General features: G+C 41.2%; 2 protein-coding genes across 4 annotated transcripts; one reads left to right on the top strand and one right to left on the bottom strand.

The window, feature by feature from the left end:
- The first annotated feature begins 10,524 nt into the window (after nucleotides 1–10,524).
- On the top strand, nucleotides 10,525–13,360 carry LOC103974457 (putative pentatricopeptide repeat-containing protein At5g52630). The gene has a single exon (XM_009389295.3). It carries the CDS (start codon nucleotides 10,916–10,918, stop codon nucleotides 13,034–13,036), a length of 2,121 nt encoding a protein of 706 aa, XP_009387570.2. The 5' UTR covers nucleotides 10,525–10,915; the 3' UTR covers nucleotides 13,037–13,360.
- Nucleotides 13,269–40,587, bottom strand: LOC135650762 (chromatin structure-remodeling complex protein BSH-like). Of its 3 annotated transcripts, none has more exons than XM_065170333.1 (11): nucleotides 40,430–40,587; nucleotides 40,075–40,163; nucleotides 33,192–33,286; nucleotides 16,735–16,806; nucleotides 16,607–16,654; nucleotides 16,430–16,513; nucleotides 15,989–16,027; nucleotides 14,738–14,820; nucleotides 14,478–14,537; nucleotides 14,218–14,313; nucleotides 13,269–13,562 (listed from the first exon to the last, which is right to left on the bottom strand). In XM_065170333.1, the coding sequence occupies exons 1-11, from the start codon at nucleotides 40,477–40,479 to the stop codon at nucleotides 13,463–13,465; spliced, it is 816 nt and encodes a 271-aa protein (XP_065026405.1). In that variant the 5' UTR covers nucleotides 40,480–40,587; the 3' UTR covers nucleotides 13,269–13,462. The 3 variants fall into 3 exon arrangements, with proteins under 3 accessions (XP_065026405.1, XP_065026404.1, XP_065026406.1); XM_065170332.1 differs by having other exon boundaries at nucleotides 14,478–14,552; XM_065170334.1 differs by having other exon boundaries at nucleotides 13,269–13,569; nucleotides 14,478–14,552.
- Between the last annotated feature and the right edge of the window lie 31,502 nt (nucleotides 40,588–72,089).

Here is a 72,089-nt window from a genome sequence, read left to right on the forward strand (position 1 = left end):
CCATGACAGATTATTGGATAGAGATCCACTAATCTAAGAGGTTTAGGTAGTTGGATGTAGATCCAATACCCAATAGGGGAGGATCCATTAGGGTTTGATAGGGGACCTCTATAAATAGGAGGGATTCAGTGGTTCATAGGCTAGAGCCTTTGCTTGCCTCTCCTATTTTCCTTCCCCTCTCCACCTCAAAGTAAGCCTAGAGTTTTGAGGAGCATCGTCGTAGCCCTGCTGTGTGGATCACTGCTAGAGAGGAGGGCGCTTGATCTCCTTCACCCTCTCCTAGAGATCTACAGGGAAATAGAGATATACGATCTCCCTAGGTAACACGATCTATTCTATATGCAGTTTTAAGTTTCGTGGATTTTTTTGCACCAATCTTCGCACGATGACGAACATCTCTTTAGGAATAGGGGATTTTGTTTTCTGTTCTTCCATTGCACATGTGATGTCGCCCCCCAAAGATTTCCCAACAGCTTAATGTAGGACTTTGTGCTAGGTTTCAATCTAATCCTAAGATATCTCATCTTAAAGCAGTTAAAAGAATTCTTAGATGTCTTAAAGGAACCACTAATTTAGGATTATAATATTCAAAATCCAAAAATTTTAAATTAATTACTTATGTTGATGTGAATTTTGCTGGATGTAGATTAGATAGAAAAAACACATCCAGAATGTGTCAATTTTTAGGACACGCACTAGTCTCTTGGTCTTCTAAGAAATAGAACTCAATTGCATTATCCATAATAGAAGCCGAATACATTGTAGCTAGTGCATGTTGTGCACAAGTCGTATGGATGAAAAATATATTAGATGATTATAAAATTTATTTTAAGAATATTCCTATAAAATGTAACAATATAAGTATAATATATTTAACAAAAAATCCTATTCAACACTCTAGAACTAAACACATTGATATTAGGCATCACTTTATACGAGACCTTGTTAATAATCATGATGTAATCTTAGAGTTTATTGATATGAAACATCAATTGGCCGATATCTTTATAAAACCCTTAAATGAAGAATAATTTGATTTCATTAGAAGGGAATTAGGGATGTTAAATTGTTCGAATACATAAGTTTGTTATATTTCTTTTTCGGACTTGGTGCCTTCTCTTAATGTATTTCATGAATGGGCTTTCATGAATCTATTTTGTTTTTATCTTCCTTGGTATCAAGTTCACTTCATACCATTGCTCCATCACTTAATGATTTTTGATACACTTAATTACTTCATGGATTTCATTGACAAATACATCTCTCACGGGTTTATCTCTAGTGAATTTTTAATAAGAAATGGATTTGACTTATGAATTTCTCTTTTATATGATGCTTCTTTCAAAGAAATTCTTACTTACTCTTCTTATGAAGGAAGATTTTTTTATGAATTTTTAAGTATGAGATGATCACTTGCAAGTATGAAGATTTGATTTCACATGAATATTTTGATCCTCTTTGATGAATCCCTTCTTTTTATCAAAATAGAAGCATGATTTAATGAAATTTATTTACTGTTTTTGACTTAGTTCAAATCATTTTACAAATTTGGTTCTTAATGGATTCCCTCCTTACCTTCCTTCCTCTTCTTCATGCAAAGTTTTTTTTTTATGACGAAGGGGGAGAAGTTGATAAAATCTATCACTTTAATGTTGATAAATTTTGATTTTGAGAATTTGTGAATGTTACCATGCAACGATGCAATATCGATTGGATAAATTAGTATGAAACTTGCATGAATTTTTACCACACTTGCATTGTTGAATTGTTCTCCTTTTTGTTAATGATAAAGGGGGAGAAATAATACCAAAAAGTGATAAATTGATAACAAATTGGCAATGTAAATGTATGCAATATATCTTATCGTAAATGCTTATAATAAACACTTGTATACTTTGTGAATGCTTGATAAATGTCTTTCATTATGATAAGATATCTTAAGCTTAACTTGCTATTTTACAATTAATATCTTGTCGTGAAATGATGAATTGCTATCTTTGTCATCTTGCTATATTTCATATTTGAAATTCATATCATACTTACAAATGATGAATGTCTATGATTGAACTTGAAAATGGATGTCATACCTTGACATCATTTTCATTGATAAATACGTGGCATCATATTGTGAGAATGTTAAATCATGATAGGAATCATGATGTTCATGTTGATAAGTTTAAATGAACTTAACTTATCGGTTTGATGCTTGAATTCAAAGGCCTTGAATTCAAGAATGTCTTTTCTCATGTATGGCATATAGATAGGGGGAGTTAAGGTTAACTCTGTTATCAATTGATTGTCATTATCAAAAAGGGGGAGATTGTTGAATTTTAGATTTTGATGATGAAATCAAGTGTAGATTGTTTAATCTAATCTATATATTGATAAAATCATATACGATTAACTATGATAGCAGTAAGACATAAAGCAGGTGTTGTGCCAAAGTCAAGATCGAGAACTCGTTGGGAGTTCAAGAGTTCGTCCGAAGTCCGGACGTTCGTCGGAAGTTCTATCGGAACCAACCGAGAGGTCCAAGAACTTGCCAAAGAAGCTTATTTAAACTCACTAAGAAGATCATCATAAAGTCTAAGAGCTTGCAGGGAGTCCGTCGGAACTTTGCCGGGAGTTCGTCGGAAGTTTGTCGGAAGCTCGCCGGAAGAGCAATTGACATATCGGAACAAGAACGCTTTGTCAATTATCTTAATTATTATAGTTAGTCCATAAATTGAGTTAGGATTAGGAGGAAGTCTCACTAACTTAACTAGGGGCCAATTGGGCCCTTAATAGGGCTAAATTGGGCCAGATTGAATAGCCCATTCAACCCCTAAAACATGGCCGACGATGGCACCGCCTGGGAGACCCAGTCTCCCAGGTGGTTTGGGTGGTGGTACCGCCTAGATTAGGTGGTGGTATCGCTAGCAATCAATGCTGCCAGCGGTGGTACCACCCCTATTAGGCGGTGGTACCACCAAAGCTCGATCTCCGAGCTCTGTTAGGGGGTGGTACCGTTAGCATCCTGAAATCCAAGGATTTGAATTTTTTGGCTCCAACTTTAAAGTCATTAGGGCCTATAAATACCCCACCCTTTTCTGCATGAAAGGGTAACAAAGTGCTATTATATATGTGAAAAATTCTAAGTGTTTAGGGTGTGAAAAGCTTTGCAAAAGTGAGAAGAGTTCTCCTCCCTCTCTTAGCCTTGTAACCATCCAAGAAAGAAGAGTGAGACCTATAAGGGTTGTCTCCGAAACCCAACAAAAGGAGAAAGAACTGTATAAAATAGTTGGTCTTCGCCTATTGAAGGAAGGCCTTTAGTGGACGCCGGTGACCTCGATGGAGGAGGAATCTGAAGTGGACGTAGGTCTCATTGACTGAACCACTCTAAATTCCGGTTTGCTTTTCCTTTTGTACAATTTACTTAACTGCAAACCTCCTTAAGTGAAACGATTTGAATCGAGACAAACGTTATACGAAATCAAAGAATTTTTCGCTGCACTAATTCATCCCCCCCCCCCCCCCCCCCTCTCTTACTACCGCTCTTGATCCTAATAATTGTTGAATCTCATATTTTGATGATGAACTCAATTGATAAGTTTGTGATCTAATATGTGTTTTGAGTAACGCAGGACTAGCTTCAATCATGAAGAGACAATTTGATTAAAATAGGAAGAATCAATATTGGGTCGAAGTGGAACATGTCAGAAGATTGTATGTCGAACCGAAGGATCAGTCGATATATCGGTAGAAGGCTTTGTGCCATGAGTTCGGGCATCAAGCCAAGAAGATCGGATATTGCACTAAGGAGATCAGATATTGAGGGAAGACAATATGTCGATTGGGTAATATGCCAAAGGAGATGACGATGCACCGAAAGGGTTGGACGAAGCGCCGAATGAACCAGTGACATATCAAAAAATATATGATTAATGCTTTATAATAATTGTCTAGATCAAAGTAGTTTTAGTTCTAATTTAGTTGGTTTAGAATATATATAATTAGGCCAACACAATTAGGGGCCAACTGAGCCTGAATTGGAGTTATTTTGGGCCAAGTGGAAGGCTCATTCAATTACCCAAAAGTTGGGTCAAGCGATGGCATAATCAGTCCAAGTGGTGGAACCTCTAGTAGCTCAATCTCTAAGACACAATCTCTAATACTATGTCAGGCAGTGGTACCGCTAGACTAGGCAGTGGTACCACCTAGTGTCAAAGAGTACTGGCAGTGGCACCACCAGTACCTTGAAATCCCAGGGATTTAAATTTTTTGCTCTAAATTTAAATCCATTTGGGGTCTATAAAAACCTCACTCATCTCTGCTCAGTTTATACAAGAACTAAGCATAAAAAACAAAGAAAGAAAACACTATTGTAATATTATAAGAACTTCTCTCAAACTCTAAGTGTTGGGTGAAGTTTAAGAAAGGAGTGAGTGGTTGTAAAGGTCATCTCCTAAACCTGTGAAAAGGAGAAAAAGGGTGTAAAAGGGTAGTTGATTTTTGCCCATTAAAAGAAGATCGGTAGTGGAAGCCGATGGCCTCGAGTGAAGAGGAATCGAGAGTGGATGTAGGTCACGACGACCGAACCACTATAAAACTCGGCTTGTGTTTTTATTTTTTATCTTTATTACAAACTTCTTTACTTACTACTTTCACTACGCTTACGAATGTGCATTCTAGGTCAAGCTCATTTCCTATATCGGCTTTTATTAAACGAAAATTTCAAATCGACGTAAAGTTTTACGATAGCACTAATTCACCCCAACCCCACTCCTCCCCCCCCATCCCCTCCTCTCAGTGTTGACTTGGTCCTAACAACAGCAAGAAAAAGAGTAGAAAGGAGAAAAGAATTCTTAAGAAAAAAATTGTAATCTCTTTTAAAGTTTAAAGTCTCTTCCTCCTAGAGATAGATGTCTTTTTAACGGAGGAGTGAGGTCTAGTCTAAAAGAGAAGTTATAAAGGTTGTCTCCTAAGCCTATCAAATAGAGAAAGAGTTGTAAGGGTAGTTGATCTACGCCCATTAGAAAGAATATCAATAGTGGAAGCCAGTGCCTAGAGTGAAGAGAAATCAAGAGTGGACATAGGTCATGATGACCAAACCACTATAAATCCAATATGCTCTTTTCCTCTGTTATTTATCTTTTTTGTAAATTACTTTACTTGCTCGTTACATTCTTACGAACGTTTTCAAGTTAAATATTTTTTTGACATGGGCTTTATCGAACTAAAATTTTGAATCGATATAATTTTTTGAAAGTACTAATTCACCCCCCATACACCCCCCCCCCCCCTCTCTTAGTGCTGATTTTGGTCCTAACAGTTGGTATCAGATCCAAGTTTTTCTCATTTGGTTTAACACTCAAGAGAATGGTTTTTACTGGCAATATAGAGTGTCATTCTTTCATTCATCCTCCTATGTTCAATGGGACGAACTATACATATTAAAAAACTCAAATGAGAGTTTTTTTGCTTTTTATGGATTTTGATTTATGGAATATTATTGAAAGTAGTTTTCAAAAGTCTTCCAAACCAATGAATGAATGGAATGATTTGGAGAAGAAAACTTTTTCTTTAAATGCTAGAGCTATGAACACTCTATTTTGTACTTTAGACAAAAATAAATTTAATCATATTTTGATTTGTGAAACTGCATACGACATTTGGTATACTCTTGAAATTACATATGAAGGCACAAGTAGAGTTAAATAATCTAAGATAAATCTTTTGATGCATAATTTTGAATTATTCCAAATAAAACCAAGTAAAACTATTATTGAAATGTATACTCATTTTACGGATGTCATCAATAGTTTAAAAGCACTTGACAAATATTTTTCTAAATTGAACTTATAAACAAGATTTTAGGATCTCTTCCAAAGAGCTGAGATCGAAAAGTAACGGCAATACAAGAAGCAAAGGACCTGAACAACTTTCCATTTGAAGAATTTATCGAGTCTTTAATGACCTATGAAATGACATATTTAGATATAACGAACATAAGAATAACCTTTTAAAGAACAAGAAGGATTTGGCACTTATAACAAAAGAAGACTACTCAAACGAAAGCTCAAGTGATAATGACCTTGAACTTCTCACAAAAAAATTCAAAAAATTCATAAAATAAGAAACTAAGAATAAAAACGAACTTAAAAAGAAATGGTTGCCAAAGAAAATGAAAGTATTCAAGATGACATGGGATGAATCAACTGCACCCGAAGACGAGGAGCAAACCGATGAAGACGAAGTGACGAACTATGTCTTGATGGCTCTCAACGATGAGGTAAATGACTCAACCAAAGCTCCTTTACCTTATAATGAATTGCTTGATGATTTCCATGATTTATTTGATGAATTTAAATTATTTAATAAAAATTATAAATTGTTAAAAAAGAATCATACTTTTCTTTCTAGTGAATTTATAAAAAATAAAAAATGAGCATAATAATTATATGTTAACATTTTATACTTAATGTGAAAAATTAGATTCATGTAAAAAGGAAATTTTATTACTAAATAAACATTAGAAAATTTTAAAATTGGTAACAAATCTTTAAACATAATTCTTGCTAATAAGAGTCATATTTGAGGAAAAGAAGAAATCAGTTTTGTGAGTAGTAACACTCAATAAAAGCCAACCACATTTATTAAAAGACCCACATTACATGTTTCTGTTGAAAATAAATATAATTTTTATGATAGGTGTGGATATTTTGCATATAAATATCCATTCAAAAACTATGGCTTGCATAAATTAGTTTATATTTCTAAAGAAACCATACATGACTTTATGCCAAAAGACAAGATAAGTAGATTTAAACATAAGAAACTCAAAGTCAAATTGGTACCTATAGTAAACCCGTCTTTCTTGTAGAAATATCTACAATCGAATGCTAAGAACAAAAGTGATATTTTGATAGTGGATGCTCAAGGCATATGACCAAAGATCCAACATACTTCAGAAAGCTTATTAGCCAAAACAAAATGATTTTGATTGAATATGATTTATGTTTAATAAAACCATGCTTGATGATTTAATGATATAATAATGTAATGATGATTTGAAGTAATGATGATTTGAAATCATACTTATTGAGTTTATATTTTGAAATTATGCATGATAATTTTTGTGATTTATGGCTTATTGATCTTGATGAATTTTTTTATGATGATTTTTTGTTTTTTTTGTTTTAATCAACGATGCATGGATTTTACATAAAAAACAAAGATATGCTTGTATGAAATCAATCACTTAAATTAAAATTAAAAAAATGAGAATGTATTATTCTTAAAAATATTTCTATCACTAAAAGTTTATCGAATCTTTCAAAAAGAGATTAATGAATCTATTTATATTATTTTTTATAAATCTATGAAAGTGATTTTGATGATTTAAATTTAAATGAGTGTTATCCAAACCTCTCATTCGATACTTGAGATTTTTTTTAATCAAGATCTCTTATTTGATCTCCTATGTTTCTTTACTAAAGAAAAGTTTTATCTATATCTTGATCTTGAATTCTCATAATTATAACTTAATTTTTTTTTTAATCATGATCTTGATAACTTCAAATTTTTTATACATGAATTGAGATATTTTATTATTTGTTCTCCTATGATTCTTTTTACTTTTTACAAAAGATGAGTCTTATCCAAATCATAATCTTGATTCCTTGATAATTATAACTTAATATTTTTATGAATCTAGATTGTTTCTTATGATTCTTCTTTTCGATATTTGATTTATCCAAATGAATCATAATTTTTTTTCCTCTTGATTTTTTAATATTTGATTCACAACTTGAAAGTTGTCTTATTACTCTCTTATATTCATAAAGTAAATATCTTATCACCAAATTAATTTTTCTTGTTATATTTTATGTGATGATTTAAAAATTAATGTAAAGGAAAATGAATTGTACCATTGTATTATTCCCCTCTTTTTGACAATAACAAAGGGAGAGAAAGAATTGTTAACTAAAAAAAAGTAAAAATTGCTAGTTTGCTCATCTCAAAAGAGACGCAAAGATTGCTAGTTTGCATATTGCAAAAGAAAGAAAAAAATTGCTAGCTTCCAATCTCAAGCAAAAGTACTATCTTGCCCATCTCAAGAAGAAAAACTTGTAAACTTGCACATCGCAAAGAAAAACAAAAATGCTAGCTTACACTTTTCAATGAGAGAAAACTTGCCAACTTGCATATCTTGAAAGAGAGGCAAAGTTTGCTAGCTTGCACATCTTAAGAGAAGCAAAATTGCTAAACTTGCATATCTCTAAAAATTGCTAGCTATGTTCTATATAGTGATGTAAAACTTACATGTTTTGAAAAACTTGTTAGTTACACTTTTATCCTTTTTGTTGATGACAAAGGGGGATAAGTTATAATGATTTAAAATTTGAATCATGCATGGATTATGATACTAATCATGCATAGTGTACTTTGATGTTTTGAAATTATGATTATGCATAAAATACTCATGATTTTAAGATGCATGAAATGATGTGATTAATTAGTTCTTTCAATATTCATGATGCATATAATGATGAAATAGTCATGATTTTTTGGATTCAAAGTTTTTATCAATATGACATATTGATAGGGAGAGTTAAGTTTAAACTCTGTCATCAATTGGTTATCATCATAAAAAATGGAGAGATTGTTGAATCTCAAATTTTGATGATAAAATCAATTGATGAGTTAAAGATCTAATCTGTGTTTTGAGTAACGTAGGACTAGCTTCAATCAGGGAAAGACAAATCAATTAAAGTAATGGAATCATATATTGGGTCATAGTAGAATATGTCAAGAGATTGGATGCCGAGTCGAAGGATCGGTCGACATACAAGCAAGACTTTGTGCCATAAGTTTGGGCATTGGGCCAAAAAGATTAGACATTGCACTAAAGAGATTGGATATTGTGGACGTCAACATGTTGATTATGCAATATGCTGCAAGAGAGGACGAAATGTCGAAAGGATCGGATGAAGTGTCGAATGAACCAATGACATGCCGAACAATATAGTATTCTATTTATAATCGATTGTGTCTAGATTGAAGTAGTCATGATTGTAATTGAGTTAGTTTTGGGAAGAACCTTGTTAACTCAATTAGGGGCCTATTGGGCTTGATTTTGGCTATTTTGGATCAAGTGAAATGCTAATTCGGTCACCTATAAAAGAGCCAAGTAGTAACACCATCAGACTAGGTAAGGTAGCCTAGACATAGTCTCTTAAACTGTATCAAGCGGTAGTACCTCCTAGTGTCAATGTGTCAAGCGATGGTACCTTCAGATTAGGCGATGATACCGTCTAGTGTCAAACTGGCAAGCAGTGCTACCGCCCAGTACTAGCAATGGTACAACTAGTACCCTTGAAACTAGGGATGTGACATTTTTTGGTTTTATTTTTTAAGCTATTTAGGATATATAAATACCTTACTTTTTTTTACTTGAGATACCAAGAAAAAGAGTAGAAAAGGAAAAAAAATTCTTGAGAAAAAATTTGTAATCTCTTTTAAAGTTTAGAGTCTCTTCCTCCTAAAGTTAAAGGTCTTTCTAAAAGGTCTTTGTAAGGGAGGAGTGAGGTCTAGTCTAAAAGAGAAGTTGTAAATGTTCTCTCGTAAACCTGTCAAAATGAGAAAGAGTTATAAGGGTATTTTACCTATTAGAAAGAAAATCTATAGTAGAAGCGAGTAGCCTCGAGTGAAGAGAAATCGAGAGTGGATGTAGGTCACGATAACCAAACCACTATAAATCTGGTGTGCTCTTTTCTTTTATAGTTTACCTTTATTACAAATTACTTTACTCGCTAATTACATCCTTACAAGTTAAACATTTTTTTCGATACGAGCAATTTTTTAAAAGTACTAATTTTTTAATCGCTATAATTTCGATCCTAACAGCATGCTACTACTATAGTATTTTTTTTTATTATTAGGTTAGCACCCTTTTTAGTTCTTAATCGATGGTGGAATATGCTTAGATTGTTGAAGTAATATTATTAAAATATCATTAGATTAAATAAAAAATAGGTTCAAGATGCGTTGAGAATGAAATAGGGAGTAAAAAAAAGGAACTCATCCAAGATACAACCGAGATACCATAAAAAAATAAGATTTTTGATATTAGCAACGAAAGAGAAATAGGAAAAAAACTAAAAGGAATCAATTAAAAGTTTGAAAAACTTTTTTTTTCTCTCACTTTTTATTTTTTTTTTCAGAATTTCTGCTACTTTTTCTGGGTTTTCCCGAAGTAAATATTGGACAGGAAAGAGATCTATTTATAGACAAACTCGAAAAATGAAATAGTACCATGTGGCATTGTATGTTAAAAAAGAAGAAGATAATTTTAATTAAAATATATTATAAAAACTAAAAAGGCAAATATTGTGCACAGTGAAGGGGAAGAATTTTTCCGAATTTTTCCCTTCACTTGCAGCCAAACTCGAGGAAGACCCCAAGAGAGGGGGGGGAAAAAAAGGATTATGGTCACTACTATGTCTGCCCCCCCCCCACCCCCCCCCCCCCCCCCCATTTCAGTTTCGATCTCAACTTCTGTATCTATATGTAAAAGCTAGACTGAAAGAAGATGTTCTCTTCTTCTATTTCAGAGTCGAGATGAAAGCTTAGCCATCAGTCAGTCAGTCAGTCAGTCGAGACGGAACGAGCGCTGCTGATAGAGAAGAAAGAACGACACGTGCGGTACATGATGATGCTGATGGGCAACAACAATATACCCTTTGATATCATTGTTGGCATTTTCTTTCTTTTTTTGGGGGCCGGGATCATCCTCTCCCGCACTTCAAGTGTTCGACTCCGGGGCTATACTTCGTGCTAGCATTTCATCATCAACGGATACAATTTCACTACTGTGTACGCACAACCCTTTGCCCTCATCCCCTGCATCATCAATATACTCGTCCAAGGCTCGATGAGAACCCCGAAAACCCCTTCACTGTATTCCATCTACTCATTCCATCGTCTTCATTGCACAACCTACTTCCCTCTCTCTTTCACCCATCTCACCACCCTCCTCACCGATTCCACCGTAACACAAACATCCAACCCGAGGCATGCCACGCAGATCCACTCCCACCTCATCACCACCAACTCCCTCCCCATCCCCTTCCTCCATACCCAGCTCATCAACCTCTATGCCAAGTGTGGCCAACTCGAACAAGCCGTGCTCACCTTCCGAACCACCCAGCACTGCAGCAACGTCGTCACCTGGACCTCCCTCATCACCCACCTCTCCCACTCCCACCACCCCCTCGAGGCCCTATCCTTGTTCGCGCAGATGAAGAGGTCAGGCCCCGGCCCCAACCCCCACACCTTCTCCGCCGTCCTGCCGGCCTGTGCCGCGGCTGGCTCCCATGCCACTGGCCGACAGGTGCACGCTCTCGCTCACAAGCACGGCGTCGTGTCCGACGTCTACGTGGCAAGCGCACTGGCCGATATGTACGCCAAATGCGGCGACATGGGGGATTCTCAAAGAATGTTCGACGAAATGACCCTGAGAAATCTCGTTTCTTGGAACGCGCTGATCGTGGGGTTCGTGCGCAACAAGATGTACCACAGGGCGACGGAGGCTTTCCGGGAGCTGCTTGCGGATCAGTCCTTGAGCCCGGACCAAGTCAGCTTTTCTAGCGTTCTGAGTGCGTGCGCCAACGGTGACGGCATAGACTTCGGTAGAGGGGTGCATGGCCACACTGTCAAGCTTGGGATGGCGCCCACGTTGGAGTACGTCAGGAACTCGCTCATCGACATGTACAGCAAATGCGGGTGCTTGGAAGACGCCATGAAGTTGTTCGACAGCTGCAGCGAAAGAGATGTCGTGACCTGGAACGTTATGATGATGGGTTGGATCCAAAGTGATCGGATGGAGAATGCTTGCAACTGTTTCCGAGCTATGATAAGGGAGGGGATTTCCCCGGACGAGGCCTCGTTTTCCACCGTCCTCCATGCCTTGGCCAGACTAGCTTCATGGGGCCAGGGCGCAGCAATTCATACCTTGATAGTGAAAACCGGGTTCGCTAGCAACAGATGCGTCGGGAGCTCGCTGATCTCCATGTACGCCAAATGCGGTGGCTTGGAAGACGCATACCGATCCTTCGAGGAGGCAGAGGACCGCACGAACGTGGTCGCTTGGACAGCCATGATCACAGCATTCCAGCAACACGGGCATGGAGACGACGTCATCCAACTATTCGAGCAAATGCTTGGTGAGGGTGTCGAACCGGATTACATCACATTTGTTAGCGTCCTTTCGGCGTGCAGTCACAACGGGCTTGTCGATCAGGGATTCAAGTACTTCGATTCCATGTCTCACAAAGTGACACCGGGGAGCGAGCACTACGCTTGCATGGTCGACATGCTGGGCCGAGCCGGCCGCTTGGATGAGGCGAAACGGTTCATCGAGACAATGCCCATCAGGCCTGATTCATCGGTGTGGGGCGCTCTGCTTGGAGCCTGTAGGAACTGCAGGAACCTGGAACTCGGCGACGAAGTTGCTCGAAGGCTGTTCGAGATCGAACCGGACAACGCCGGTAACTACGTGTTGCTTTCGAACATGTATGCGTACCATGGACGGTTGGAAGAAGCCAAGGAGGTGAGGAGAAGGATGGAGTCGGCTGGGCTGAGGAAGGAGACGGGATGCAGCTGGATCGATGTGTGGAACCAGACGTACGTGTTCACGGTGCATGACCGATCGCACGACGAGACGGAGCAGATTTATGAGATGTTGGGGAGGCTGAAGGAGCTGGCGAAGGCGAAGGGTTACGTGCCTGATACACAATTCGCCATTAATGACGCAGAAGAGAACAAGGAGGAGAGCATGTGGTATCACAGTGAGAGGCTTGCGCTCTCGTTCGGGCTGATAAGCTTGCCTGTGAATGCACCCATTCGGATCAAGAAGAACCTGAGGACCTGTGGGGACTGTCACACGGTTATGAAGCTTGTTTCGGAGATCTTCCAACGAAAGATCATCCTAAGGGATGCAAATCGATTTCATCAGTTTGCTGATGGTTTGTGCTCTTGCAAGGATTATTGGTGAAGCTTCTAAAATCAGAACCATGACAGAGTCACTTAAGCAGCGACAAAGAACTACACGTCGAGCAAAAAGTTACGCTGGGGTCAATAGGGATCATCAAAATGTAGCTGGTGGTTGGTTCCCTTCTTGCAGTCCAGACATTCGATGATAATTAACGCCGCTACTGAAGACCATCTTCCTACGCATTTCAAGCAGAATGCATTGCATCAATTATCAGCCGAGAGTATTATTAATATGAACGGGCATCAACATGATACTTTAAAGGTAAGTGTCATGTAATATTTACATCCAAGTATGCAATTGACACAGCAAGCACACTCTTGATTACATCAAAGAAAATGATCGAGACAGCAGAAACTTGTTTATGATTCAATGGCTAATGAACAATGTTTCTAGCAGATACAAGGATGCTACACAAGCCTCCCTCGGTCAAGCAGTTAGCAGTCCCCTTCGGTCGACCATGGGTAGACACAATTCAGCCATGAGAATAGCGTGTCTGGAAGCTCTCTTCTTTTTCATCCAGCTTTCTCTTTAAACTTGCATGCAAAAGGTCAAAAAAACTAGTAATCAATATTTGGTTATTAATTATCAACCTTTGTGGTCGGTATTCCCACATTTCTAATTAAAACAGGCAAGAGAAGCTCTGGAAGGAAAAAACACAGGAGAAACAAGTTTCGAAAGACGGATGTCAATCATTAATGAATAGAACAGGAACCTAGAATTCATGAAAATCATAGAGGACTAGGGTCCTTCTCAGATAGACAAATGAATTTGCAAGTGGTAGTGCCACACGCTGATGTGCCTTTGCATTGTGCAAGATATAGACATGTAAAGAATAAAATAATAACTGTGAGCGAAACAAAAAACTAATAACATGAGATCATATTTTCTGTCCATGATGTGCCCTGCTTGATAAAGCTTGGAGCTTCTTCAAGTGGCATCCTAAACAACGATGTTGCCTTCGATGCAAATGAAAAACCTTAGATCAAGGCCCATGTCTTCGAGAAAACAACAATTAAAACTACGTGGAACTCCTTGGGTTTCTCAACAAAGCTTCTCTTATGATGGGTAGCTTTTGAAGAAATAAAATGTAATTATTGTGTGTATACACAAATGATGCTCCTATACTGTAAGCCCATACTATGCTTCTTTGGATCACTGCTACATAGGAACAAGATACATACCGAGCATTTAGTTCTTCCCTTGCATCAAGAGCCCCAACTTCCTCATTTGACAAAATATCAACAATGGGCTCATACAGATACCATTCTTTCCTTTTCCTTCACAAGATAGATATCATTATAGAATCAAAAGACAATCTTGGTAATTTCTTACAAGGAAAGAGAAATGCAATACTGACAAAATCCGGACATGTAGAAAGTCCAAACGACTTTCTCTTTGTCTAAAAATAGAGCAATTTGATAGCATTGAAGAATCATCTTACCGGATGACACTTCCTTTACTGCCAAATAACTTTCCTAAGTCCACTGTATTGCCTGCTTTACTGCAAAAAACAAAACTATAAAAGAATCATTTCATAGTGCTAACAACAACAAAAAGAAAAACAAAGAATCGATACTTCCCACGTCTTTTTTTATCCCAACAATACATCTCAAGTAATACATGACAGGTAACAGGTAGACCTACTTCGCACAAACCATAGAATCCTAGAGGAAACTATGACAAAAGAACATCGGAGAAAACCTGTTTGCAACAATATCTGCTCCTCGTCGACCCTTCTTCCCAACCCTGGTTTCTCTGGCTGAAGAAATAGATTGAGTTGCAATCTGAACGACAATATATTTAGGAGTATAATCAGTTTGTCAAACAATAATTCACTAAAAATGTTATAATAATATATGCAAAATATTTTTCTAGTAACAGATTATCGCAGGAAAAGAAATCTTGATTGATTATATGCAAATTGATGCCTAAGTGAACGTGCTTACACTAATACAAACTTGGAGTGGTAGACTAAAATGCATGTTTGTAACAAATATATCATTACAGAAAGCAATTACATTTTGGCATAAGAATCATATATGCATCTCATGCTAAGAACCTGTGTTTGTACAGCACTTGGAGCAACATAGAGAAAACTCCATGTGCTAGTTATATTTAAATGTACAAACTTCTCATGATAAAAGACATCTTCAAGGTAATTTAATGCAGGCATGGCACAGGATCTGCTAAACTCAACGTCCACCTTCAAGACAGAAGGCGAGTCTTAGTGAGAATGCAGTATAAATGAAGTAGAATTTCCAATAAGACAAGGCTCCAACCTAACGTGATCACGTGAACCCTTCAGCTATGTATAAGGAGATAAACCACTTGCATATTTTTTTAGCCATGCAAACCAGTGTCAACTAGACTTTCCAAGACCAAGAGCAATGCATAAAACAGACTCTACAAAGAACATCATTCCAAGCTTCCCTTGACTCCAGAATATATATATATATATAATTTCAAGGAGTAATAAAATGTTGTTCATGCTGCTGCATACGAGGTGGCAAAGTGACCACATCATGTCATAAGAAACCCCACCATGATTTTTAAAAAGCCTAGGCTAGACCTTTCAATGGTTGTAGATGCCAAAGAAATAGCCCAAGAAATGACTACAAGAAAAGTCACTTTGGCTAGTTCCACATAGATCTAGGCTAGATCAGCATGAATCTCCTAAATCCGCTGATCTAGGCTAGCTTTTATGAGTAATATTTCAAAGAGAAATTTGCATCTACAAAAATTTAATGTCTAGAAATAAGGGAAATGTCGACATATACAAATTAAGTAAAAATGCACAGCAAAGCTACACTAGCAACAGGTAACATAGAACTAATAGGTAGATTATCTTGGCAAATAAGAAATCCAGATAGCATAAAACAACACAACTCATAAAAATAACAGTCATTATACATTAATTGGTATAAAAAAAGACAGCAAAGACATATATCTAACCTCATAAAGCTGCTCTCTTATGGAAACTGCAATTGCTGGCTGTAAACATTGATCCACAAACTAGTCAACATTTACTAGGTTGTACCAGTCAAAAATCCTTAAATTACACAGCAGAAATGTGAACTGCATTTTAAGAAACAGAAATATATAAACATATAGAAGCATACAGTCTGTTCCTTGATGAACTGCACTTATATATATACATGTGTTCCAACATTTACAAATTCAAGAATCTAATTTAAATTATGCAAACATTTCTAATTTACCTAGTCCATGGCATCAATTCACAGCTTTAAAATGGAAACTCTTTAGCAATAGGACACAAAAAGCTCCAAATTTACTGGTCTTTTAGAAGCTTGTATGACATTGTGTCTTGAATAATTAGGATAGATCCCAAATACATATTACATTAATTAGATGTCAAAGAGATAGTATACTTACTCCAACTTCAGGATCTCCAATATCCAAGTCCTTGCAAAAAGTTCGTGCAAATTCTTCAGGATCACTTTCTAAATTGCTTATGTCCTAAAACCAGAAGAAATGCATCAAGAACAATATTGAAAAAATACCAACATATCAACCTTCTAAAAGCACAAAAATTTCATAAGTCAAACTTACCCACAAGAATTGATCTCTTATTACAGTGTTATTAACACGAAGGTCAATCTGTGAAATCATTGCGGTTGAGATACCCAAATAGCCTATCTTCAGAGTTAAAATCTATGAACATTTATCAGTAAGCATACCTTCAGCGGCACAATTTTCTCCTTGATATGCATTTCTTGCCCTTCATATGAATGAAACTCTGCTAATTGTGTCTGTTACCAACAAGTTCAAAAAAAATATTAGCACATCTGATAAATGGTGAGGATTATGAGATGCTGCATCATTAACATTATCCTTGGCAATAAAATCAGGACATGATCTAGGAAATTAGCTAGTTGTAAGATCTAATATTCTCAAAATTTGCTACCATAAGAATACGATCATTATGCAGAAAAAAAAACAAGCTCTTCCCAAAATCAAGTAGATTATGCAACCTAGGAAGATATTAGGCATGGAAAAAGAAGGATTAACTTAAATCCCTTTGGATCGGTAATGAAATCAGTTTCAGGTTCAATTAAAATGTTTTAATTTCAAACTAGCTTTTTTTTATTTTTAGTATTTAGAGGGGTCTTTTGTAAAACTTATAAGTTGCCACATGGCAACATCTCTTATGTTTCCCCAATTGTTTTCTAGATTGATCAAGGAAAAGAAAAAGAAAATAAATAAAGAAAAAGATGAAATGAATCAAAATCTGTTTTAATAAAATATTTCATCTCTACAAGAAAGTTTCACCTAGCCGCAAAGATGGAAGACTATCAATCAAGGGTTTAAATAGGTGCTCAGGTGCTCATGTAGTTGCTCCAGTGAGGCGAGGTAAGGCCCAAGCACCTTAGGCCTCGACCAAGCGACGCATTTCAGTGAAGCGCCGCCTGGGCGCTCTCCTGAACCTAGGCGCCAAGCCCCTCAAGCGAGCGCCCGGTTCAAACGAAGCAACCGAACTAGACTATTAAGTCTGGTTCAGTTGAACAAATACCTAGTTTGGTTCAATTAAACCAACTAAGCTACATACTATTACTATACCTACAATAGTGATTTAAAAAGCGCTAGGCACTAAAAGGCACCAAGGTCCAAAAACGCCCGAGGCGCTAGACGCTCGCCCGAGCGAAACGAGACGCTAAAATATAAAAATATATAATATAATTAATAAATATAATTATTTAAAATTTTAAATTAAAATATGCTATTAAATTAAGAAAATCTATTAACAGTATTGAAAATTAATAATTTCAAATAAACCTAACAATATTAACAATATACAGTATACTGTTAACAATATACTGTATACTGTTAACAGAAGGAGAAGAAGGAAGTCTAAAGGGGTGCTGAGCCTGCTGATTGAGAAAAGAGGAAGCGGCAGTGGCAGCGGAGTGTAAGGAGGCAACGGTGACAGCGACAGCGGCGAGCAACGGGAGCGGGAGCAGGAGCGGCAAGCAGCGGGAGGCGCGAGCGGCAACAGAGGCAGCGTTTGTGAGCAGCGACAGCGACGAGCAGCGGGAGCGGGAGCAGGAGCGGCAAGCAGCAGGAGGCGCGAGCGGCGACAGAGGCAGCGTTTGTGAGCAGCGACAGCGACGAACAGCGACAGCAGGAGCAGGAGCGACGAGCAACGGGAGGCGCGAGCAGCGACAGAGGCAGCGTTTGTGAGCAACAACAGCGACGAGCAGCGAGATCGGGATCGGGAGCGGCAGCGGCGAGGGTTAGGGTTGGGTTCACACTTATATCGATTTTAGTTGGTTCGATTGAACCAACTAACCATCAGAGACCGAACCAGGACCGAACCTGTCACGACCCAAGTCTGATGAGCCAACTGGCCAATAACTCCATTTTGGTCCTTCAACCACGGAACAAAATGCTTAAGCGGGAGTTAACGTAGTACACTCATCAGGCCCATATAAGCCAATCATACACATTGCCCACTTCCGATGTGGGACTAATGGGATGTTACAATATCCCAACTCAATTAGCTTGACATCCTCATCAAGGCTCGACATAACCCAGATCGAACCCTAGCATAGTGCATGTGAGGTTTAACTCAGTGGTGGCTCCACGCCATGATGAGTTCTCGACTCCATCCACGAGTAGCCCTTTCTTACTCGAGCCCTCTCACCCTACCCAAATGCTAGGTCGGCTCTGATACCAAATGTCACGACCCGAGTCTGATGAGCCAACTGGCCAATAACTCCATTTTGGTCCTTCAACCACGGAACAAAATACTTAAGCGGGAGTTAACGTAGTACACTCATCAGGCCCATATAAGCCAATCATACACATTGCCCACTTCCGATGTGGGACTAATGAGATGTTACAAAACCAGACCTAAAATCCTGGTTCGGTCGCCTTGGTTAACCCAGGCGCTCGCCCGAAGTGCCCAGCACTTGGGCTCGGGCGAGCGCCCAGGCGGCGCCTATTTGAAGCGCGCCGCCTGGGAGATTAGCGAGGCGCTCGGGCCTCGCCTCGCCTCGCCCGAGCACCTAGGCGAGCGCCCAAGCGCCTTTTTAAATCACTAACCTACAAAAGCAACTATTGCCTCCACCGTCGACGCTTCCTTTGCCATTGCTTCCACCGTCGATGCACAAGACTGATGTTTCCTCTATCGTCGATGAATGAGTCCGACGGCCTAGCTTTTGTGCGCAATTCCGTCCGCCACCGTTGCTTCCATGTGCAGTTGCTTCCATCATTGAGGGAGAGGACCATAGCTTCCTCCGCCACAGACGAACACCTTTGAAGCTTCCTCCGCCCACAACATCACCGTCCGCAGCTTTCGCCGTCGTCGCTACTATCGTCCACAGCTTCCTCCACTGCTACTGTTGTTGTCCGCAACTTCCTCCGCCACCACCATCATCGTCTGAAAGTTCCTCCGTCACCCTTGCCCTCTCCTTCCTCACTTTCCACTATCCGCGATTCTTTTCTCCCCCTCTAACTATTGTTAACTATAGATAACCTACCATTAACAGTAGATTGTTAACTATTGTTATCATATAATAGTCCCTATTTAGATTTTAACACTACTAATCTCTATTTGTTTAGAACTGTTATTAGGGTTTCAGGATTAATGGCAACTATACAAAAAATTTCAGAAGACTCATCAAAAAATTCAAGAAACGATCCTGCTTGGAAATATAATTATCTAAAGGATCCAAAAGATCACAAAGCAATTACTTGCATTTTTTGTAATAAGATTACTAGAGGTGGTATTTTTCCATGTAAAATAGCATCAAGTAAAGAACTTCAAGAATGCATCAACATGCAAGAAGTGTCCACCTAATGTAAAAAAAAGTTGCTATCATAAATATATGAAAAAAAGATGCAAAGGAATGAATCTTACGGGATTTTACTCAAGGATAATGAACAAATTAAAGATGATGATAGAGAAGATTATTCAAAAAGTGTCTACTCAAGTGGGAAAAGAGTATATAACAGAAAAGAAAAAGAAACCATGGTTGTCAAAAATGATAAAACGAGACCGATGGACTAATATATGTATCAAGGATCACAGAAGCAACAAGGGCAAGCAGGAGCAAAATTAAAAAATAAATATAAGTGATGCTTATGATAAGGAAATAAGGGGAAGAACGATTTAGCACATTGCTCGCTTCTTCTATCAGGCTAGCCTTACCCTTAGTGCTTGCTGTTTAGATAGTTTTAAAAAGATGATTGAAGCTATTAAAAGATATGGTAAGAGATTAAAACCTCTAAGTCATTATGATTGCAAGTTTCATTATAAAAAAAAGAGTTGGATTATACAAATGACTTATTAAAGGATCACAAAGAATCATGGGCAGAGCATGGTTACTCTATTTTGTCAAATACTTAGATCGATAGGAGACATAGGAGTATAAGTCATTATGATTGCAAGTTTCATTATAAAAAAAAGAGTTGGATTATATAAATGACTTATTAAAGGATTATAAAGAATTATCGGTAGAGCATGATTACTCTATTTTGTCAAATACTTGGATCGATAGGAGACATAAGAGTATAATTAATTTTCTTTAGGAATCATATTTATGAAGTCAATAAATGCATCATCTTTTATAAAATTTAGAGAAAAGATATATGAGTTGCTTGATAAGTTTATGAAAGAATTTGATGAATAAAATGTCATCAAAGTTATAATCGACAATAAAAGCAAATATATGTTAGCCGGTAAGATTTATCTTTTGAATTTTTTAATCTTTTAATTACTTTATGTCTCCAATTTGAATAGAAGACTATATGACTCCTAATGATACCGAGATAATGAGGAATGAAATTTAAAAGGCTGATAGATGTATTTGTTGGAAATACTTTTGGAGACGAGAGAAATGGATTCACTAAATTTAAAATCATAAAGGGATACAGAAACTCACCACCCTAAAGATACTTAAACAAGGATACAAAACTTAAAAAAAGACTCACCACTCAAGGAAATATCCAAGAGATATAGAGATGAAACCCACCACTCTATGGTAAACCAAAGTGATACAGAGTTAAAAGAGAGAACTCAAAGAGTTTTTACAAATACAATCAGATTCTGAACTGTTTATAACTCTAAAAAACCAAAATAAATACTAGTGCATAAAACAACTCTCCATGCATAAGGAACTACGAAATTTATTACTTTACAGTTGATAACTAAGCCTTTTTAATACATTCCTTAGTCATGAAGAAAAGTTGAATCAACTCTCCCTTTGAATCTACCCACCAGTTGGAAAGTTAAGAGTCTGAGCTTTTTCAACTTATAAAGGCATGCCCCTTAACTCTTTAGTAATCAATTTGGGCTATTCAATCAAGTTGGGCCATCAGCAGTTTTGGAAAATAGGCTTGCAACTTATTTGGCTTATGGGCTATCACACTTATGAGGTCTGAATTAAAGGTTATGGGACAAGCATTGTAGGTTGTAGAGAATACCATAGGATCAGCAAGATTTACACGAGCTGATTGTAGCAAATTAGGTGCTCCCGTGTTAATCTCCCCTAATTGAAAAAGACTTGTCCTGAAGTCTTCATTTGTTCCATCAACATGATAAGGACTTAAATCAACAACATTGAATGTTGGGGACACTTCATAATCTCCAAGTAGCTCGATCTCATAAGCATTCTTGTCATGTCTCTTAAGCACTTTGAATGGACATCAGCCTTTGGTTTTAATTTCCCAAATTTGCCTGGTGGAAATCTCTCCTTCCTCAGATGAATCCAGACCAAATCACACTCATTAAACTTCACATGCTTTATGTGTTTGTTGGCGGCTCACATGTACCTCTCATTTTGCTTCTCAATAGTTGCTTAATACTCTCATACAGCTTCTTTATCTGTTTAGCTCTCTCATCAGCATCTTCACTAAATTGTTTAATTGTTGAATGAGGAACTAAGTCCAAAGGACCAATAGGATTAGCACCATAAACAACCTCAAAAGGAATCTTATCAATATGCTATGATGCATTGACGATTATAGGCAAACTCAATTTATAAAAGAATGAATCTCATTGATCGAGGTTCTTGCCAACGTAGCTTCTAAGTTTCTCAAACTTTTGTTTGTTACCTATGTTTGCCCATCGATTTGTGGATGATGAAAGCTACTAAAATTCAAAGATGTACCCAGCTTCCTCCATAGAGTTCTCCAAAAATGGCTAATAAATTTTGAATCTCGATCATACACCATAGTTCTTGGAATGCCATGCAATCTCACAATCTCCTTGAAGTACAAATCAACAATATAAGATACATCATTTGATTTGAGAAGAGAACAAAGTGAGAAATCTTTGAGAATCTGTCAACAACAACCATGATAGAATCTTTGTTCCTTTGAGTTCTTGGCAATCCTAAAACGAAGTCAAGACTCATATCCTCCCATGAAGTACTAGGCACTGACAATCAAGTGTACAAACCAGAATTTGGACTTTTTGTTTTTGCCAAATTACATACTCGGCATTGCTTCACAAGTCTCTTCACATCTCTGAACATCTTAGGCCAATAGAAATTTAATTGAACAAGAGTTACAGTCTTATCCCTACTAAAATATCCTCCTAAAACACCACCATGAACTTCAGTTAGAATTACTTGTCTCAAAGAACAAGATGGAATACAAAAAGCATTAGCTCGAAAAAAAAAATCATCAAAGATTGAAAATTGTTGAAAAGAACCCGATTTACAATTCTGCCAAATTTAGTTTAAATCCATATCATTCTCGTAGAGATCTTTGAATGTTTCAAATCCAACCACTTTGACTTCCATGGCTAATAATAAAAAATATTGTCTACTTAATACATCAGCAACTACATTTTGAACACCAGATTTATGCTTGATAGTAAAGTTATAAGATTGCAAGAACTCTACCCAAACTGCATGTCTCTTGTTTAGCTTGTGCTAAAGATTAATGAACCTCAATGCCTTATGATCAGAATATAGGACAAATGGCTTGGCAAAAAGATATTAACTCTAATGAGATAAGGCTTTATAAATAGTATAAAACTCCTTATCATAGGTAGTATATCTCCTTCTTGTATCATTCAGCTTCTCACTAAAAAAGGCAATGGGCTTTCTTTCTTGACTCAAAACAACACTAATACTCACATCAAAGGCATCACATTCAACCTCAAACATTTTATCAAAATTAGGTAGAACTAAGATAGGAGCTTCGGTCACCTTTCTTTTTAATAGCTCAAAAATATCATCGGCCTCACTAGTCCACTTGAATTTATCACATTTTAAGCATTCGGTGATTGGAACAACAATAGAGCTGAAACCCTTAATGAATCTTATGTAAAAGAAAGTTAAGCCATGGAAACTCCTCACATCATACAATGAAGCTGGTGTTGGCTAATTAAGAATAACCTCTACCTTACTTTGATCCATCATGATTCCATCTTTTGAAATAACATACCATAAAAACATAATACTAGGAAAAATCACACTTCATATTAGCATTAGTGATTTAAAAAGCACTAGGCGCTAAAAGGCGCCAAGGTCCCAAAACGCCCGAGGCACTAGGCGCTCGCCGGAGTGAAGCGAGGTGCTAAAATATAAAAATATATAATATAATTAATAAATATAATTATTTAAATAAAAATATGCTATTAAATTAAGATAATCTAAAGTACAAAATCACAATATCACATTAACAAAAAGTCTCAAAATTCAAAAAAAATAAAGTTTTACATCAAAATCATTCATCATAATCAATATTATCGTCATTTTCAAACAAAACATCTTCATTAAATTCGTCCTCTTCTTCTTCATCAAAATACGTTTCATTCTCTTTGTCTTCAACAATAACAGAAGTCGAGCTTGATGCTTTTGCACTCATTTTTCTCTTTATCATCTATCTTGTATATGTTTGTAATTTTTCAACACTTGAAGCTCTTGCCACATCTCCCCATGTCAATCTATCATCTTCAAACACAAGCTTGTCTTCGGTATCTTGCAAGTTGGCACCTATTTCTCCTACCAACCACTCATTTAAATCATCAATATCTTGTAATGAAATTAGATCAATTCTATTTTGCAAATCATGACGAGCCTTCAAAGCTTGATTATACTTTATGTAAACAAGATCGTGTAATCGTTGATGTCCCAACCGATTTCTTCTCTTCGAGTGAATCTGTCATGTCATATAATTTAAAAATATATTAATATATATATCTAAATAAATAAATTAATTGAAACAAAAATATTTAGTGATCCTTACATGCTCAAAGACACTCCAATTTCACACACAACCCGAAGCACTACATGTCAAACTAAGTACTTTGATAGCAAATTGCTGTAAGTTCAGGGTGGAATTTTCAAATAGACTCCACCATTCAACTGTAAAATTTATGTTATTATTAGCAATAACATAGTAACATACTATAGATGAAATTAATTATATCAAATTATTAATACTTGGAGACGTAGTTGTCCTGGATCGAACTGTTATTGGAATTCCAAAAAGACCTTCGATATTTTTATATAAAGATAATTCATAAATAATCTTATCTTGCACCTCAAGGCTTGGAACTAATCTTGCAACACACTAATCTAACATATCCAAATTTCTGCATCAAACCCAACAGATTTAATCTTGTAAAAGAATTCAGGATTCAAATAATATCCTGCTACATGTAAAGGACAATGAAGTTGATAATTCCATCTTTCGTCAATAATTGTAAAAATTTTCTCATATTTTTCTTCATTTTTATTAAAAGACATTTTAATTGTCTCCTTTACTCTATCGAAAGGCTCATAAATATATCTCATTGCAGGCTTATTTTTATTATCCAACAACTGAAATACTCGAACAAAAGGGTTCATTACCTTTAATATATAAACTACATGATTCCAAAAGGATGACATTAAGATGATATCAGTAGCCCTCTTGCCTTTTGCTTATTTTGCTCATTTGCTTATCACACATTTCTTAGAAGTAAACATATTTCTCAAATTATGTTTTTGATGATACACGCTCTATAAAGTCAAGAATGGAGTAGCAAATCGGGTGACACCATATCTCATTAATTCTTTATTGTCTGTGAATTCTCTTATCATATTCAAAGCCTAAATATGATTATAAAAAAATCCAATAACAAAAATTGCTCTTTCTAAGGTTATTTTGATGTTTGAGATCTTTCCAATATCCTCCAACATTAAATCAATATAATGTGTTGCACATTGAGTCTAATATAAGTGTTGTCTTTTTGTTTTAAGTAATTTACCTGAGACAAAGGATAACAAAAATGATAAGACTTAAGAGTTTAACACATTTAATTAAAGATAAAATAATTAAATTTTTTAAAAAATTCAAAAGATGAATATTACCAGCTAATACATAGTTGCTTCCATTGTCGGTTATGATTTGAACGACATTTTGTTCTCCAATTTCTTCCACGAACTTGTCAAGTAAATCATATATATCTTATCTCTAGATTTTACAAAAGATTAAACATCTATTGACTTCGCAAACATATTCCCTAAAGAACAGTTAATCATAAAATTAATTATACTCTTGCGTCTCCTATTAGTCTAAGCATCTGACATAATAGAGCAACCATGTGTTGCCTATGATTCCTTATGATCCTTTAGTAAGTCATTTGTATAATTCAACTCTTTTTGCAACAATGGAACTCGCATCTCATAACAACTTGGAGGTTTTAATCCCGCACCATATCTTTCAATAGCTTCAATCATTTCCTTAAAACTATCTAAACAAGTTGTACTAAGGGGAAGACCAGCCTGATAGAAGAAGCGAGCAATGTGTTGAATTGTTCTTCCTCTTATTTCTTTATCACAAGCATCACTTATATTTGTTTGTATAAATTTTAAGCCTCCTGCTTGCCCTTGTTGCTTCTGTGGTCCTTGAAATATATATAGATCCATCAGTCTTTTTTTACCCTTCTTAGTACTCATAACTTCTTTTCTTTTTTTGTCATATAATTTTTTCCCACTTGGGTTAATACTCATAGAATAATCTTCTTCTTCATCCCTGAGATGTTCAACATTATCTTCTGGTAAATTCTCATAAGATTCATTCTTTTGCAATCATTCATATAACTCAACAACTCTTCTTTTACCTCAGGTTGACACTTTTTGTAAACTGCTGTATTCTTAAAATATTCTACTAGATGTTATTTTGCATGAAAAATACCACCTCTAGTAGTCTTATCGCGGAACATGCAAGTCACTGCATTAGGATCTTTCAAATCCTTTAAATAATTATACTTCCATGCAGGATCATTTTTTTATGCCATTGGAGAATCTATTGAGTTGCTCTGTACATTTGCTATTTATCCTGAAACCTAACAATTCAAATAAATAAAAATTAACAGTATTAAAATCAAAATAATATATTATTAATCTAATAAATAAAAATTTTGTTACTAGCATACAGTTAGCAGTATACTGTTAATAGTATACTATCGAAAGAGAAGAGTGTGAGTAGGGGAAGACCGAGGTTTATGATTGAGAAAAGCGATAGCAGTAGCGGTAGCGATAGCAACGAGCAATGGCAACGGGAGAGGTGAGCGGCAATAGTGGCAGCGACAGCGGGAGAGGCGAGCGGCGATAGTGGTAGCGGCAATGGGAGCGACGAACGACGATAGTGGCATCGGCAGCAACGAGCAGCGACAGCGGGAGCGGCGAGCAGAGACAGTGGCAGCGGTAGTAGCGAGCAGTGATAGCGACAGCAAGAACGGTGAGCGACAACAGTGACAGTAGCAACGACAGCGGGAGTGGCGAGCGGCGAGCAGCGATAGTGGCAGCGGCAACGATAGCAACGAGCAACGACAGCGGGAGCGAGAGCGGGAGCGGCGAGCAGGGTTAAGGTTGGGGAAGTCGCAAGAGGAAGGCTGATATCGGTGCTTTAGTTGATTCGATTGAACCAACTAAAGCACTGGAGACCGAACTAGGCCTAAAACGTTGGTTTGGTCGCCTTGTTTAACTTAGGCGCTTGCCTGAAGCACCCAGCGCCTGGGCTCGAGTAAGCGCCCGGCATCTGGGCTCGAGCGAGCGCCCAGGCGGCACTCTTTGAAGTGCGCCGCTTGGAAATAAAGCAAGGTGCTCGGGCATCGCCTCGCTTCGCCCGAGCGCCTATTGAAATCACTAATTAGCATATAGATTTTGCTACCTCAAAATAAAAAAGATCTCTTTAAGATGATTTATATGCTCCTCCTCACTCCTATTGTACACCAATATGTCATCAAAGTAAACCACAACAAAAGAACCAATGCATGACTTAAGTATGTGATTCATAAATCTAATGAAAGTGCTAGGAGCATTAGATAGCCCAAATGGCATAACCAACCTTTCATATAAGTCATCCCTAGTTTTAAATATTGTTTTCCACTCATCTCTAAGCCTCATTCTAATTTCATGATAGTCACTCAAATCAATTTTAGAGAAAATAGAAATACCACACAATTAATCAAGTAAATCATCTAACCTTAAAATGGAAAAACGATAATCAATTATGATTTTATGCGATTGTCCACACACATTCTCCAAGAACCATCCTTCTTAGGCACAAGGCTGGAATCGCACAATGACTCATGCTCTCCTGAATCAGCCCCTTTTCCACTAACTCATTCACTTGCCTTTGAAGTTCTTCATGCTCTTTGGGGCTCATTCTATAGGCTACTTTATTAGGTAGCACAACCCTTAGAATAAGATGCATGTGATGTTGGATATCTCTCAAAGGTGGATAACCATGTGGAATCTCCTCCGGTATAATATCTTGAAACTCCTCCAGGATTGGTTTCATGATTGCTGGTGACTCCTTATGTTGTTCATTATCCTCTACTACTACTAGAGCCAAAACATCACCACCCCTTTCTAGTACACCCTTGCATTCACCATAGGTCAGAGCACTAACTTCCTTCTTTGGTGGACTGGTTTCAAAAGGTTGTAATGGAGCTAAAACAATCTTTATTTCATTCACCTTAAAAGGATAAGTATGTTTATAGCCATCATACAACACCCTCTTATCTTAATACTAAGATCTACCCAACAATAAATGACAAGCATCCATAGAAGCAACATCACACCATACTTCATCTTTATAATGCTTGCTAATAGAAAACTAAACTAAACTAAACATCTTTTAGTTACCTTAATGTTATTCCCCTTTTGCAGCCAACATAATTGGTAAGGATGTGGATGAGAGATTGTCTAACTTTAGCTTCCGCACTATCTCTAAAGACACCACATTCTCAAAGCTGCCACTATCAATGATCACCAAGCACACCTTGCCATGAGAAGTGCATTTGGTGTAAAACACGTTCTTTCTCACCCAACTTTTATCCTCAGCCACATAAGACATTTAAGTAACCTCTTCCTCATCATCATCAAATTCTGGTTCATCGTTGGCTTCTTCTTCACCACTATGATTTTCAACCAAAGTAATAATCCTTCAATTTGGACAATCTGAAGTAATATACCTAAAACCAAGGTCCGCAATACCGTACCATACCGGAGTTTTGACCGGGGCTCGGTACCGGTACGATACGGTATACCGAGCGGTACACCCAGGTGTACCGAGCGGTATATTCAGGCGTGCCGAGCACTGTAGCACTGCTACAGTGCTACAGTACTGCTACAGTGTCGGACCGGTACGTACCGCCCGTACCAGGCGGTACAGTCCGGTACTGCAGACCTTGCCTAAAACCATGACATTTGAAATATTTTTAGCTACTTGGTGTAGAAGAAGTAGGTGTTTGTTTGCTGCCAGCAGATCCTTCACCCTTGTCTTGCACCTTTGACACCATCTTGTTTGGAGAATAGGCTTGGAATTTCCTCCTCTCATATAACATTCTTTTGACCCATACCAAGAACTCTTTTCAAACTTCTATTGCTTCTCAACTTTTAAAGATAACTTGCTCACATCATTTAAAAACCAATATGGCTAGAGTTGAATCACTTTAACAATCTCATACTTCAGACCTCCTAAGTATCTTACAATGGTTTGCTCCTCTAGTTCCACAAGCTCTCCTTTTAACATGAGATTATCGAACTCTGCTGTGTACTCCTCTACTCTAAAATCTTTTTGCTTGAAATCATAAATTTTGAGAAAGATCTCTTGCTTATAGTTGTCAGGCAAGTATTTCCTCTTCAACTCCCTTTTCATTTTTTCCCATGTCACGATCTTACTCTTCCCCTCATATTCCCTTTACTTTTTTAGATTTTCCCATCAAAAAGATGCATTCCTTCTGAGTTTGAGTGCCACAAGCTTTACATTCTTTTATTCTAGTGGTTCATGAAACTCAAACATTCTTTCCACCGTATTAAGCCAATCAATAAAGTCGTCAATATTGATTTTACCTTCAAACTTCGAAATATCCAAATTTAGGTTGTATTTGTTCTACTACTCGTCTTGGTCTCTATACCTTGCTCGATATCTTCCCAACTCCCTTGGGTGAGGAGGTGTATCATCATCAGAGCCAAACTCTTGGGCATCATTTTCATGTTGGTTGCTTCTTCTCCAAAGTTCTTTAATAATTTCATTCTTTTCTTGTATACTACATAGTAATCTCTGTAACTGCAACCTTAAGGATTTAACGTCATCTTTATGGCCACTACCTTCACCAATTACATATTTTTCATTCCGTCTTGCCATGATCTCTAGTCTTTAGCTCTGATACCAAACTAATACCGTGATAAGGAAGAATGGAATTTGAAAGACTAATAGATGTATTTGCTAAAAACACTTTTGGAGAGGAGAGAAATTGATTCACCAAGTTTAAAATCTTAAGGGATATAAAAACTCACCACCCTAAGGATAATTCAACAAGGATACAGAACTTAAAAAAAAGACTCACCACTCAAGAAAATATCCAAGAGATATAGAGACAAAACCCACCACTCTATGGTAAACCAAAGAGATGCAGAGTAATAAGAGAGAACTCAAAAAGTTTCTACAAATACAATCAGATTCTGAACTGTTTCTAGCTCGAAAACACCAAAATAAATACTAGTGTATGAAACAACTCTCCATGCATAGGGAACTACTAAATTTATTGCTTTGCAGTTGATAACTAAGTCCTTTAATGCATTCCTTAGTCATGAAAAAAAGTTATATTAACTCTACCTTCGAATCTACCCACCAATTAGAAAGTTAAGACTCTGAGCTTTTTCAACTTATAAAGGCATGCCCCTTAACTCTTTAGTAATCAATTTGGGTTATTCAATCATGTTAGGCCATTTGTAGGTTTAGAAAATGGGCTTGCAACTCATTTGGCTTATGAGCTATCACATTTGAGAGGTCTGGTTTAAAGACTATGGGACAAGCATTGTGGGTTATAGATAATACCATAGGATCAGCAAAATTTACACGAGCTGATTGTAGTAAATTAGGCATTCCCGTGTCACCTAAGTCTTATCAATTTCGTTTTCCTTTGTCTTAAATAAATTACTTTGAAGCAAAAAAAGACAACACTTATATTGGACTCCATGTGCTGCATATTGTATTGATTTAATATTGGAAGATATTGAAAAGATTACTGGTATCAAGAAGACTTTCAAAAGAGCAATTTTTATTGTTGGATTTCTCTATAATCATATTAGAACTTTAAATATGATGAGAGAATTTATAGACAATAAGGAATTAGTGAGATATGGTATCACTCAATTTGCAACTTCCTTCTTTCTTGATATTATAAAGCATGGATCATAAAAAATATAACTTGAGAAACATGTTTACCTTAGAGAAATATGTGATAAGCAAATGAGCAAAAGAAGCGAAACACAAGAGGGCCAGTGATATCATCTTAATGTCGTCATTTTGGAATCTTGTAGTTTATACATTAAAGGTAATAGGCCCTCTTGTTCAAGTCCTTCTATTGACAAACAATGAAACGAAGACTGCAATGAGATATATTTATAAAACTATGAATAGAGCAAAGGAGATGATATTTGCAATCATTAACGAAAGATGAAATTGTCAACTTCATCGTCCATTACATGTAATAGGATATTATTTGAACCCAGAATTCTTTTATAAGAATACCTCCATTGAGTTTAATACAGAAGTTATAAATTGGTTATATAAGTGCATTGCAAGATTAGTTCCAAGCCTTGAGATGCAAAATAAGATCATATGTGACTTATCTTTATATAAGAAAGCTAATGGTCGTTTTAGAATTTCAATGGCAATTTGATCTATGACAACTACATCCTTAAATATTTAAAAATTTATATAATTAATTTCATGTATAGTATGTTATTGTTAATAATAAAGTAAATTTTACAGCTAAATAGTGGAGTCTATTTGGAAATTTTATCTTGAACTTATAGCAATTGCCTATCAAAATTCTTAGTTTGACTAAAAGTGCTACGGGTTGCGAGCGAAACTAAAGTATCTTTGAGCATGTAAGGATCACAGAATTTTTTTGTTTCAATATACCTATTCTTTTTTAGGTAGATGTATTAATATATTTTTAAATTATATGGCATAACAAATTCACATAAAGAGAAGAAATTGGTTAGAACATCAACGATTACATGATCTAGTTTGTATAAAATATAATCAAGCATCGAAGACTCATCATTATTTGCGAAAAAATATTGATTCAATCTCACTACAAGACATTAATGATTCAAATGAGTGGTTGGTGGGGGAAATGGGTGCGAACTTACAAGATGCCCGAAGATGAGCTTGTATTTGAAGATGACAGCTTCACATAGAGAGATGTGACAAGAGCCTTAGGTGTTGGAGAATCACAAACATATACAAGACAAATGACAAAGGTAAAAATAAGTGCAAAAGCCTCAAATTCATCCCTTGCCATTGTCGAAGAGGAGGAAACCTATTTTGATGAAGATGGATGAGAGGAAGAGAAAGATAATATGTTTGAATATGACGATGTTGATTATGATGATAATTGAATTTGATATAAAACTTTATTGTTTTGAGCCTCTTGACATTTTTGTTATTAGAATATGGATAATGTGACTTGGTACTTTAGATCTTTTTGATTTAATATCATATTTTTATTTATATAATCATATTTATCAATTATATTATTTTTTTTAAATTTTAATATTTCAAAGCATCTCGCTTCGCTTAGGTTAGCGCCAAGTGTCTCTAGCATTTTGGGACCTTGGTGTCTTTTAGCTCTTAGCGTCTTTTAAATCACTATTATCAATTATATATTTTAATTAAAAGAAAAAGTTACTTATCAAGATGAATCTAAAAATTTATCTTTTCGAAAGAAGGAAAAGATAAATGCTTGATTAGCTTTGTGTGATCGAATTTTATTATTATTTTTCTTGTACTTGAAACCTATAAAAAAGTGCAAAGAGATTGTAATGGGATCTTAAGTTGTTGAATGAATGTAAGAGTTTCTTTTCACACGTGAGAGTAGCGCAAACGTATAGTCTTCACATCGATGTCAATTGGAAGGGCTTGGAGCAAGTCCAAAAGTATTCTATTTTTATCTTGGTCTCCTCTCTTCTAAATAGACTACCGTCTAACTTCCACCATTCCTAAAATTTCTAAAATCCTAAATAGCAGAAAGTGTAACATTGTTAGAGTTACCCTAAAATGTAAACTTGTGATCAACTTCACAATCAAGTCAAACAAATCAAGAGGGTGAAACAATGTTTCTCTCCTAATGTGCTTTGTTGTTCCCCTCTTGCTTTGTCACTTTTTTTCTTTTCCTCTTATTACCAGCTCTTTTGCAACAAGACCCCTAAGCTTATCACCTTTTAAATTGTCCTATATCAATATGAAGTGTTGCAAATAAATTGAAGGAAACTAAATGATAAGCTCTGGAGTGATTAAAGTGAAGAAGTTCAATAAAAATAATCAAGATACTAGTCAAACAATAAGAACAATAGAGAGAAAAAGAAACCAAGAAAAATTTCTTATTTCTAAGGGATAAATGATATTTTCTATCTCGTGTGCCAAGCTTGATAAGCTCTGGGGTGATTAAGTGAAGAAGTTGAAGAAAAATAGTCAGGATACTAGTCAAACAGTAGAGAAAACAGAGAGATAAACTAAGAAATACATTCTGAGGGGTAAATGATCTTTTCTATCCTGTGAGTGCAGTTTATGTTGCAACCTATTTCCTGAGAAAAGAAATTCACCACCTATTTCTTATGCAATTGAAGACAAGGTCAAAACCAAGTAAATAATTTACAATAAAGTTACTTACTTGAATGGATTGAGCAATCTGGGTAACAAATGTTGGAGGTAGTTTGAGATCCTTCACTGTCCTTTTAGCAAAATTGTTCACTTCCGAGTCAGGATCTTGAAGTGTAAAACCGAAAAGGAATGAGTAAATACAACTACATATAACTCATGCACAATTTCAAAGTTGGTAAGCAGATAAGTAGATGATACTTGGTAAAGAACGAATCCATCACTGCAATGTTAATTATGACTTCATGTCTACTTATTAGTAGAAACTGAAAGTGGTCTATTTTCAACACACACAAGCATGTACAACACAATGCTTTAACTGATCATAAGCCATCATCAGCTAAAGCAGTTGACCTAGTTCAAAGAAAAATTCCTTAGCGAATACAGAAGTAATTCACAGGACTTTCTTATAATTGAGTGGATGAATAATTCAGACAGCAGAAATAGCAATGTAATAAGTCCTATACTCTTACGTGGTTTAAATCAAGGTTCGCCGTACCATACCGTACCGGCATTTCAACTCGGGCTCGGTATGATACGGTATGGTGTACCAAGTGGTACACCTGATTTCACCGATTTAACCCTTCGAAAATACCTAAAAATTAAAAAAAAAGTTAGGATAGGGTTTTCAAGTTACGAATAAATATAGTAATAGTACAAGTTTAGCAAAATCAATATAAATTAGGTAAGAATAGTATCACATATCTTTTTCGGACTTTGAGGTAGTCTTGTTCGAGTTTCATATTTCAGCCCGTTATAGATTGAAATATCTATAGAAAAATCAGTTGAATTGTTAGACTATTTTGTTACAATATAAACTCTAAAATTCAAATGAATTAAATAATCACATATCTAGATATACCTGATTGTTGATTTTACCACCAAAACGAATGACGGGCCTCCACGGATGGTGGATCGAGGTCATCGATCCGATACATATCAATATGATACGTTTGTTGGACCCAATCATGAAATTGATCTCATGACATATTGTATTGATACACTGTATGCCATTGATGCATCAATGTGGTGCTAATCGTAGATTGATCGTCATGAATCATATTTGTCCGAGACAGCTCTTGATGCATATATTGGTGCTGTTCTATATCATGCTGTTGCTTAGAGAAGGATGACCAACTATCACCATACTGTTGTTGCCCATATGATTCTCCATAATACGATGATTGTGAATACGATGAGCCTCTTTCTATGTCTATATCATGTATGCTCTGTCGCATTTGTTCATATTCATCCACTGCCTTCCCCTTCCCCTTCCCCTTCCGCGCATAAACTTGACCAGTACCTTGTCGAGTTCTATGATCTGAATCTTGAGTGGCATGTGTAAAATATTGCTCCTCAGTCCATTCACCACCCTCAAGTTGTGTAGACGAGACCAACGACTGCCTGGCATCACCGCCATCATCTGTCGAGGCACTGCTGTCCGTGTTGCTGTCATGTCTCTGGACCGAGGGAGAAAGAGAATGTGATTGTGAAGGTGTCTCGTCGCCCGACTCGATTCTTTCCAACGATGCAACTGATGCTACTGCCTTCCCCTTCCTCTTAATCTTCTCAAATTAGCCTCGATTGAATTCACAAATCATTGTTTTATAGAGTTTAGGAGAGAAAAAAAATGTTTGAGAGAGAGTTTAAGAGAGTATAATGAAATAGGGGAGAGAAGAATGGTTTAGATTTAGATTTTAACACTACTAATCTTTAGATTTTAACACTACTAATCTTTAGATAATTATATTGCCATTTGAAATTGGAGGAGAAAGGGCTCCAACGGTCAAATTGACCGTTGGAGCACTGTAGCACTGCTACAGTGCGGTAACGGTCGAAATCGACCGTTACCAAGTGGTACCAGGCGGTAACAGTCGAAATTTCGACCGTTACCGCTCGATATTACCCCGTATCGTCCGATACAGGGTTTTTTGGGCGTACCGCTCGTTAGCGGGCGGTCCGCGTACCGATAGCCTGTCGGACCGGTACGTACCGCCCGTACCGGGCGGTACGATTCGATATGGCAGGCCTTGGTTTAAATATATGTTAAAGGTTCCCTAGACTACCTTATATAGGAGTAAAAAGTAAAGGTCTCCAAAACCCATGGATTTACTCAACTGACATTCAACTGAAACTGAAATGCTTTGACCAAAGTAAAAATCAGATTGTAAGTTGTGTTTTGATTATACAATTGTAAGTGAATGATAAACAAATATCAATATGATAATACTATGTATTACATATAAAAAGAGAAAGCAAGATATGAGGCAGTCTATATTGCACATTCCAATATATTCTAGGTCATCCTAATTTCTCATCCTAATAGCTAAGTTTAACCAGAATAAAATAGAACCATTCAAACTCAACAGAAGCTGGCCAATTTTGGCCAGTTCAAGCCAATTTCACAGCCTTAAAAGAAGAAAATAAGAGAGCAGAAGGAGCAAAAGCAACAGAAGAGGACAAGAGTGAATACAAGATAGAGGAAAAGCAAAAGGAAGAAACAAAGCCTAGGACCATAACCTTGAAAAAGAAGAGGCAATGTAATTGCTATTGACTATAACCACCAAATTTGGCCAAATTGGCACTGTTCTTGCAACGTTCGTCATCTACCACAGCATTAGACATAGACAACGAAATAAAGAAAAAAATAGGGGAATGATTAAAACAGTCCTTAACCCCTTAATCTTAAAGAACTAGGGATGTCATCAATAAAAAAGATGTCATATAATTGATCATATCCTATGAGAGATCTCTTCAAATATTCTTTTTCTACAATTGTTTTTGCATTAACACTTTACCTGCATAGTGATAAAGAAGCATCAGGTCTATAGCAGTGATTTAAAAAGCGCTAGACACCAAGGTCTCAAAACGCCATAGGCGCTCGCCCGAGCGAAGCGAGGCGATCTAAAAATATTAAAATATAAAAAATATATATAATATAATTAATAAATATGATTATTTAAATAAAAATATAACATTAAATTAGAAAGATCTAAAGTACCAAATCACATTATCCATCTCCTAATAGTAAAAATGTCAAAAGACTCAAAATTCAAAACAATAAAGTTTAACATCAAAGTCATTTATCATCATAATTAACATCGTCGTCATTTTCAAACAATTCATCCTCATTGAATTCATTCTCTTCCTTTGGTCATTCTTTATCAAAATATGTTTCATTCTCTTCAACAATAACAAGAGCCGAGCTTAATGCAGTTGCACTCATTTTTCTCTTCATCATTTGTCTTGTATATGTTTGTAATTCTCCAACACCTGAAGCTCTTGCCACATCTCCCTATGCCAAGTTATCATCTTCAAATACAAACTCGTCTTCGGCATCTTGCAAGTTCACACCCATTTCTCCCACCAACCACTCATTTGAATCATCAATGTCTTGTAATAAGATTGGATCAATTCTATTTCGCAAATGATGATGAGCCTTCAAAGCTTGATTATACTTTATATAAGCAAGATCATGTAATCGTTGATGATTATACTTTATATAAATAAAATCATAATTATACTTTATACTTGATTATACTTGACTATACATTATAATTTGAAAATATATTAATATATCTATTAAAAATAAATTAAAATATTTTGTGAACCTTACTTGCTCAAAGACACTTTAGTTTCGCTCATAACCCGTAGCACTGCATGTCAAACTAAGTATTATGATAGCAAATTGCTGTAAGTTCAAGGTGGAATTTTCAAATAGACTTCACCATTCAGCTGCAAAATTTATTTTATTATTAGCAATAACATAATAGTATACTATAGATAAAATTAATTATATCAAATTATTAATACCTGAGGATATAGTTATCCTAGATCGAACTACCATTGAAATTTCAAAAAGGCCATCAACATTCTTATAAAAAGATAATTCATAAATAATCTTATCTTGCACCTCAAGACTTGGAACCAATCTTACAATGCACTGATATAACTCATTCAGAAATTCTCCATCAAACCCAATGGATGTGATCTTATAAAAAAATTTTGGGTTCAAATAATATCCTAATATATGTAAGGGACAATGAAGCTGACAATTCCATCTTTCGTCAATGATTGCAAATATTTTCTTATGTTTTTTTTCATTAAAATACTTTTGAATCGTCTCCTTTGCTCTATCCATAGCCTCATTAATATATCTCATTGTAAGCTTATTTTCATTATTCGCCAACCGAAGAACTCGAACAAGTGGACTCATTACCTTTAATATATAAACTACAAGATTCCAAAAGGACAGCATTAAAATGATATCACTAGCCCTCCTACCTTTCGCTTCTTTTACCCATTTGCTTGTCACCCATTTCTTTGAGGTAAACACGTTTCTTAAGTTATATTTTTGACGATGCACGCTCCGTAATGTTAAGAAGGAAGTAGCAAATCGGGTGATATTATATCTCACCAATTCCTTGCTGCCTGTGAATCCTCTCATCATATTCAAAGCCCCAGAATAATTATAAAGAAATCCAACAACAAATATTACCCTTTCTAAAATTTTTTTTATTTCAGAGATCTTTCCAATATCCTCCAACATTAAATCAATATAATGTGCTACACATGGAATCCAAATATAAATTTTTTTTTTTCAATTAATTGACCTGCTACAAAGGATAACAAAAATGATAAAACTTAGGAGTTTAATACATTTTTCATTTAATTGAAGACAAAATAATAAAAAAATTCAAAAGATGAATCTTACCCGCTAATACATAGTTGCTTCTGTTGTCGGTTATAACTTGGATGATATTTTGTTTACCAATTTCTTCCATGAACTTGTCAAGCAAATCATATATTTTTTCTTTAAATTTCACCAAAGATGATACATCTATTGACTTCACAAACATGGTTCCTAAAGAATAATTAACCATAAAATTAATTATACTCTTGTATTTCCTATCGGTCCAAGCATTTGACATAATAGAGCGACCACATTTTACCCATGATTCTTTATGGTCATTTGTATAATCCAACTCTTTTTTTAACAATGGAACTCAATCTCATAATAATTTGGAGGTTTTAATCCCATACAATATCTTCCAATAACTTCAATCATCTCCTTAAAACTATCTAAATGAGTTGTACAAATGGGAAGGCCAACCTGATAGAAGAAACAAGCAATGTGCTAAATTGTTCTTCTCCTTATTTCTTTATCGTAAGCATCACTTATATTTGTTTGTCTTAATTTTAAGCCTCTTATTTGCCTTTGTTACTTCTATGATCCTTGATACGCATATAGGTCCGCACCCTTTTTACCCTTCTTAGTAACCATAACTTTTTTTCCTTTTATGTCGTGTACATTTTTCCCACTTGGGTTGACACTCTCAGAATAATCTTCATCATCATCCCTAATATGTTCAACATTATCCTCTAGTAAAATTCCATAAGATTCATTCTTTTGCATCTTTTTTTTATTCATATAAGCTAGCAGCTCTTCTTTTACCTCAGGTGGACACTTCTTGCAAGCTGCTGCATTCTTGAAATTTTCTACTAGATGCTGCCTTGCACGAAAAATACCACCTCTAGTAGTCTTATCATAAAAGATGCAAGTAATTGCATTAGGATCTTTAGGATCCTTTAGATAATTATATTTCCGTGTAGGATCCTTTTTTGAATTCATTAAAGAATCTATTGAATTGCTTTATACACTTGTCATTGACCGTTGCTTTGAATTCATTAAAGAATCTATTGAATTCATTAAAGAACCAAGGCCTTAATTTCAAATAAATAAAGATTAGTAGTGTTAAAATCTAAATAGAATATTAGTAATCTAATAAATAAAAATTATTTTGATAGTAATTAATAATCTACTGTTAACATACTATTAACAATAGTAGGGAAGAGTAGAAACCGATAGTGAGAAGTCACAGTGAGAAGCTGAGTTGCAGACAGTAGGAGGCAGTAGAGTCGCAAAAAACAGAAGGCAGCAGGCAACAGCGGAAGCTACAGAGTCATGGGCAGTAGGAGGCAGCGGACAACAGCAGCGGAGTCATGTCGTGAACAACAACAAGCAGTGGACAACAATATTGGCTGCAGACAACAACGGAAGCTAAGGAGACTCAGTCGGCGACAAAGGAAGACTCTGCGGCAACGGGAGAAACTATCGACGGTGGAGGCAGAGGGAGAAATCGTTGGCGGCGAACGCAGAGGGAAAAACCTTCGACGGTGGAAATAGTGAGAGAAGCGTACGTAGGGTTTAGAGTCGGGGTCGCGCGCTGATATAACCGCGTGCGTTAGTTGGTTCAATCGAACCAACGAACGCAAATTTAACCGAACCAGACTTAAAAGTCTGGTTCGGTCACCTTATATGACCAGGCGCTCACCCAAAGTGCCCAAGCGATGCCTCTTTGAAGCACACTGCCTGGCCCTTAAACGAGGCGCTCAGGCCTCGCCTCACCTGAGCGCCTAAATAAATGCCCAAGCACCTTTTTAAATCATTGGTCTATAGTGGAGCCCATTGACAACTTCAAAACTACAATGTAGTAGACTACCAAAGAAATTACAAAATAATTGTGCCCTATAAAGCACACATCAAATAGAAACTTTTTGTAACAAAAAAAGTTGAGAAATTTTAAGACGTGCCATAGAAATATTTTTGTTTGAATAAAAACAGAATTAACAGGTTATTATGAGGTATACTCTTAAGAATTGCACAATATTGAGGAAGTTACTTCGAAGTTGGTCACTGAGTCAATAAGGTCTCAGCAGTTCTAGATAACAAATACTTAAATATTTCACTGCACCCAAACTGAAATAATAACACATGAATTAGAGTTGGATTATCCAATTAATAATAGATACAGATGATTTATATCAAGCACACATCAAGCAAATTATAGATGAATATTCAGGGCAGATCGTAATGAGAAAAGAAGCAAAAATACCATTAGGATTCCAAGTGAAGGCATCTTTGAAGCGCTGACCATCGATATCCAAATCCAAGCGAATGGGCACGAAATTCTCCGCCGTTGGCCTGCCAACAGCAATCAGAAACAAACACATCTCACGAGTGAGTGAATACAAGCGACGAAACAACAAGGGAAAAAAGAAGCCCACAAGCACAACACAATCTAAAAATTAACACAAATAGAAGGAATTCCTCTTAAAAATCGAGAATAGATAACAAACCGACCTCAACCAACTAGAAATCAAAGGAATGAAAGGAAAATAAAAATAAAAAGTGAAAAAAACGACAATCAAAGAAAAGAAATAAAATGAGGAAATCGAGAGGGAACTCGCATTCTAAATTTCATGGGGGCTTTGGAGGCGCCTGGATGGAAGGATCTCATCCCCTTCGTTCTTAAATCCGATCGAGCGGAAGAGAGGAGTCCCGAACGGAGCAGCAGAACGCCGAGGGCTCCTTGTGGTACGATTCCCACGGACGTTGGTGATCCAGGGGGGCGTCAATATAGGCTGTTGATGGGTTGGGCCGGTTTGATCCAAATATGCCCATATTTTGTAGCCCGACACCAAAAAGACTGATATTAGATTTATGACGGCTCTTTGTGGGAACGCATGGCCTAGGGATGGTTGTTAAGCTAAAATCAAGCTATTCAATCAAAGTTCGTTATCCGCTTGATTTGGACCCGTGGATCAAACGGTCAAACTATAGGTTTTATATGAAATTATTTAAAAATATATATTATAAATTTATATTATATATAAAAATAATAATAATAATAAATAAAAAATATATATAAGATTATTTTTGTAAAAAAAAACTTATATTTTGGGTTTTTTTTCAAATTATACCCTTTGGTTTTTTTCAAATATTGTTAATACAAAAGATATCCAAACTATCCCTCCTCTATCGTCACATCACTTATGTTGTTCGTCATCAACCCACAACCATCACTCTTTGTTCCCATCGCGAGGCCTCATTATCAATGGATAAGGGAGGAGGTGGAAAGAAAAGGGAATGAAACATGGAAGGGAGAGAAGATGATGAGGAAGGAGAGAGGAAGAGGAGGAGGAAGGGGAAAAGGCGAGCAATGAGGAAGGAGAGAAGAGGAAAGACGACGAGGATGGAAAGGAGAGGAGGAGGAGAGGGCGAGTAGCCAGAAGAGGAGGAGAGGAGGAAAAGAGGACAGGGGATGGGAAAAAAGAAGGGAGGAGGAGGAGATGGAAGGGAGAGGGGCGGATTGACCGTCGGCAATGATGATGGAGGGCTAATTTAGGTAGTTTTTGAATTAGGGATACTATTTAAGAAAAATCAAAAGAGAGCATATTGTTTGGAAAATACTCAAAATATGACTATTTTCTAAGAAAATCACCTGGATACATATAATTAATGATGACGTATTAGACATATGGATAGATCAACTTAACATTTATGTTAATATATATGATTACAACAATAAGGATAAGATGATGTGTATATGACTAAAGTTAACAAGAGATGCGATCACAAAATGAAAAGCCTATTATTAAACCAACGACAATGAAGATGTGTCATGGATATGATTTAAAAGGCTCGTATGAGAAAAATTTTATCCTATAAAATATCTCAAAAAAAGGAGGAAGTAGCACTACTTACGTCAAAGAAATAACCAATTTGTATAAGAGTACATCACCGAATATTGATGACAAGCGATAATGCTCAGAATCTTCCTCGATGATTACTTTGGTGATGAAACCTGCCTTCAAGCTCTATGCACAAATTCATATAGAGTTGAGCCTATTTAAAGTATATGATATTTTAATCGCTAATAATATGGCAATGACAATTTAGAAAAAGATTCACACTTAATGGGAAGCCCACAAAAACGACCAAAGAGACACTTAAAGACCCAAAAGAATTTCAAAGATGATAAAACTTAGTGATATTTTTTGTGAACAATATAAATTTATAGATTACTCCAAAGAAAGTATTAGAAAGTTTAACTCAAACTCTTCCTAAAAAAGTGGTTGATGAATGAAGTCAGTGAACCATCGCCACTGCCATAGACGATGACTACATTGAACTTTTATTGGTTTCTTACATAGATTTGAGGCTATCGCTAATGGGTAGATCAAATGTTATAAACCCGAGTCTGACCCCCGATCTAAAGTTAGAGAAGTACTCTTCACTATAAACACCAAGTGTAAAAAGAACCTTATATTGACGAGCTTAGTCAAGAAGCTCAACCTGGATATGACACTACATCTGTGCCCGTATCCTCTTGGTTAGCTTCATAATGATATGGAGACAAAGAGTGACCAATGATAGAAGATACATTTCACATTTACAAAGGAATTCATTACTGAGATGACATGCGAAATGGTCCACTTAAAATATACTAGGTCGTCCTTGAGAGCCCCTACGTTTAGGATTGAGATATCATTTGCTTTCATTGAGTTTAGAAATAATAACTTCAAAAGAATGAATGAAAGTTCCTCATCACTTGAGACATCCATGTTAAATAGCGATAAGACTCACGTGACATCAGCTGCATCAGGTGACGCATTTCGCCCTTGTCAACCTGGTGAGTCACTCGGTCATTGCGGACCGGAATGCCTGCCGAGGCACATTAACACCCTGCTCTGGCTCGATCCCCCACGCCACGCAACGGCAATGTCAAACACTACCAGAAGTACGATCCCGCTCTCTACGGGCAGGCACATCACGTAACGGTAATTCTTACTATAAAAACCCTTACGCTCCAAGAAGCAAGAGGGGGGGAAAAAAAATCCACTCCTTCCGAGACTAACTGGATCGTCGGAGGGGTCGGGCCGAACTCCCCGCCCCGACCTTTGTGCAGGTACGAAGGCCGAGGTCTCTCACAAGAACGCCTAGGCGAGGAGCCCCTTGTCCTGAGAAAACGGTGACCCCGCCCCGGTCAGGCCACCGTAATCGACCGTCTTAGCAGTCCCAAAAAATGTCTCAAGAAGTTCCCCCATCATCCGGACCCGAACCAAGCCGCGTCGGCCCTAGGCCACGGCTTAAGGTTGTTTACACTAACATTTTTGGCGCTAGAAGGAGGGCCCCGATGTCGGGGAATCATGAGATCGGCTCTGACAAACTCGCGGATGGGGCACCGCACCCGATTGGAGCTCCAGGGGAACACCTCTCATAGGGAGAACCTCGTGACGAGCACCCCGCCACAACTTCATAGCACTATTGGCGGATATTCAATGATCCGGGCCTCTCACCGCCCGACGGCGCCCCCCCCCAACCCGTCACCCGTGTCGTCCGAGGCTTTCCAAGATCTCACCCATCAAGTCCGAACTCTGACCGGTATCGTGCAATCTATTATTCCCTTTGTTTCTTGCTCGTTGCACTCCCCGACCGTCCAACCATTACGACAACATGAGCCACACATTCAAGCTCCCGCATCACCTCGGGAGCTCCCCGCCTTGCCTCGGATCCCGTCATCCCCACCCGGAGGTATAGCGATGGCCAATCCAAGAGGCCGCCCGGAACCCGAGGCATTGTCTTTGGATCCTACAGATTCCCTGCGAGTCCAGTTGCGCTTCGTCAATCAGCGTTTCGACGATATGCAGAAGGAGGTCTGCAGGTTAAGGGGAGAGTTTGGGGAGGACGCACACCAGGGATCCCCATTTACGCCCGAGATATAGGACCATACAGTCCCCCCAAACTTTCGACTCCCCTCCCTGGAGGCTTACGACGGTTCCACTGACCCAACGGACCACGTAGCCGCTTTTCGTGCCCAAATGGTGCTAGTCATAGGTGCCCAGCAAGCCAATCACGTGAGTGATGGCACGTGTGACTTGATACAGAATCTTTTTGCTTATTATATTTTGGCGTATATCACTTTATAACTATTGCATAAATACATATATATATTGTGATATCCTTGGATTTGTGCAATGGGAATCGGATCGTGATGAGATCACAATAATGAGATCGATTCACCTTTAAACACATATCCTAAATAATCCCGGTCATAGGTTACTCGAGAGGGACATCGTGATAACCGGATAGACTGGTGTGCTGTATACCCGTCCATATGATGGATGCAGCTGGTCTCATAGTTGCTCGTGTAGGGACACTAGGGATACAGTACAGGTGCTCATTGGAGAATGAGTTCATTGATTGATCCGCTTACGGAATGCTGGATGGTTGATGATGCCTTATTGTCAGACAGCGATTCCGTAGTCCTAGTGGTGTATCTGGTCCTTAGACTTGAGACACCAAGGATGTCCTGTATGAGTGCTCCACTCTTTGATACCAGACTTATAGGTTTGGCTGTCCCCAGATCTAGTACAGCTGGTCATTGGGAGTGGTAGTCGACCTTACGAGGGCTATTGAGTGTCAATAGAGGATCATCCACTCTCGGCGTCATGAGAGGAATATCCTATGTGTTCTTGCTCAGACAAATCCCTGGCCAGGGTCATTCGGGTTGAGAGAGAAAGAGTTCTCCGGGAGAATCCGATTAGAGTGAGACTCGAGTAGAAACCGTATGGGTCTGACAGCACCATGCTCGATATACGATCTCTAGGATATTAGATGGATGAGGGACTATAGGTACATGGTAACTGAGGACAGACAGGTCCAATGGATTGGATTCCCCTGTATCGTCTAGGGACTACGGCGTCGTGGCCTAGTACGTCCGTAGTCGATGAGTCGAGTGAATTATTACAGAGATAATAATTCACTGAGTTAGAAGGAGTTCTGACAGGTATGACTCATGGCCAGCTCGATATTGGGCCTAGAGGGTCACACACATATGGTAGGCATTGCGATGAGTAGAGGTTCGGATATGAGATATCCGACGGAGCCCTTATCTTATTGGATGCAGATCCAATATCCACTAGGGAAGGACCCATTAGGGTTTGACACGGGATCTCTATAAATAGGAGGGATTCACAGCCTCATAGGCTAGAGTCTTTGCTTGCCTTTCCTATTCTCCTCTCCCTCTCCACCTCAGAGTAGGCCTGGAGTTTTGAGGAGCGTCGTCGCAACCCTGCTGTGTGGATTACCGCTAGAGAGGAGGACGCTTGACCTCCTTCACCCTCTCCTAAGGATCTGCAAGGAAACAGGGATATACGATCTCCCTAGGTAACACAATCTCTATACGCAGTTTTGTGTTTTGCGAATTTTTTGCGCACCAATCTTCGCACGACGACGAACATCTTTTTGGGAATCGGGGATTTTGTTTTCATGTTCTTCCGTTGCGCATATGATGTCGCCCCCCAATGATTTCCCAACAGTGGTATCAGAGCCAGGTTGTTCGTGCGAATGATTGGTTTTGAACTGCGTGTATTTTGCTTAGGAAGAATTTTGACGTCAAAATCGTTAACGCAAAAGCGAGGAAGGGCAGCAACAGTTGCTGCCCTCGATCTGCATGCCTGCAGCCACCTGCAGCGGCAGCCGCAACCGCAGCCAGGCAGCACAGCGCCGGCGCATGCGCAAGCGCTGTGCCTGCAGCAGCCGGCCGGCGGTCTGCTTGCAGCAGGCTTGCTGCTGGCGGGGCTGGCAGCCCACGGGCAGAGGCGCCGCAGCTGCTCCCGCGGGTGAAACCCCCCCACAGGGGCGGCCGCCCGGCGGTACAGCACCGCCTGCGGAGGCAGCGGCGCCCGAAGGGGGTGCCCACCCGCAGCGGCATCGCCGCCAGCGGGCGTGCCGCCAGCAGGCGAGGGCAGTGCCCTAGCCCCGCCGCACAGGCCGCCGCCAACAGGGTGGCGGCGGCGGCAGCAGCGAAAGGGGGAAAGAGTATTAGGGTTTTCTGGGCAAAAGACAGTTTTGCCCCTCGGAATTTGAGAAATTCTAGTTTCTATCTTTTGTCCAAATTACGAAAATACCCTTAGGAATTGAGAAATTTCCTATATGTCCCCGATTTCAGAAAAATATTAATTAATTAAAAGGTTTAGTTGATTATTATTTTTATTATTATCTAGTAATCCTACATGATGATGATTATTTATACATGTGATGTATGATGTGTGGACGGATGATCATGGACCGTGTGATGTGTGTACTTGTGATTATTATTATTGAGGTCTGCGAACCTCCATTATATTTCTCGTTTATTGTCGGGCCTGCGTGCCTATGATTAAGTTGTAATCACATGAGGAGGCGCAGCGGGAGCGTGGATGCGATAGCGGGACCCACGAGATGGACGATCGTGATGCATGGAGATGCATCAAGATGTCGACGAAACCGACGAGGACGAGATGGACGATCACAGAGCATGGAGATGCACCGTTGCACACATAGATCTTGATGTGAGTGATTCGGCCTACTGGCTCGGGCCTAATCATATTAGGTTGTGGTCCATGATCATTTGGTGTGATTGCTTATACACATACTAGATATGTATATATATTTGCATGCGATGTAGATATATATTAAATATGTATATGTGTGACATGTCATATTAGGAGACCAAATCATAGAAACATCTCTCGATAATATTAAGTCGGTAAACGTGAGGCAATTAGATTGACCCACGTGGCCTTCCATCGTTATGAGTAGGAACCGAATCCCGGTGTAGGTTGAGTTGGTCGAGTCCCTCGAGACTCACCTATATCGCGATTCGCTATCTTGCTTACGACATAGAGATGTCACCGGTGACCTGAGGGCATGGTATGCTTGGTCGAGTCCCTCGAGGGTATATCATCAAATCAGACTCATCTTGTAACGAAGGTGTTGACTTAACCGAGCATCATGATTGGTCGAGTCCCTCGAGGCCATAGTGATTCGGAGGCCGAACAGGACGGGAATCACAAGGAGTTGTGATCGGCAAGAGTTGCCTACCTTTTAGGCTTAGTGTGATTGGTCGAGTCCCTCGAGGTTACATTAAGACGCTGATTGGATCCTGATCCCCACTAGAAGTCTGCCGGAGACTTCTGTTTCACGTGCTGAGGGTGTCGCGTGACTCGTTAGTAAAATAGTGGGAGCATATTAAGATAGAAGTCCATATCTTGATAGTTTATTTCTTGCAAAATCTGCATGTTATTCATTTCTGCTACATCTTTATTTTCAGAAAATGTCGCTTTCAAATCCCTTACGTGACATACTTGATGTCAACCGCCTCACTGGTCCAAATTATACGGATTGGCTCCGTAACTTGAGAATTGTTCTCACAGCGGAGAAAATCGTGTACGTCCTTGATATAGTGATGCCTACGCCCGAAGAAGGGGCAAACGAGGATGAGATCGCTCGCTACGTGAAGTGTATTGATGACTCCACTCTTGCTCAATGCTATATGTTGGGCTCTATGACTCCTGAGTTACAGAGACAACATGAAAAGATGGATGCCAGATCCATTCTCCTACATATCCGCAAATTGTTTGAGGAACAGGGAAGGACTCAACGATATGAGATATCCAAGAGCCTTTTCCGCTGACTGAGGGGACACCGGTTCAGAACCATGTCCTAAAGATGATTGAGTGGATAGAGAAACTCACAGGTCTAGGAATAGTCCTAGAGGATAACTTGTGTGTGGACATTGTGCTTCAGTCCCTACCAGATTCCTTTTCACAGTTCATAATGAATTTTAATATGAACAAGCTTGAGGTGACTCTCCCAAAGCTCCTCAATATGTTGAGGGAAGCAGAGAGTACTATTAAGAAAGAGAAGTCAGTTGTCTATAATGGTGAGACCAAAAAGAAAAGGAAAGCAGAAAGGTCCCTTAAGAAGGGAAAGGGCAAGGGCAAACAAGGTAAAGCAAAGGTTGCTAAGAAAGACCCAGCAAAGGACAAAGACCAGTGCTTCCACTGTGGTAAAGATGGGCATTGGAAGAGAAACTGCAAAGAGTACCTTGCAGAAAGGGCGAAACAAAAGCTTGATAAAGCTTCAGGTACATTCATGATCAGTCTCCATTTGTCAGACTCTTATGATAACACATGGGTATTGGATACCGGTAGTGCTTATCATATATGCAATTCGTTGCAGGTTCTGACAAGGCATAGGAGACTTGAAAGAGGCGAGATGGACCTCAAGATGGGTAATAGAGCAAAAGTTACTGTAGTAGCTGTTGGCGAGGTCGCCTTACATCTGCCTAGTGGAGCTTTTATTGCATTAGATGCATGTTATTTTGTTCCTTCTATTGGGAAATCATTGGGGGGCGACATCATATGCGCAGCGGAAGAACAAGAAAACAAAAATCCCCGATTCCCAAAAAGATGTTCGTCGTCGTGCGAAGATTGGTGCGCAAAAATCCGCAAAACACAAAACTGCGTATAGAGATTGTGTTACCTAGGGAGATCGTATATCCCTGTTTCCTTGCAGATCCTTAGGAGAGGGTGAAAGAGGTCAAGCGTCCTCCTCTCTAGCGGTGATCCACACAGCAGGGTTACGACGATGCTCCTCAAAACTCCAGGCCTACTCTGAGGTGGAGAGGGAGAGGAGAATAGGAAAGGCAAGCAAAGACTCTAGCCTATGAGGCTATGAATCCCTCCTATTTATAGAGATCCCGTGTCAAACCCTAATGGGTCCTTCCCTAGTGGGTATTGGATCTGCATCCAATAAGACAAGGGCTCCGTCGGATATCTCATATTCGAACCTCTACTCATCGCAATGCCTACCATATATGTGTGACCCTCTAGGCCCAATATCGAGCTGGCCGTGAGTCATGCCTACGATCTCATGAGGAGCAGTGTGCTGGAAGAGTTCCAAGCAAGATACCACTTCTGACTCGACCACAGAGGCGGAGTACATTGCTGCATCAGATGCAGCAAAGGAGGGAGTCTGGATGAAGAAGTTCATCACAGATATGGGAGTCGATACAGATAGCGACAAGTCGACTTCCTTATATTCCGACAACTATGGGGTGATTACTCAAATAAGGGAACCCGGGTCTCATCAGAAGTGTTCTGAGGAGGTTCCAGCTTATAAGAGAGATCGTAACCCGAGGAGATGTAGTAATGGAAAGAGTTCCATCCGAAGATAACATTGCAGATCCACTAACAAAGCCGTTGTCTCAGATTGTCTATGAGCGTCACAGGAGTCTGATGGAGATCAGACACATAGGTGATTGGCTTTAGGTCAAGTGGGAGATTGCTAGTCATAGGTGCCCAGCAAGCCAATCACGTGAGTGATGGCACGTGTGACTTGATACAGAATCTTTTTGCTTATTATATTTTGGCGTATATCACTTTATAACTATTGCATAAATGCATATATATATTGTGATGTCCTTGGATTTGTGCAATGGGAATCGGATCGTGATGAGATCACGATAATGATATCGATTCACCTTTAAACACATATCCTAAATAATCCCGGTCATAGGTTACTCGAGAGGGGCATCGTGATAACCGGATAGACTGGTGTGCTGTATACCCGTCCATATGATGGATGCAGCTGGTCTCATAGCTGCTCATGTAGGGACACTAGGGATACAGTACAGGTGCTCATTGGAGAATGAGTTCACTGATTGATCCGCTTACGGAATGCTGGATGGTTGATGATGCCTTATTGTCAGACAGTGATTCCGTAGTCCTAGTGGTGTATCTGGTCCTTAGACTTGAGACACCAAGGATATCCTGTATGAGTGCTCCACTCTTTGATACCAGACTTATAGGTTTGGCTATCCCCAGATCTAGTACAGCTGGTCATTGGGAGTGGTAGTCGACCTTACGAGGGCTATTGAGTGTCAATAGAGGATCATCCACTCTCGGCGTCATGAGAGGAATATCCTATGTGTTCTTGCTCAGACAAATCCCTGGCTAGGGTCATTCGGGTTGAGAGAGAAAGAGTTCTCCGGGAGAATCCGATTAGAGTGAGACTCGAGTAGAAACCGTATGGGTCTGACAGCACCATGCTCGATATACGGTCTCTGGGATATTAGATGGATGAGGGACTATAGATACATGGTAACTGAGGACAGACAGGTCCAATGGATTGGATTCCCCTGTATCGTCTGGGGACTACGGCGTAGTGGCCTAGTACGTCCGTAGTCGATGAGTCGAGTGAATTATTACAGAGATAATAATTCACTGAGTTAGAAAGAGTTCTGACAGGTATGACTTACGGCCAACTCGATATTGGGCCTAGAGGGTCACACACATATGGTAGGCATTGCGATGAGTAGAGGTTCGGATATGAGATATCCGACGGAGCCCTTGTCTTATTGGATGCAGATCCAATATCCACTAGGGAAGGACCCATTAGGGTTTGACACAGGATCTCTATAAATAGGAGGGATTCACAGCCTCATAGGCTAGAGTCTTTGCTTGCCTTTCCTATTCTCCTCTCCCTCTCCACCTCAGAGTAGGCTTGGAGTTTTGAGGAGCGTCGTCGCAACCCTGCTGTGTGGATCACCGCTAGAGAGGAGGACGCTTGACCTCCTTCACCCTCTCCTAAGGATCTGCAAGGAAACAAGGATATACGATCTCCCTAGGTAACACAATCTCTATACGCAGTTTTGTGTTTTGCGGATTTTTTGCGCACCAATCTTCGCACGACGACGAACATCTTTTTGGGAATCGAGGATTTTGTTTTCTTATTCTTCCGTTGCGCATATGATGTCGCCCCCCAATGATTTCCCAACAGATGGCACTATACGGGACTTATAACGCTCTGATGTGCATAGCGTTCCCCACCACGCTGAGAGGCTCGGCCCATGCGTGGTACAGCGGCCTGAAAATCGATGCGATCCCTTCCTTTAACCAACTCGTCAAGGACTTTGAGCTCCACTTCATGGCCTATTCCCGAGCGAAGCCTTCCGTGGTGCTCCTCCTCAAACTCAATCAGAGGGATGACGAGCCCCTTTCCAGTTTTGTAAATCGTTTCGCAGCGCAGATCCGGGGACTTCTGGACGCTCACCCCTCCCTATTGATGCAGGTGTTTATGATGGGCTTGCGTCCTTCCAGGTTCTTCTGGCCCCTCTTAGAGCGACCCCCCACCACGGTGCCCTAGATGCTCCAACGCGCGAACCAGTTCGTCGCGGCCAAGGCCTGGATCGCCGAAAAGCAGGAAGAGCATAAGAGGGGAAGGCCGGAGCAGGTTCGGGGACAACAACCTCCCACGCCAAGGCGCAGGCTGGACCGACCTGACCCTCCAGCGTTAAGGCCTCCCGTACCCTCTTTGGGTGCATCCCGAACGGAGATATTTCTCCAAATAAGGGAAAAAGGGCTGCTCAAGGCTCCCGTCCCGATGAAAAGCCCGCGGGAATTAGCTGACCGGTCCAAGTATTGTCGCTTCCACCGGCAAAGCGGACACGATACTGAAGACTACCGCGAGCTGAAGCGACAGATCGAGGAGCTAGTCCGCGGAGGACACCTCACTCGGTACGTCCAACAGGGTAGGGAGTCATCGTCCCATCCCGAGGGTCCCGTTGAGCACCACATCGATGTCATCACGGGCGGCCCGGCGTCCGATGGGATCAGCATGTCCGGAAGGAAGGCATATGCCCGCTCAGCTAGGGATGACACTCCCCGACGCGGCCCCGACCCTCAGGTCGCATTTTCCCCCGAGGTCGCTGAGCGATCGGAGCACGACGATGCGCTCATAATAATAGCTCGAATCGCCAATGCCCAGGTGAGGAGAATCATGATTGATACGAGAAGCTCGGCTGACGTGCTGTATTTTGACGCTTTCCAGAAGCTGGGGCTAGCCAAGGTGGCCTTGGAACCTATCTGCTCAGCGCTCACTGGGTTCACTAGCGACTCGATCTCACCCTTGGAAGCCGTCACTTTGCCCCTAACTTTAGGAGCACCACCCAGAACAAAGACGGTGATGTCCACCTTCCTAATGGTGGATCTCCCTACGGCATACAACGCCATCCTTGGTCGCCCCACCCTCAACAAAATCAGGGCCGTAGTCTCCACCTACCACCAGACGGTGAAGTTCCCGACCCATGCGGGAACTGGGGAAGTTTGGGGAAGCCCTCGGGAGTCCAGACAGTGCTGCCTAATGGCGGTTTCACTACACAAAAGGGCGAAGACCGACCGACCCCCGGAGGACCCAAGAAAAAAAAGGCGGCCGGACCCACATCCCGAGCCGGCGGCCCCCACCTGTGACGTCCCGCTACTAAAGGATCGTCTGGACCGGACGATCAAGGTCAGGTCGGAACTACCCGAACAAGAGTGGGAGTAGCTTGTCGGCTTCCTACAAGAAAACGCCGATGTCTTCGCTTGGTCGCCATCTGATATGATGGGCGTTGATCCAAACACCGCCCAACACATCACCTCAACATATCACCCGAAGCTCGACCGGTGAAGCAAAAAACCATGACCCCAGGCCTCGGACAGACAACAGGCCATCCGCGAAGAGGTGGAGCGACTCCTAGCAGCTGGTTTCATAGAGGAAGCCAAGTACCCGCAATGGCTGTCTAATGTAGTTCTGGTGAAGAAACACAATGGGAGCTGGAGGATGAGTGTTGACTACACCAGTCTCAATCGTGCATGCCCAAAGGACTGCTATCCGCTCCCCAGGATCGATCAGTTGGTCGACGCGACTACAGGGCATGCCCGCCTTTCGTTCATGGATGCCTTCTCTGGCTACAACCAGATCCGGATGGCGCCCGAGGACCAGGAACACACGGCTTTCCTCACCAATTTAGGAGTATATTTCTACAAAGTAATGTCTTTCGGGTTAAAGAACGCGGGCGCAACCTATCAGAGAGCCGTAAACAAGATGTTTGCCCAACATATAGGGCGGAACGTTAAGGTCTACATCAACGACATGATCGTGAAAAGCCGAGCGGCGGTAGACCACCTGACCGATCTGACCGAAACATTTGCCACGTTGCGAAGCTATAGCCTGCGACTCAACCCGGCGAAGTGTGTGTTCGGTGTCAACTCGGGAAAGTTCCTCGGGTTCATCATTCACGAAAGAGGAATCGACGTCGATCCGGAGAAGGTCCAAGCGATCATCGATATGCAAGCCCCTCGAACAATCAAGGACCTACAGCGACTGAACGGGAGGCTCGCTGCCTTGTCTCGATTCTTATCCCGATCGGGCGACCGCTGCCTCCCCTTCTTTCGGGCGCTAAAAAACCCGAAGGACTTCCAATGGACGGCGTAGCATGAGGAAGCTTTCGGGCAAGTCAAACAACACTTGGCCAACCTCCCCCGCCTTGCCTCAGTCGCTTTGGGGGAAAAGCTTAACATCTACTTGGTTGCCTCCCGGCATGCGGTCAGCTCTGTCCTGATCAACGAAACCTCCGGCGAACAATTACCGGTCTACTACGTCAGCCACGTCTTGAAGGGGCCTGAGGAGCGATACCCACCAATTGAGAAGCTAGCTCTGGCGCTCGTACTTACGGCCTGGAAGCTGCGTCCCTACTTCCAAGCCCATCCGGTCGAGGTAATCACCGACCAGCCACTCAGACAGGTTTTATGTAAATTCAATGTTGCAGGTCGGCTCCTCAAGTGGTCGGTGGAGCTTGGAGAGTTCGACATACGTTACGCACCAAGGACCGCCATCAAAGCACAGTCGGTGGCCGACTTCATCTCGGAACTCGTCCAGACTGAAGACCAGGTTCCTGGCCAACCTAGAGAAGCATGGATCCTACACGTGGACGGCTCGTTCGCCTCGAGTGGGGCCGGCGTAGGACTAGTGCTATCGGCCCCCGACGGGCGCTCGTTTGAGCGCTCCCTTCGCTTCGGGTTCCGCGCAACCAATAATGAAGCTGAATACGAGGCACTTCTAGCTGGGCTCAGACTGTCCCATGAGATGCAGGTAGATGCCATCCACGTCCTCACCGACTCGCAGCTGGTAGCCGAGCAACTCAGCGGCGGATACGAGGCCAGGGAACCAACCATGGCGAAGTATCTAGCGGAGGTAAAAAGCCTAGCCTCTAATTTCTCCTACTTTACGGTGTCCAGGGTGCCAAGGTGTCAGAACGAGTGAGCCGACGAGCTGGCTAAGTTGGCCTCAAAGTCAGACTCCAGAGCACACTCCGAGATCGAACGGCTCCCCTCCCGCACCATCTCAGTTTTGACTGTGTCTCCGGCCGACGCTCGTACCACATGGGTGCAGGAGATGCTGCGCTTTAAGCGCGATGGGATCTTTCCCGCTGACGAGGCTTCGGCTCGGCGCATCTACCGAACGCAGGCATGGTACTCCGAGGTGAACGAGAGGCTCTACAAGCGGTCCTTCTTGCACCCCCTGCTGCGGTGCCTCGGGCCTGAAGAGGCTCACACGGTCCTGGCCGAGGTCCATGAAGGAATTTGTGGAGAACATATTGCCAGTCGGACCTTGGCCTACAAAATCCTCCGCCAAGGGTACTATTGGCCCACCATGGTCCGAGACGCAAAATCTTACGTGCAGAAGTGCGACCCATGCCAAAGGCATGCCCGAACACCCCAGCAGCCTGCAGTCCCGCTCGTCCCCATTGACTACGCATGGCCATTCGCGCAGTGGGGACTGGACCTCGTCGGCCCCTTCCCCCTGGCCTCGGGGCAATGAAGATATATTGTAGTGGGGGTAGACTACTTCACCAGATGGCCCGAGGCCGAGCCGCTGGCAACGATCGCAGAACGACAAGTGGAGAAGTTTGTCTGGAAAAATTTCGTGACTCGGTTCAGTTTGCCCAGAGCCATCGTCACAGACAACGGATCCCAGTTCGCCAGCACAAAGTTCCGGGAGTTCTGCGCGAGCTATGGGATTCAGCTGAGGTTCACCTCAGTGGCCCACCCCCAGACGAATGGGTTGGCCGAGGTAACCAACCGATCTATTTTGGACGGACTCAGGAGGAGAATGACGGCGGCCCAATCGGCTTGGGTGGAAGAGCTCCCCAGTATCTTATGGTCCCTCCGGACCACCCCCAAAACCGTGACCGGAGAATCCCCCTACAGCCTCTCTTACGGGACCGAGGCCGTCCTGCCCCCCGAAGTGGTTTTCCCCACCCCTCGGGCGGAGAAATACGACGCAGAGGCGTCAGCCCGAGGACTACGGGCTGGCCTCGATTTGATCGAAGAACGATGTGCTGACGCGCACCTGAAGGACCTCTCTTACAAGAGGGCTGTCGCGAGAATCTATAACCGCAAGGTACGCCCCCGACCAATTAAATTGGGTGACTTGGTCCTACGCAGGACCGAGGTCGGTGACCCGACCCGGATGCACGACAAACTTGCCGCTAACTCGGAAGGGCCTTACCGGGTTATTGACGTCGTCCGGCTCGGCACGTATCGGCTTGCAACCACGGAAGGCCGCCCTTTGCCAAGGATGTGGAACGTGCGAAATCTCAAAAAGATTTTTGTATAGTCAAAAGCAAAGTAGAAGTCTAAACAAAAACTTTCTATTTAAATTTAAGTCAGATTACAAGACCGGACCGACGTTGGACCAACCAGGACTTTTTATTACAAGTATCCCTAGCCGCTAGAGCCCTCAACGCTATCATCAAAGGGGACCTCGTCCGGGGGTTCTCTTCGACCTCCAGTCTAGGGTGGCGTATCCTGAATCGGCCCAGAGCGATTCGGTACCCGTATTCATACGTGATCTGCCCCGATCGGACTAGCCCAAGCTGGAAGCCCGAGGACTGTTTATAGTCCTCGATTAGCTTCTTGTCCTTTTCTGGCCGTAGGTCCCGTTCGGTGGCCAGGGCCTCAGAAGCAGCCTTCACCTCGGCTTGGGCCCCCTCCAATTTCTTTGTAAGGGCAGCCGCCTCATTCCAGGCCAGACGTGCCTCGGTCCAAGCCACCCTTAGGACCCCTTGGAGCCCTTCATTTTGCTCACCGGCCACCTTCGCCTCAGACTTGAGGCGTAGGACCTCCGCTTCCAACGTCAAGATGCGCTGGTCGGCCCCCGTCGCCTCATATTCAAGGCGCGTCACCTTCGCCTCCAGCTCTGAGGAGTGCTGCTCAGCCGCTGCGACCGCCTCTGGGGCCGCTCCGGCGCACACCTCCTCAATCTCCCTGCGCAGCTCGGCATTTGCGGTCACATAGGATGTCGAGGGCTCGACCTGCATCGCGCACGTGGTCCGCCAACGCCATAGTATAATGTTGACTCTGAAAAAATAAATGATAAAAAAACGTGAGGACAAAAGCCTCCCGAACATAAGTGAAGGTCCAAGGGTGGGACACTTACCCACAGCAACGACTTGGCGGATTTACGAAGAAGAACATCCGAGGGCATGGTGTACAGCTCCCGAGCCATGTCGGGGTGAAGCCCGCCTCGGACAAACTCGGCCGCAGACTCTCTGTCTGCCCACACCCAGGTCCCGCGGGTCAGTCCCACCCACCGGGCCTCCAGCGGGTTGGAGGGTCGGCCCTTTGGAAGCTCACCCATCACACGAGCCTGATAAGACTCGTTCTGCGCCCCCACCGGGAGACGACACAAATCGCGGATGGAAGGCTCTCGGGGTGCCTTCCCTGCCCCCACGTTGCTCGGCCTTGCCTCCTCTCGGCCGAGCCCCCGTCGCCGGTCGCGCACACCCGGTTCAGCCGCGACCTCCCTTGGCCGAGTCGCCGGCGGATTTGGTTTCTTCGTGGCGGCGGTCTTGGCCTTTTTCCGAGGACGGCCGGCCTCAATCTCCACCGGCGCCTCTTTTGTGCCGATACCCCGGTCGGCCGGAGGACGCGGCGAAGAGGTCGATGAGGACTGCCCCCCGTGCACAGCAATGAGGTTCACCATCTCTGCATATGGATGTAGACAAAAATTAGGATCCCAAAAACTCAAAACCCTGCCACTATCTACTAAAGGCATACATCGAGGCATCGGGCTCAGACCCGCCTTGACCAGCCACGCCTCGGTCATCTCCCGGATGACGCGAGAGGCCGGAAGGATCTCCTTAAGCCTTTGAAGGGCCTTGCACTCCTCGCTGTTTAGGGCTGGGGCAGTATTGTCGATCGCACGTGCCGCCCACCGGAGCCCGAAGCTCCAGCCCTCTGGATGGCATACATAGAAGAAACGCTCCTTCCACCCTTTATTGCTGGAAGGAGCCCCGCTAACCCGGAAGCCCGGTCGGGCGGACAGATAATAACCCCCCGACCCCTTTGAGAGACAGAAGCAGGAAAGAAAAAGGGCCCGACTCGAGGTAACATTCGCATAATGACACTCCCCTAAAAATGCCACTAGATAGCGCCAAGAGTTCGGCGCCATCTGAGAAGGAGAAATGCACCACCACGAGATGCAAGAACTTATGACTGGGTGAAGAGGGAGGCACAACCCAGCCTCAAAGGTATCCAAGGTCAGGGCGAAACCCTTTGGGATAGGGTCGTACGCTCGTTGCCCCCGCTCCGGGGCGATGAGAGAAAATTCCTCCGGGATACCATAGCGACCCCGGAGGTGGCCGAGTGACGACTCGCTCACAGTGGAGTCGAGATCGTGTAGCCACATTAACGACTCAAGGGCTCGAGCAGCCTTCTCGTCGGATGATGAGTGGGGGCTCGCTGGCAACGCCTTCTCTACGACATCCCTAGAAATGGAAGGCGAGGAAGATAAAGAAGGAGGAGAAGCCATCCTTACCAAGTCTTAGAAAGGGGAGTGGGACGGCCGATGGGTGCTAAACCGAACGCCCGGGGAGACAATCGAACAAATGCAAGTAACAAGGCGTGCGGTAAACCGACTGCACCCTATTTGAAGGCCAGATCCCGCCAAAATGGCAACCCTTCCTTCTCCTAGAGCACGTTGCATCAGGGAGACGGGACGTCACTTCGCCATAAATACGGTATGACGTGGCAACCCACCGGTGCATGGCGCGAATCCTAAAGCACTCATCTTATCGGCCTCGAAAACTGGCGACTCCCGAAAGTGACGACCCCTTCAGCTTCCCTAGGAAGCAACCCATCTTCTCGTGTCTCCGCGTCGCTGGGCGGTGGATTGCTGATCGCAGACCAAGTGGCTCCTTGGCTACATGTTGCCCGAGACCACACCTGCATGGCCTGCCCGCCTGCGTCGTGCTCCTTGGCTACATGTTGCCTGAGACCACACCTGCGCGGCCTGCCCGCCTGCGTTGTGCTCCTCGGCTACATGTTGCCCGAGACCACTCCTGCGCGGCTCGCCCGCCTGCATCGTGCTCCTCGGCTACATGTTGCCCGAGACCACACCTGCGTGGCCTGCCCGCCTGCGTCGTGCTCCTCAGCTACATGTTGCCCGAGACCATACCTATGCGGCCTGCCCGCCCGCGTCGTGCTCCTCGACTACATGTTGCCCGAGACCATACTTGCGCGGCCCGCCCGCCTGCATCGTGCTCCTCGGCTACATGTTGACCACACCTGCGCGGCCTGCCCGCCTACGTCGTGCTCCTCGGCTACATGTTGCTCGAGACCACACTTGCGCGGCCTGCCCGCCTGCATCGTGCTCCTCGGCTACATGTTGCCCGAGACCACTCCTGTGTGGCCCGCCCGCCTGCGTCGTGCTCCTCGGCTACATGTTGCCCGAGACCACACCTGTGCGGCCTGCCCGCCTACGTCATGCTCATCGGCCGCACACTACCCGGGATCACCGCTACACATCCGACCCTTCAAAGACGAACACATGCCTCGGACCCCCCCCCCCCCATTTACGACATGGCTTCCTTCGGGGGGGGGGGAATATGATGAGGGTAATAATAGCGATAAGACTCACGTGACATCAACTGCATCAGGTGACGCATTTCGCCCCTGTCAACTTGGTGAGCCACCCGGTCAACGCGGACCAGAACGCCTGCCGAGGCACATTAACACCCTGCTCAGGCTCGATCCCCCACGCCACGCAATGGAAATGTCAGACGCTACCAGAAGTACGATCCCGCTCCCTACGGGCAGGCACATCACGCAACGGTAATTCTTACTATAAAAACCCTTACGCTCCAAGAAGCAAGAGGGGGGAAAAAAAATACACTCCTTCCGAGACTAACTGGATCGTCGGAGGGGTCGGGCCGAGCTCCCCGCCCCGACCTTTGTGCAGGTACGAAGGTCGAGGTCTCTCACAAGAACGCCTAGGCGAGGAGCCCCCTGTCCCAAGAAAACGGTGACCCCGCCCCGGCCAGGCCACCGTAATCGACCGTCTCAGCAGTCCCAAAAAACGTCTCAAGAAGATCCCCATCATCCGGACCCGGACCAAGCTGCGTCGGCCCCAGACCACGGCTTAAGGTTGTTTACACTAACAGAAGCCCACAAGCACAACACAATCTAAAAATTAACACAAATAGAAGGAATTCCTCTTAAAAATCGAGAATAGATAACAAACCGACCTCAACCAACTAGAAATCAAAGGAATGAAAGGAAAATAAAAATAAAAAGTGCAAAAACGATAATCAAAGAAAAGAAATAAAATGAGGAAATCGAGAGGGAACTCGCATTCTAAATTTCATGGGGGCTTTGGGGGCGCCTGGATGGAAGGATCTCATCCCCTTCGTTCTTAAATCTGATCGAGCGAAAGAGCGACAGGAGTCCCGAACGGAGCAGCAGAATGCCGAGGGCTCCTTGTGGTACGATTCCCATGGACGGTGGTAATCGAGGGGGGCGTCAATATAGGCTTTTGATGGGTTGGGCCGGTTTGATCCAAATATGCCCATATTTTGTAGCCCGACACCAAAAAGACTGATATTAGATTTATGACGGCTGCTTTGTGGGAACGCATGGCCTAGGGATGGTCGTTAAGCTAAAATCGAGCCATTCAATCAAAGTTCGTTATCCATGCTTGATTTGGAACCGTGGATCAAACGGTCAAACTATAGGTTTTATATGGAATTATTTAAAAATATATATTATAAATTTATATTATATATAAAAATAATAATAATAAATAATAAATATATATAAGATTATTTTTGTAAAAAATACTTATATTTTGGGTTTTTTTTCAAATTATACCCTTTGGTTTTTTTTCAAATATTATTAATACAAAAGATATCCAAACTATCCCTCATCTATCGTCACATCACTTATGTTGTCCGTCATCAACCCACAACCATCACCCTTTGTTCCCATCGCGAGGCCTCATTATCAATGGATAAGGGAGGAGGTGGAAAGAAAAGGGAATGAAACATGGAAGGGAGAGAAGATGATGAGGAAGGAGAGAGGAAGAGGAGGAGGAAGGGGAAAAGGTGAGCGATGAGGAAGGTGAGAAGAGGATAGGCAATGGGGAAGGAAAGGAGAGGAGGCGGAGAGGGCAAGTAGCCAGAAGAGGAGGAGAGTGCGGGCAACACGAAAGGAGGGGAGAGGAGGAAAAGAGGACAGGGGATGGGAAAAAAGAGGGGAGGAGGAGGAGAGAGGGGCGGATTGACCGTCGGCAATGATGATGGAGGGCTAATTTAGGTAGTTTTTGAATTAGGGATACTATTTAAGAAAAATCAAAAGAGAGCATATTGTTTGGAAAATACTCAAAATATGAGTATTTTCTAAGAAAATCACCTGAATACATATAATTAATGATGACGTATTAGACATATGGATAGATCAACTTAACATTTATGTTAATATATATGATTACAACAATAAGGATAAGATGATGTGCATATGACTAAAGTTAACAAGAGATGCGATCACAAAGTGAAAAGCCTATTATTAAACCAACGACAATGAAGATGTGTCATGGATATGATTTAAAAGGCTCATATGAGAAAAATTTTATCCTATGAAATATCTCAAAAAAAGGAGGAAGTAGCACGTCAAAGAAATAACCAATTTGTATAAGAGTACATCACCGAATATTGATGACAAGCGATAATGCTCAGAATCTTCCTCGATGATTACTTTGGTGATGAAACTTGCCTTCAAGCTCTATGCACAAATTCATATAGAGTTGAGCCTATTTAAAGTATATGATATTTTAATCGCTAATAATATGACAATGACAATTTAGAAAAAGATTCACACTTGTAATGGGAAGCCCACAAAAACAATCAAAGAGACACTTAAAGGCCCAAAATAATTTCAAAGATGATAAAACTTAGTGATATTTTTTGTGAACAATATAAATTTATAGATTACTCCAAAGAAAGTATTAGAAAGTTTAACTCAAACTCTTCCTAAAAAAGTGGTTGATGAATGACCAAGTCAGTGAACCATCGCCACTGCCATTGACGATGACTACATTGAACTTTTATTGGTTTCTTACATAGATTTGAGGCTATCGCTAATGGGTAGATCAAATGTTATAAACCCGAGTCTGACCCCCGATCTAAAGGTTAGAGAAGTACTCTTCACTATAAACACCAAGTGTAAAAAGAACCTTATATTGGCGAGCTTAGTCAAGAAGCTCAACCTGGATATGACACTACATCTGTGCCCATATCCTCTTGGTTAGCTTCATAGTGATACGGAGACAAAGAGTGACCAATGATAGAAGATACATTTCACATTTACAAAGGAATTCATTAATGAGATGACATAAAAGTTCCACATCACTTGAGACATCCATGTTAAATTTTATATTTTGATAATGAAACCAATTGATAATGTTATGATCTAATCTACGTTTTGAGTGACGCAGGACTAGCTTCGATCAGGAGAGACAAATTGATTGAAGTAGAAGGAATCAGATGTTGGGCCGGAGTTGAATATGCCAGGAGATTAGATGTCGAGTCAGAGGATCAATCCACGTGTCGTTAGAAGGCTTCGTGCCATGAATTCGAGCATCGAGCCAAAAAGATTAGGCAATGCGCCAAGGAGATCCGATGTTGTGAGAAAGCAACATGCCGATTAGGCAATACTCCGAAGGAGAGGATGATGCGCTGAAGGGTCAGACGAAGCGTCAGATGAACCAATTATTGAATCTTGGATTTTGATGATGAAATCAATTGATGTGTTTGTGATCTAATGAGCATTTTGAGTAACGCAGGGTGATCAAAAAAGGCAAATTGATTAAAGTAGGAGGAATCGGACGTTAGGTCGGAGCAAACATGTCAGAAGATTGGACGTCAGGCCGAAGGAACGATCGACGTATCGACATAAGGCTTCGGGCCATGAATTCGGGCATCAGCCCAAGAAGATCGAACATTGCGCCAAGAAGATCGGATGTTGCGAGAAGACAACATGCCGATTGGGCAATACATGGAAGGAGAGGATGATGCGTCGAAGGTTCGGATGAAGCGATGGATGAACCAATGATATGCTGGGTAACAAGGATTTGCTTATAATCGATTATGTCTAGATCGAGTTAGTTTATAGTCTAATTAAGTTGGTTTAAAATGTAATTAAGCTAACTTAATTAGGGGCCAATTTGGCCCATGTTTGGACTGTTTTTGGCCAAGTGAAAGGTCCAAACAGTGACCAAATAGGTGAAACCATCATGGCACAATCTCCGAGACTATGTCAGGCGGTGGTATCGCCTAAACACAGTCTTCGAGAGACTGTTAAGCAGTGGCACCACCAAATTGGGTGGTGGTACCGCCCAGTGTTAGGGTGTCAGGTGGTAGTACCGCTAGACTAGGCTGTGGTACCGCCCAATTGTCACGAACGGTCGTCGCGCACCCACAACAACTCCGTTCAACGAACCGTTCGTCGCTCACACCCGCATGTATAGCTGCTTGGCAGCATGTTTTCTTATGGTTTTGGGTCATTTTGCTTGTAAATATGTAAGTTCGAACAAGCTGCAGCGTTGCAAAGCGACCGTTCACCGAACCAAGCAAAACAGCCCCAAAACAGCCCAAAACAGCTCCGTTTTCGTGTGCCGCGGGAGGTGAGCGGAGAGCTGCCTCCGCTCACCAAAATGTCAGCCAGCTCAGACCCCAGGAACCCCCCGGGTGGCACATGGCTGGATGGGGCTTCGGTTATATACCGGGCGTTGAACACTCTTTCGCAAGTTCGCACGTGACCTTTACGGGAACTTGGTTTTGCGCCCGGAACCAGGTGAGCGGCTGTTTGTGGGCTTGCAGCTGTTCGTTCATCCTTGAAAGCCTTGTTTTTCTCCCTCTCCCTCTTTTCTCTTGTGCACACAAGGTGTTCGATGAATTGCTTGTAAAGCTTTCCTTTTCGCGAGACTTCGGGACTTGTCCGTCGCTCGTTCTTTCGATCTAACTCTCTTTCTCTTTTACAGGTCCTTCAGGACCTGCGAGAGGTTACAAAGTGGGCTGATCCTTGTGGAGCAAGATCGCAAGGGCGAAGCGTGACTTAGGCAACGCAAGCTAAGTTCGCGTCTTTGCCACACGGGTGACTCGCGACTTAGGCAACGCAAGCTAAGTTCGCGTCTTTGGCCGCAAGGGTGTCGCACGCCTTAGGCAATTCTAGCTAAGGTCGTGACATTGTGGTATCAGAGCGGGCAAGCTCTTCGATCGAACAGCGAATGAACTTCGCAACTTCGCCATGGCAAAGCATCGTGGCGAATCAAGCAAGACGGGGCAAGCCGGACCCTTACCCCAAGCAGCCGCAGGTGGGCTGCATGTGCACACTCGCTCTCATGCTGTTGGAGCCGCTCACGAGGATCGCGGCAGCGAACAGGATGAGCGAGAAGTTGGCAACTCTCCGCGAGCGGAGGAAGCGCAATCTGGTGCGCTAACTGGGAAAAAGAGTCATAAGGAGAGACTCACGACGGCGGAAACCCGCCTGGATGTTCTGGAAGCGAGCATGGAGGAACTCTACCATGGCCAACAAAGACTTGTTGGGGTAGAGAGCTCGCAAGAGGAAGCGGAGTCCAGGATCGACAAGGTCGAGGCCCTAGTCGACCGACTGTCTGATGACACCAAGGACTCCGTGGAGCACTTACAAGATGTTGTGGCGGAACTCACCGCAAAGGTGGCCATGCTTACAAGAACGCTAAATGCGGGAGGAGGCAACACCCACGCTGCACCGCCACAAAATTTGAGGGCACCTGAGCCCCATGGATATGGAGGGGCCAGAGATGCCAAAGAGCTCGAGAACTTTCTGTTCAACATGGAGCAATACTTCCGAGCTACGAGGCCCGATTCTGAAGATACCAAAGTTTCTATAGCAACAATGTATCTGAATGGAGATCCGAAACTTTGGTGGCGAACTCGTTGGGAGGAAATCCAACAAGGTCGGTGTCGAGTCGACACATGGGAAGACTTGAAGCGGGAGTTGAGAACTCAGTTCCTACCGGAGAACACAGAGTTCGTCGTAAGAAGGAAGTTGAGACAACTCCGCCAAAGTACCACCATCCGAGACTATGTGAAGCAGTTTTCTGCACTAATGCTGGACATACAGGACATGTCCGAGAAGGACAAGTTGTTCAGCTTCCTTGATGGTTTGAAACCATGGGCTCAACAGGAGTTGAATCGAAGGAATGTTACCGATGTAGTCGGGGCAATTGCAGCTGCAGAAAGGCTTACCGACTTTGTTTCCTCTGAAGACCCAACGAGAAGGAAATAGTCTTCAGGCAATCGCCCTCCAAAACATTCTTGAGGGAAGGAGCTTGGGGGCGAACAGAAGAAGAAGAACTCCCACAAAGGGCCGAACCCGAAAGGCAAGGCCTCAAAACCTAGAGGATGCTTCTTGTGCGGAGGACCGCACATGGTAAGGGAGTGCCCACAAAAACAGACACTCAATGCATTGACGGCTTCCATCCACCCTCCCCGATCGGACAAGGGCAAAGCTGTCGCCCTTAGCTCAAGCAGTTCTGAATCCAGCAGCGACGATGAGGAGTCGCAAGGACCCCGAATGGGAGCGATGCGTTTGTTGAATGCTATGCGGGGTCAAGTGGGGGAGAACATGAAGACGAAGGCACAAAAAGCAGGAAGTAGCGAGCTGATGTATGTGGACATTAAGTTAAATGGCCAAACGACCCGTGCAATGGTGGATACGGGCGCTACCCACAACTTCATAGCCGATCGTGAAGCACAGCGACTTGGGTTGACCTTGGAGAAGAGCCCAAGCCGAATGAAAGCGGTGAACTCGGAGGCCAGGTGAATCTCTGGGTTGGCGAAGGGTGTTCCTATCAAAATCGGGACTTGGAGTGGAAACACCAACATGATGGCCGTGCCACTGGACGACTTCCAAGTGATTCTTGGAATGGAGTTTATGCACGCGGCGAAGTTGGTGCCAATGCCGTTCTTGAACTCCCTATGTATGATGGGAGGCGATGACCCCTGCGTGGTTCCCGTCTCTCGGAGAGGAACCAAGGAGCCCCAACATATTTCGGCATTACAATTGAAGGGGTGCGAAAAGGCGAACTGACATTCGTGGCTGCTATGAAGCTAGAGCCACTTCACGAAGAGGCCATTCAAGAACCTACTGTGGTGGTGAACGTCCTGAAGGAGTTCAAAGACGTTATGCCACCCGAGTTGCCGAAGACTCTTCCACCACGCAGAGGCGTGGATCACAGTATCGAGCTGGAGCCAGGAGTGAAGCCTCCAGCGAGACCACCCTATTGCATGCCCCCGCCAGAGTTGGCAGAACTCAGAAAGCAGTTAGGTGAACTGCTAAGCGGTGGTCTCATCCGTAGCTCAAAAGCACCTTTCGGAGCTCCAGTTCTCTTCCAGAAGAAACAAGATGGGAGCCTCCGATTATGCGTCGACTATCGAGCCCTCAACAAAGTAACAGTGAAGAACAAGTATCCCATCCCGCTCATCGCGGACTTGTTCGACCAACTGGGCAAGGCCAAGTATTTCTCAAAACTCGACCTTCGGTCGGGGTATTGGCAGGTGCACATTGCTGAAGGCGACGAAGCGAAGACTACCTGTGTGACTAGGTATGGAGCGTTTGAGTTCTTGGTGATGCCTTTCGGCTTAACCAATGCTCCGGCCACATTCTGTACTCTCATGAACCAGCTATTCAAGGAGTATTTGGATAAGTTCGTGGTCGTCTACCTGGACGATATCGTCGTCTACAGCCAAACGCTCGAGGAGAACGTCAAGCACCTGCAGACGATTTTCAAGGTTCTCAGGGAGAACACTTTGTTCGTAAAAAGGGAGAAATGCTACTTTGCTCAAACTAAGATTCTATTCTTGGGGCATCGAATCGGTGATGGCTCCATTCGGATGGATAAATCGAAGGTGCAAGCAGTTGCGGAATGGCGAACTCCAAAGAAGGTGCCAGAGTTGAGATTGTTGAATCTCGAATTTTGATGATATAATCAATTGGTGGGTTAATTGATCTAATCCATATTATTGAGTTAAGTATGTAGAATTAACTACGATAACCAGAAAACATAAAGCAAGGATACCGGAGTCGAGCTCGATGGACGTTTAAGAGACCGAAGAATCATCGGAGATGCTGCCGGAACCAACCAAGAAGAAATCGGGAACGTGTCGGAAGTTTGCCGAAGAAATCGTCGGAGGCTCGCGGAGATCACCGAGAAGGCTTGGCTACTCGTTAAAGTCATCACAAAGATTGGGAGCTTGCAGGGAGTCCGTCGGAAGAAGTTCGGCGGAAAGCTCGCCGGAACAAGACTCGACGTTCGCGGTTAAAAAAAAACTTGCTTAGGATGTTTTTTTTGTGTTATGTAGTTCACCTGTAATTAGGATTAGGATTAAGAGATAATCCTATATCCTAGTTAGGGGCCAACTAGGCCCAAAGTCAGATTTGGTTTGGGCTAAAATTAAGTCAAACCAATGAATCGGAGAGCCAGGCGGTGGCACCGCCTGGCTGGGCGGTGAAACCGCCCAGCACCCGAGTGCTGGGCGGTGACACCTCCTTGGCTGGGCGGTTGCACCGTCCAGCACCCGAGCGCTGGGCGGTGGCACCGCCTGGCTGGGCGGTGGCACCTCCAGCACCGGGAACCCTAAGAGAATTCAAATTTTGGAGCCCAAATTTGAATCCTCTTGAGGCCTATAAATACCCCTCAAATCTCAGCTGAGATAACAACTTTTGAGAAGCATTTTGATTGAGAGAAAAGTCTTAGAAAGTCTTAGCAAGTCTTGTTTTCAATTTGCTAGAGAGTTCTCCTCCTTCTTTCTTATTGAAAATTTGTAAGAGGTTGAGCTGCTTGTAAAAGGTTGTAAGAGGGGTGTTTACCCTTCCATTTCAAGAGATTTGCTAGTGGAAGGTGGGAGCCTCATCGAAGAGGGGCATCGCAAGTGGAGTAGGTCATTTGACCGAACCACTCTAAAAATCGGCGTAATCTCTGGTTTGTATTTTATTATTGTTATTTACATTACTGCAAATCTTCTTACTGCTTTAGTTCCTTATTACCCTTGCTGCGCAACTTTAAGAATACACTTTCAAGTTAAACTTTTCAAGTTCCGTTCTTATCGTACGAAAGATTTTGTTAAAATCGAAGTTTTAATCCGCTGCACTAATTCACCCCCCCCCTCTTAGTGCCGCTCCGATCCTAACAAGTGGTATCAGAGCGAGGTTATCTCTCATATTTGGTTTAATACCCAAGAGAGATGGCTTACTCCGGCATGCAAGAGGGCCACTCTATTGCACGACCACCTTTGTTTAATGGGTCGGATTACACATATTGGAAGACTCGCATAAGGATCTTCCTCATTTCTATGGACTTTGAGCTTTGGTCTATTGTTGAGAATGGATTTCAAAAATCTTCTCTTCCGATGAGCGAATGGAATGAATCGGAGAAGAAGGTTTTTGCTTTAAATGCAAAGGCTATGAATGCCTTGTTTTGTGCATTAGACAAAAACGAATTTAATCATGTTTCAATGTGTGATTCGGCTTTTGATATTTGGAGAACTCTTGAGGTCACTCATGAAGGCACTAGCCGAGTGAAAGAGTCCAAAATCAACATCCTTGTGCACTCTTACGAACTTTTCCGAATGAAACCAAGTGAGTCCATCGGAGACATGTACACCCGGTTTACGGATGTCATCAATGGACTCAAAGCTCTTGGTAAAGATTTTACTAACTTTGAACTAGTAACTAAAATCTTAAGATCCCTCCCTAAAAGTTGGGATCCAAAAGTTACGGCCATTCAAGAGGCCAAAGACCTTAAAGCATTCCCTCTTGAAGAACTCATTGGGTCTCTAATGACCTACGAAATGACATGTCAAGCTCATGACGAGCTCGAGAACCCCCTTCCAAAGAACAGGAAGGATATGGCACTCAAATCACAAGAAGACCACTTGAAAGGAACATCAAGTGATGAGGACAGTGACAATGACATTGCACTTTTGACTCAAAAATTTAAAAAATATTTAAGAAAGAACAAACTTAAAAATAATATAAAAAATAAATTTGAATAAAAGAAGGACCAAGTGATTTACTATGAATGCAAAAAACCGGGACACTACAAGAACGATTGTCCTCAAGCCAAAAAGAGGACCTCAAAGAAGAAGGCGCTCAAGGCAACATAGGATGATTCAAGCGCGTCCGAAGAAGAGGAGTCCAACACCGAGCAAGTTGCTCATTACGCGCTAATGGCTTTAGAAGAAGAGGTATGTGATTTATTTAATGAAGATTTATCTTTTGAAGAACTCTCTATCGCTTTTCATGAATTATTTGATGAATGTAGAACTGTTAGCAAGAAGTTAAGTATCTTAAAGAAAGAGCATGCTTTGCTACAAGATAAGTTTGATAGTCTTCAAACTCCTCCATGCTCTAAGTGTGAGCATTTAGAAGCAATAAAAAATAAAAATTTGCTTCTTAAGGAAACCTTAAACAAGTTTAAGGTTGGTAGCAAAGGATTAAATATGATCCTTGCACACAAGGGTCACATCGCAAATAGAAATGGAATTGGATTTGTAAAAGGATTACATCAAAATCCTACCACTTTCATAAAAGGACCTACATTACATGTTTCCTCTTATATGAAATGCAACTTCTGTTGCAAATCCGGACATATTGCCTACAAATGTCCATTTAGGAAAATTAGTTCACAAAAATTAATATGGGTTCCTAAAGGAACTATAAAGGATTCAAAAATAAATAACAAGGTTAGTGGGTCAATTTTTGAGGCACCCAAAATCAAATGGGTACCTAAAAATCATCCTCTTTTGTAGACAAACCCACAAGCTAGGAGCAAGAGATGGTATCTCGATAGTGGATGCTCAAGACATATGACTGGAGATCCATCTTATTTCTCTATGCTCACTAGCAAAGAAGAAGGGTACGTCACCTTCGGAGACAACAACAAAGGCAAAATCATTGGCAAGGGAACTATTGGTAACAAATTTAGTTTTTCCATTGATGATGTTTTACTAGTTGATGGATTAAAACATAATCTCTTGAGTATTAGTCAACTATGCGATAAAGGTTATATCGTTAGATTTGAATCAAATATGTGCATTATTGAAAAACCAAATCATAACATGACTATGATTGCTTTAAAACAAAATAATGTCTATACCATCAATCTTGATGAACTAAGTAATGAAATGTGTTTCTCCGCCGTAAATGATGATGCTTGGCTTTGGCATAGGAGATTAGGACATGCAAGTATGAAAACAATATCGAAAATCTCATCTCAAGAATTAGTACGAGGGATTCCGAATATGAAGTTTATTAAGGATAAGTTATGCGATGCATGTCAACTAGGCAAACAAATAAAAACAAGCTTCAAACCAAAAAATTAAATTAGCACCACTAGACCATTACAATTGATCCATTTGGACTTATTTGGACCAATTGATACAACAAGTCTAGGTGGAAGCAAATATGCTTTCGTGATTGTGGATGACTACTCTAGATACACTTGGACCTATTTCTTAGCTCACAAAAGTGATTGCTTCAAGTGTTTCTCTAAATTTTGTAAACTCACTCAAAACGAAAAAGGCTTCATGATTTCATCAATTCGGAGTGATCACGGTGGTGAATTCCAAAACCGTGACTTTCAAAATTTTTGCGAAGTTAATGGGTACAATCACAACTTCTCAACTCCAAGAAATCCTCAACAAAATGGAGTAGTTGAAAGGAAAAATAGAAACCTACAAGAAATGGCAAGAACTATGTTAAATGAACATAGTTTACCCAAATATTTTTGGGCCGAAGCCGTAAATACGGCTTGTTACATCATGAATAGGGTCCTAATAAGACCATCTCTATCAAAAACTCCCTATGAATTATGGAATAACAAAAAACCAAATATTTCTTATTTTAAAGTTTTTGGTTGTAAATGCTTCATTTTAAATGAAAAGGATGCCCTAGGTAAATTTGATGCTAAATCCGATGAAGGCATTTTTCTTGGTTACTCCTTCGTTTCTAAGGCCTTTCGTGTCTTTAACAAAAGGACCTTAGTAATAGAAGAGTATATTCATGTAGTTTTTAATGAAATTTCTAATTCAAAGAAAAATGATTTTGATGATGATCTTGGTTTTGATAATCTGAATTTAAACGAACCCCCTCCTCAAAATAGCCATTTGAATGCATCTTCTTCTGAAATTTCTTTACCCAAAGAATGGAAGTATGTAGATGCTCATCCAAAGGAGCTAATTATAGGAGATACAACAAAAGGGGTTCAAACTCGTTCTTCTTTCAAGAATTTTTGTGCTAATGCCGCTTTCCTTTCTCAAATTGAACCTAAATGCATTGACGAAGCCTTAAAAGATGATTTTTGGGTCATTGCAATGCAAGGAGAATTGAACCAATTTGAGAGAAATGAGGTATGGAAGCTTGTTCCTAGACCAAGTGACCACTTAGTCATAGGTACTAAGTGGGTCTTTAGAAACAAGCAAGACGAAAATGGTATCGTGGTTAGAAACAAGGCTAGATTAGTGGCCAAAGGTTTCAACCAAGAAGAAGGTATCGATTACGAAGAAACCTTCGCTCCCGTGGCTCGATTAGAAGCCATAAGGATGCTCCTTGCCTATGCTAGTAGTAATAATTTTAAACTATTTCAAATGGATGTCAAAAGTGCTTTCTTGAATGGTTTTATTTCCGAAGAAGTATATGTCGAACAACCTCCCGGATTTGAAAATTCTCTACTTCCTAATCATGTATTCAAATTGACTAAAGCTCTCTATGGCTTGAAACAAGCTCCTAGAGCTTGGTATGAAAGGCTTAATTCCTTTCTTATTTTAAATAATTTTACCAAAGGCAAGGTTGATACTACATTGTTTATTAAACATTTTGAAAATAATTTTCTTATTGTGCAAATTTATGTTGACGATATTATTTTTGGCTCTTCGGATGAATCACTATGTGAATCATTTGCCAAATGTATGAGTCATGAATTTGAAATGAGTTTAATGGGTGAATTAACTTTCTTTTTAGGATTACAAATCAAACAACTTAGTGATGGTATATTTCTTAACCAATCCAAATATATATTAGAATTGTTAAAACAATTTAACATGGATAATTCAAAAGCAATAAACACCCCTATGAGCACTGTGACTAAGTTAGATATGGATGAAAATAGTGAAAATTTCGATCAAAAAATATATAGGGGAATGATAGGTAGTCTACTCTACCTCACTGCGACTAGACCAGATATTATGTTTAGTGTAGGACTTTGCGCTAGGTTTCAATCTAATCCTAAATTATCTCATCTTAAGAGTGTTAAAAGAATATTTAGGTATCTTAAAGGAACTCCAAATTTAGGATTGTGGTATCTAAAATATGAAAAATTTGATCTAATAGCTTATGCAGACGCCGATTTTGGCGGATGCAGGATCGATAGAAAAAGTACATCCAGAACATGCCAATTTTTAGGACATGCACTTGTTTCTTGGACTTCCAAGAAATAAAATTCAGTTGCACTATCTACGGCGGAAGCCGAATACATTGCTGCAAGTGCATGTTGTGCACAAGTCATTTGGATGAAAAATACATTAGAAGACTATGGAATTTACTTTAAAAACATTCCCATAAAATGTGATAATACTAGTGCCATATGTCTTACTAAAAATCCAATTCAGCACTCTAGAACTAAGCACATCGACGTTAGGCATCATTTCATACACGATCATGTCCTTAACAATGATGTTGTTCTAGAATTCATTGACACAAAGCATCAATTAGCAGATATATTTACAAAAGCTTTGAATGAAGACCAATTTGAATTCATTAGAAGGGAATTAGGTATGTTAAATTGTCCCTAAGAATAAACTTGTTTGAATGGATTTTCCATAAAGTTTTTCATTCTCTCTCCGTTCCTCGGTGACTTGTTAAATTATCTTATCCTATCTTGAGTCAAACACCGCTTCCATCTGATCAAGATTAATGATTTTATGATATTTTGAATCTCGAAATTGATTTTGATGGCTTGATTATGAGTTTCAAGTTGACGAATTGAATTTGAATGGATTTGTATTCGAATTATGATCTTGACTTATTGGAGTTACTACTTAAA

Source organism: Musa acuminata, chromosome BXJ3-10, assembly GCF_036884655.1.
Source record: "Musa acuminata AAA Group cultivar baxijiao chromosome BXJ3-10, Cavendish_Baxijiao_AAA, whole genome shotgun sequence".
Taxonomy (NCBI): domain Eukaryota; kingdom Viridiplantae; phylum Streptophyta; class Magnoliopsida; order Zingiberales; family Musaceae; genus Musa; species Musa acuminata.

Coding starts and splice junctions, on each gene's coding strand:
- LOC103974457 (XM_009389295.3), top strand. CDS start 10,916: ATGAGAACCCCGAAAACCCCTTCACTGTATTCCATCTACTCATTCCAT.
- LOC135650762 (XM_065170332.1), bottom strand. CDS start 40,479: ATGAGATCCTTCCATCCAGGCGCCTCCAAAGCCCCCATGAAATTTAGA. Junction 33,287..40,074: donor CTTCACTTGGAATCCTAATG/GTATTTTTGCTT, acceptor TTACACTTCAAG/ATCCTGACTCGGAAGTGAAC. Junction 13,563..14,217: donor AGGGAAGAACTAAATGCTCG/GTATGTATCTTG, acceptor GCAAGTTTAAAG/AGAAAGCTGGATGAAAAAGA.